This window comes from Spermophilus citellus (assembly GCF_964194105.1).
Source record: "Spermophilus citellus genome assembly, chromosome: 3".
NCBI lineage: Eukaryota > Metazoa > Chordata > Mammalia > Rodentia > Sciuridae > Spermophilus > Spermophilus citellus.
In genome coordinates, this window is record NC_138184.1 from 181,578,674 (window position 1) to 181,650,762 (window position 72,089).

The window sequence follows — 72,089 nt, forward strand, 5'->3', positions numbered from 1 at the left end:
GGAAAGCATTTGGAGCTGACTTTTCTGTAGCCCACTTTTTGCCTGCAGATCCTCCCTAGGCCTAAACTCTGGAACTTAAGTGGGGACAATGGTTTCTTATTCCTGAATGATAGACAGCTCCTGCTTTAGGACCTGAGCACTCAGTGGAGATGAGAGTAGCCTCAGCTTTTCAGGGCTTATCTCTTTCAGGTCCACCTGATGAGCCAGGGCAAGAGCGATGGGTCCCCAGGAGTTTCACTGGTGCTGCTCCCAAGATGGCATTTTCAAGTCAAAAGTGAGGGCTGGGAAGAAGATGATATTCCCTATTTATTGAATATTATTGCTTAGAACTTAGCTTCAGCAACAGCTGGGATTGGGATGATAAATACTGGCATTGTGTTCCTCCTAAGAATAAATCCCTCCAAATGCAAGCTGCAAGAAGAGGGGTCCTGTGTTATCCCAATCAGGAACGGAGTTTCTGTCTTACTGAATGACACTTCCTAAGCTATAACCAACTGTTAGCAGATTTTCTTACTGTGTCTTGGTAGATTTTCTTGAATAAATGTTTCTTCTGGTGCCGTATACTTTTAGTGCCATTACCAGGGAGTTAAAATTTATTTATTTTTCTTTGTAATATTCATGGGAATAGCCTATGGAGCTCCTTACACTGTCATGCCAATATGTATCCAAAGTAAAGGACCATTACTATTGAGAAAGCATTCACAAAACAGGTTACTGAGAACCAGGGACCTAACCTGCAGTAGTAGCTCCTCAAAATCATCTCTTTAACATACAGGTACATGTTGTTAACACTGTAAAAATGTTTAAAAATTCAAAGTGTTCTCAGTGACCTCTATCTTGTTCTAAATGTGTCATTTGTCATTTTTCTTACTTAATGTAGAGGCAGTAAAATCTTATTTTCACTCAAACATGCAACATTCTTTGAAACTGAAACCATTATAAAAGATGAATAATCCTTTCGATACCGCAAAGAAAACCCCAAAATAAACTAACACTTTGATCTTGAATATGAAAAACAATAAAGTCAGATCTTTTGGACCACATATTTCAATATTTTTAATAATATATGAGTCTGGTTTTTCTGTTTGTATCAGTGATACATTAATATCTTATTAGATGGGAGTGCAGGTTAGCATATATAAATTTATTTAGGAAAAAATAGGCCTCTGGTGATGTTATGCCATTAGATAAAGTTTTGTACTTTTTTTTAAAAAAACTGACATATCACGAGGACCAGAACTGTCTGTTACAAAAATAGACAAAGTAAATGTGTGATCATGTACCCGACTCAATTATCCAGTTTTTCTAAACTTTAAGCATAATTCAGTAATGAATGTTGGATTTACAAATCATTTTATAAAATACATATTCTGAGTCAGATGAAGTTTTTAATTCATCCAACTGTTTGTTTGTATTTTCTTGGACCTCACTGAGCTTTTCAACAATCATTCTTTTGAATTTTGTGGCTAGCATTTCATCTACTTTTATATCTTTGGAAACTGCAGTCACAAAGTTATGAACTGTAGGAGGTCACATATTAAGATTTTTTCATATTTCTTGAGATTCTATATTAAGGTTTATACATTTAATGGGGTGCATATCTCTTATACTTTTATGTGATGGCCTTCTCAGTATGCAGCTTTCTTCTGCTTGGGTATCAATTTGTTGTATAATGTTGAGTTCATTCCAACTGGACTCCAAAGTACCTCCTTGTAACTTCTCTGGTTGTGATTTATGGTTTGGGGCACAGAGTGCATTGTAACAGAATCGGAGATACCTAATATTTTTGCAAGTCTTGTAAGAGTGGGAACACCCGTACTTCATATAGAGGTGACGTAGGCATCAGAGTATGTGGAGGAATGTGCTCCCTGTGGTTACTCCTACTGTAAGTGTGGTAGCCAAGAGTTGGGGCTTTCCCCAGGCACTTAATAGTAGCCCTGATATTTAAAAGTGATTGTCATGCTGGTTGCCTGAGTTGTGTGAAGCTCTTGTGCTTTGAAACTGAAGATTTAGGTGGTATGTGGGAAGGAGTGGAGCTTGAATTCCAGTTTTCTCTCTGTGACACTCACCTTCATTCTTACCAGCCCTACACAATCTTACCAAGTATAGCTGTGATCACTGTAGAGGACCCAAGTTGTGCGATCAGCGACCTTTGTGTTATTTACTTTCTGCAGTTACTGTGGGGTATCTGCACAAGAGAAGAACCTCAACCTCCTGCTAGTTGTGCACTCCTAGTAATAGGTTGACATTTGGGAGCTTATGTCTCCACTTTTATTGAAGTAGAAGTGTTCATAAGCATCTGAGAAAGGCGGAGGTGTGTCCAGAGCTTGTCTGAATTCCTCTCAGCTGAATTGGGGCTGTAGCTCAGAGACAAAGCATCTTCACAATGTATTCAAGGCCCTAGGCTCAACTCCAACACTGGGAAAAAGGGAAGGAGAGAAGGAGAGAGGGAGGGAGGAAGAGAAAAGAGGGATGAAAACAGAAAAATTAGAAATAGAAAAAATAAGAGGAAATTTTTGAATTAAAAAAATTAAAAAGCAGAAGGCAGGTAGAATAGATGGAGGGAAAAAAAAGAGTCAAATATCCATCCAAGCCAAGAAATATAAGCAGGGGTGGATGATAGCAGGCTATGCCAACCTAATCTTCTCTCCAGATATTCTAAGGTTAAAATCTTCCAGATATGGTAGGGAAGGGAGGCAATAGTCCAGGTGCTGCTTGTTGAAATTCCCTTCAGGTTCTGCCAAATGAGTTGGGAGCGAATGCATATACTGTGTCAGGCATTTCTGACTGATTGAGTTAAGGTAGAAAGCTGGCCATGCCATGTGTATATTCTTTCCAGAGGTTTTTAGTTCTGCAGTTCAGTTTAGTTCATTCACCCTGGGGATAGGGGTGGCAAATGTCAAAGCCCAGCAAGAATTTTCCCTGACCATATTTGTATAGAATGCAAGCTGCGACATATGTATATTTGTTCTCGAGATTTTTAGTCTGTGTACCTCAGGGCCAGACGCCTTGGAGGGCTAAGGTAGCAAGTGAACCACCAAGTTCTGTGCTAAAAGTGGGGTTGCAGAATCCAAGTGATCTCCTATCCTGGATCACAGCACCTTCACTCCTGACCCTACAGCAAACCTGATGAGATTGGTGACACTTTAAGTCATTGAAGTCAGCTTCACTGAACTGTTAATTCTACAGTATATTTTCCTCCATTTCCTTCTCTGACACAGCCCATGCTCCCCATAGCATGAAACTGTGAATTTGTGTCTGAGACACTCCCCCAAGCCAAACCTGTCTCATGTGGTGGCGGCCTGCCCAGACAATTCAGTGTGGTATCCACAGGAATACTGAACTATTATGCTGGGTTCTTATCTCCCTGTGTAGGGTAGACTCAGAAAATAGGACCCATCTCAAGCTGGCTCTTGGCTTTAACACTCAAAGTTTGCTGAGAGATGCAGTGATTATTTTCTCTAAAGTTAACTTGTGACTTATTCACCTATTACTTATTCACCTATTACTTATACTTAAAAAGCAGGAGGCAGGTAGAATAGATGGAGGAATGCACCTACAGGGTGCAGTATTCCACAACATACTGTGACTGTCTTTCACTTTTATCCTCTCTGAAGGTGGAATTCTCTTCCCATGCATCATGTAGCAGATACAAAGTTCTAGGGTATTCCACTTGCTTTGTTATTCTGCTGAATCGCTAGATTTCACTGGGTGTTATTTTTTCTGCTGTCAAGTTCTCACCCACACCTCTTCACCTCTAGTTGCTGTAACCTTTGTGAAGCCAAGCTCTTTTCCTGGAGTGGTAGCCTAGGCAGGCTGAAGCATGGGCAGTGAGCACAGGCCCCAGCATTGTGGGCTGCTACTACACCAGTGTGGGCCTCAGGCACAGCAAGCCAGGTCTGAGGGAAGGCAGGGCATGCCAACCTGTCACACTGTGGCATCCTAGCTTGGGCCCAGTGAGAAAGCCTGCTGCACATAGCACCAGAGCCAGAACACTGAAGCACTCATGAGTAGAAGACTTCAACCTCCCACTTCCCAATCAATTGCAAGACAATGGAAACAGGGCAGACCTGAATGAAGTTCAGACTCCAGCAATTTATACCCAATAACATACTTTTCCAAGCCCTGATTAGCATATATTTAGACCAATAGTCAATACTCAAATGCTATATAAACCCCTAGATTAGCACACTCAGGCAGCAACCCCTATTGGATCCCCTCTTGCCTTACAAGAGTTCCGTTTCTATTCTTCAGACTTGAATAAATCATACCCCTTTCATCCTTGCTTCCATTGTCCAGTGAATTTCATTCTTCAAATTTTTGAGACAAGAACCTGGAAAAAGTTGGCAGTGAACTGATGGGGATCTATTGCAACACTGAAGGGCATAGTCCACCATTTAGAGCTGGAACCTGACAGTTGCAACACACTACTCAATGGTAGTGGAGAAGAATCAGGCTTTGCCAACTCTGACCCTCAGAAGTGACTCAGGTGGGCATCTCCTAAAACAGACTTTCTTTGCTGCAGAGGCCTGCAGTTTACATAGTCTCCACCTACCAACAGAAGTGAAGAATCTAGTTTCATCTCAAACTCTGTTTTTATTTTCATGTTTCTTGTGTTTCTATGTTGATACATCCATGTATCTAGCACAACAGTTACCTTTTCCAGTTTTATGGAGGTCCCCCCCCCCCATAGGAAGTGGTTTTCTTCCTGCAAATGAGTGTGAAGGAGTCAGTTGGGTTTCATGTGCTAGTTTTGATTATAGGTAGACTCAGTTTCTTCGGCTGTTATCCTGAAATTCCACTGGGGGCCTAGGTTGCTGGCACCACCCTCTCATGGACTATCAGGCTGATCACAGGTACCTAGTTGCATGATGGGTCAGTCAACTGTGTGGTGGACTCATTGGGGGTTGAAGCCCCTACCTAAAGGCCTTCCAAGTTAGATTCACACATACACAGGTATTACGGGTCATCCAACCTTCTCATAGATTCACTGTGGGCTGCTTTCTGGCTGGATATCAGGCCACAGTCAAGTGTGCATGGACATTGGTGATTGGTGTGGTAGACTCTCTGGGGCAACAGAGTCAATACTTGTCTGGCTCTAGGGTCAAGACCTGGCAAGTGCAGGCAGTTACCTATGTGTCAAATCCCCTCTGTGTGAGTCAAGCTCTTCCTTGGAGCTGTGTAGGTTTTGGAAGCAGGAGACTCAGCTTTTATCTCATGTCTATGTTCTGAGCAGCCAGGGCTATGGTGTTATAGTCACCCATGTGAGTATGGTGAAATGAAGACAGAATAGAGATATGTAGTGACTGCTAGCTCCAGGTTGGGACCTACTTTACCAGTGGGTCTGGTTTCAAGATTTTGCTGACCTGAAGCATCTTAGGACAACACAAGTCAATAGGGCAGGGAGCAGGTACAGATAATACCAATTTGAGCTCCTACTCTGTGGTAATGACCTCTAGGCAACTCTTCAAATTTCGTAAGGTTTCTGGGAGATCTATAGGAGTCTCCTGTACAATCATCTACAGCAGCAGCAGCAGGAACTATTTTATCTTAAAAAGGGTTCTAGTTTATGAGACTATATTGCACTTCTTCAGTCATTCTAGTTGGAACTAACAAGTTGGATAACCTAGGAGAAATAGGAAACTTCTCAGACATGCAACCTACCAAGACTGAGTTATGAAAAAAATAGAAAATCCGAAGAGACTAATGCATAAGGACGTTGGATAAATAGTAAAAAGTGCCCCATCAAAGAAATCCTTCAGAACCTAATAGCTATACCGACAACTTCTAGCAAACATTTAATGAAGAATTAACATCAATTTTTCCTAAACTCTTCCAAAAAAAATCAAAGAAGGAGGAATACTTCCAAATTCATTCTAGGATGCCAGAATTATCATGACACCCAAACCGACAAATACTTTATATAAAAAAGAAATTACAGGCCAATATTCTTGATAAACATGTATGCAAAAATTCCTAAGAAAATACTAGCAAACTGAATTCTACAATACATTAAAAATATAATTCATCATAATTAATTGGGATTCACCCTGGGTATGCAAGTATGTTTTAATATGTCCAAGTCCAGTTATGTGATGTTTGATGTAAACACAATAGATTGTCTCATTCAGATACCAAAAAAAAAAAAAAAGCATTTGACCAAATTCAGCATCCTTTCATGATAAAAATTTTCACCAAATTAGGAATAGTAGAAATGTATGCCACCATAGTATAGGTCATATGATAAGCCCTCAACTAACATTATATTTAATGGGGAAAGTGGAAAGACTTTCCTAAGATCTGGAATAAGACAAGGCCTACTGTAATCATTTCTATTCAATAAATATTAGAAGTCTTTGCCAAAGCAATTAGACAAATAAATAAAAGGCATCCATATAGGAAAATATTAAGTATATTGTTAACATAACCTTATGTATAGAGCACTCTCAAGACTCCATTGAAGAGCTGTAAGAATAAATAAATAATGCAAATTTGTAGAATATGAAATTAATATGCAATCAATAGAGTTTCTAAACACTAATAATGAAATAACTGAAAAAGAAATCACATCAACAATCCCATTTATAATAACTACAAAAAATACTTAGGAATAAATATAGCCAAGGAAGTGAAAGAACTGTACATTAAAAAAAAATTAAAATTCTGATGAAATAAACTGAGAAAGACACAAATAGGTGGAACGATATTCCACGTTTGTAGAAGAATTAATATTGTTAAATATTCCATACTACCCAAAGTTTTCTACCTATTTAATACAATCTCTATCAAAATTGCAATATTGTCTTTTATAGAAATAGTTAATTCATAGGCGAACACAAAGCATCCCAAACACCCAAGACGATCGTGAGCAAAAGGAACAAAACTGGAGGCATCATATAGATTTCAAAGTATCCTACATGGCTATAGTTATTAAAAAGCCACTGGCATGAAAAATGAACATATTAACTAATGGATTAATTAGTTTAAAAACAGTCTAGAAATGAGCCCACTCATGTGTGGTCAGTTGAGCTTTGGCAAAAATACAAAGAATATACAATGGGAAAAAAGTATTCAATAAATGGTGTTGGGAAAACAGGATATCCACATACAGAAGAGTGAAATTATACCCTGATCTCATACAATGTACACCATTCAACTCAAAGTGGATTAAAGACTTAAACTTAAGACGTGAAACTGTAAAACTGGTAGGAGAAAACAGGAAAGCTATACAATATCATTCTGGGCAATGACTGTCTTAATATGACTCCCAAAGCACAGGCAACAAAAAGAAAATAGAAAAATGCTATAAAACCAAATTTAAAAGCTTCTGTGCTACAGAGGAAACAATTAAGACTTTAAAGAGACAAACTGAAGACTGGAAGAAAATATTTACAAGTTACACATTTAAAAAAGGTTAATACCAAAATACATAAGGAAAAATCAAACAGCATGATAGCAAGAAAACAACCCACTAACAAATTTACAGGGAACCTCTATAGACATTTCTATCTATCTTTATTTTTTTCCCCTTTCTTTCTTGGTATGGGGAATTGAACCCAGGGGCACTCACTCTGCCAGTAAGCTACACCCTAAACTCTTTTTTTTTTTTTTTTAATTTCAAAACAGACTCTTGCTAAGTTACCCAGGCTGCCTCAAACTTGTGATTCTACTGCCTCAGACTCCCAAATCCCTATGATTACAAGTATGCAACACTGTACCCAGACATATTTGAAAAAAGACAAAAAAAATTGCCAACAAATACATAAAAATTGCTCAATGAAGTTAATTCTTGAGAACATTCAAATTAAAACCAAAATGAAATATCACCTCTCACTTATCAGAATGGGTATTATTAAAGACAAAAGACAACAAGTGTTGACAAAGATGTGGAGGAAAAGAAAAGTTTATACACTGTTGGTAAGAGTGTAAGTGAGTACATTCATTATGGAAAACTGTATGGTGATTCCTTTAAAAAATTCAAAATACAATTACCGTATGATCCATTATTCCCATTTCTGGTTACTTGTCCGAATGATTTGAAATGATTTTGTTGGACAGATGTCTGCACTCTCATGTTCACTGAAGGACTGTAAATAATAATCAGATCATGGAACTAACCTAATGTCCACCAACAGGTAAGTGGATAAAGAAAATGTGATCTACTTACCTAATGGCAAACTATTCAGCCTTAATAAAGAATAGAATGCTATCATTTGTGACACCATGGGTAGAATTGGAGAACATTATGCCAAGTGAAATAAGCCAGGAATAAAAAGACTAATAACTCATGTTCTCATTTATACTGGGAATCTAAGAAACTCATAGAAGCAGAGAGTAGAGGGATGGTTACAGAGACCAAAGGGGGTGAGGAATATGGGGAACTGGTGATCAAAGGACATAAAGTCTCATTCAGGAGTAATAAGCTTTTCTTATTCTATTGAACAGCTAATAAATAAAGTGAATAATAGTTTATTTTAAATTTCAAAATCATTGAATGTAATTTCAAATGGTTTCACCACAAAAAGTATGGCTATGTTAATTAGTTTGACTTCATTCTATTTGTAAGTTATAACATCACTTTGTACACCATAAATATACATAATTATACATTTTCAATTTACACTAATTTTTAAATGTCATAATGAGTCTTTTCCACATTTTGGCATGTGATTATTTCACCCCAATTTTACTAGCTTAAATTCATTTTAGTTAATTTCATTTAGTATTTTTTGCATTTGTACATCACCTGCTTTCTTTGCAGACTTAGATACATTCGGGAAAACACTGGACTAGTAATCAAGAGACCAGAACTAGGATCTTAGTTCCAATAATAACTGTATTTGTAAACTTGAGAAATCCCTTAATCTTTTTGGTTTCATTCTTTTAAAAGAATATTTCTAAGGAAGTTCTTGACTTTAGATTTTTTAGTATTTTGTGTTTATACATGATCATTCCTCACAGATGACTAAAAGATCCACTTTAAATTAAACTCATAAGATATTAATGCTATTGCCATTAAGTGTAGACACTTTTAGAAGTACACTCAGGTAGGCTGCTAAAAGACTAGAACACTAGTCACAGTCAGAAGACAAGACAGGAGTTCTTAGGAGTTCTTTAATTTATGCAACATTCACCAGGACACGTTTAACATTTTGTACATGTGCTTACTTGACATATTATGTAAAGATCTAGATAACTAAGAGTTAACTCATTGTTAAGAGTAAAATATACCCAAAATGAAATAGAGAAATATACATTGAAATATTTATATATACACTAACATTCAACCAGAAATATTTTGTGAAATTTTGGGCCTAAAGAAAAGTTTCAGAACCATCCTTTTCTTGTTCGTATTATTTTTAGTTGGAAAAAAATTTTAAAAAAACAGAAACAAAAAAAGCTTGCGCGCTTGACCTACCACAGTAACTTGATTGAGGGATAAGTTGTCTTATACAACTTAAGAAATCCTTTTTATCTTGGTAAACATACAAAAAATTATTGATACCACCTTTGATTAGAGTTAAAAACTTGAAATCATAGACATATTAACAAGAATGCTAACATTTAAAATTTGAGTATTTCCATAGTCGACTTGTAGTTTTGCAAGACTCTGTGGTGCTTCACAGAATACTATGTGTAGTATTGTACAGAACGAGCACAATATTTAGCATTCAGAAAACACTGGCTCAGGATAACTATGTAGGGTAATATGATGATAACTAGATATTCTCAAAGACCCTTGTGCTATAAAGCTATTAGATTTTAGATAAAACATGCTTTAATGCAATGCTGGTTTTACAGGAAAGATGGGGAAATCTACAATCCTTTGCCCCAGAAGACTGACTCAGACTGAACTAGGAAGTGTGAGTTCAAAAAGCAAAAAAAAAATACTCTTGACAGGATTTTTTGAGGGCACCTATTAATATCACTGCTGACTTCAAAAGATAAACCTTAGCCTATCTAGATGCTGTTACAGTGGAACTGAGACCTTTAGCAATCTCTCATCCAATCCTCATAATTCTTACAAAACTTGGGGCTCTCAAAGGAAACCAAAGTGGCTCCCCTAGCAGCATCTATATCTCACAGATGGTATGAATGCAGATGTTCTCTGGAGGACATCAGTAAAAGCGCAAGGGAAAAAAAAGGCAAAAGGAAAGAAAAAATGCTAAATTAAATTAAAGGATTAGGTAAGTTGAAAGTTGATAATTTAAAACTTTTGTGCTCCAAAGCATATCATAAAGAAAACAAAAAGAAAGCCCAGAGAATGGGAGAAAAATTTTGCAAATCATATATTTGATAAGGGACTTTTTTTTAGAATACATAAATAATGCTTGCAACACAATAGTTTTAAAAGAAACTTTTAAAATAAGCAAAGAATATAAATAGACAGGTTTTTTTTTTAAAAAAAAAGATATATACAAATGGTAAAAAAAAAAACCTCACTGTATTAGTTTTCTAGGGCTACTATAACAAACTATTACATATTAAGTGAATCAAACAACAAAGTTTGTTTCCTCACCATTGTGGGGGCTAGAAGTCCAAGATGATGACAGCATTGGTTTCTCCTGAGTGACTCTGTCCTTATCTTATAGATGCCCATCTTCTCCTTCTATATTCACATGGCCTTCCCACTGAGAATGTCTGTGTCTTAATCTCCACTCCTTATATGGACACTGGTCATATTGAATTAGGGCCAAGTTAATGACATCATTTAACTATAACTACCTTTTTAGAGAACTCATCTCCAGAAACAGCTGCATTTTGAGGTACTGAGGGTTAGGACATAATACATGAATGAAGGTGGGCAATTCTACCCATAACATACTTGAAAAGATGCTCAACATTAATAGTGATTAAGGAAATGCAAATAAAAACCAAATTAAGTGCCATTTCATACCCACTAGGATATCTATAATGAAATAACTAGTAATATAATAACTGCTGTTGGTGAGAATGAGGAGAAATCCAAACTTTCATACATAGAGGAATGCAATATGGTGAAACTACTCTGAAAAACAGTTAAACATAAAATTACGTATGACCTAGCAATTCTATTTCTAGGTGTGTAATATAACACACATTCAGACACAAATATACACACATATACACACACACACACACACATACACAAATGCTTGTAGCATTATTAATAAAAGATAAGCCAGGTGCGTTAGTATATCTGTCTACCTGTAGTCTCAGTTACTACAAAGGCTGAGCCAGAAGAATCATTTGAATCTAGGTGGTTGAGAACAGCCTAAGAAACATACTGAGATCCCATCTCAAAAAGAAAACAAAATCGTGGCCAAATAAAAAGAAATTAAGTATAAATATATGGTACAAAAATGAGTGAAATCCAAAGACATTACGCTAAGTGAAAGAAGCCAGTTAAAGAAAGTCACATATTTTCTGACTTTATTTGTATGAAATATCAAGAATAGGCAAATCTGCAGAGACATAGTAGCTTAGTATTTCTATAAAATTTTTGACGGATGTGAGAAAATGCATACTAACCACTAATGGGCCCAAGGGTTTTTAGGGGTTGATGAAAATGCTCTAAAAATGTATTGTTGTAATGGAACTCTAAAAGATGACCTTCCGTAAGAAGGAAAGTGTCAAGTGTAATGGTGCATGCCTGTAATCCCAGCAACCCAGCAGGCTGAAGCTGGGTTTCACAAGTTTCAGGCCAGCCTCAGCAATTTAGCAAGACCCTACTTCAAAATAAAAATAAAAAATGAAAAGAAATGGAGATGTAGTTTAGTGGTAAAGGGACTGTGGGTTCAATCCTAACAAAAACAATGTAACAAAAACAAATAAAAGGGGGGTGGGCTGGGGTTGTGGCTCAGTGGTAAAGTGCTTGCCTAGCATGCATGAGGTACTGGGTTCGATTCTCAGCACCACATACAAATAAATAAAATAAAGGTCCATTAACAACTAAAAATATTTTTTTAAAAAAAGAAAAAATAAGCTAGAAAGACATTTTGATATATAAAAGGAAAAAGGTAGAATGAGGAAATAAAAAGCAAAAGATTTATGCTTGTAAATCTAAATAAATTTCATACAATAAAAACAGTCATCATGTTTAATTTGGGAGGCCAAAATATGGAACAGAAATGCAATTTAACTGGAAGGAGTGGAGAAATAATGAAGGTAGGGTGGATAGAGGAGGGAAAAGAGGAAAGAAAGAAAGATTAACATCTTGTTATGATTCTCATGACTCCTGAGGACAATCTAGTCGTTTCTACTGCTATTATTCAAGATATGGACCAGAACTCCAATTACTGCTCTTCCCAGTACTTCTTCTTTTCTTGTTATTTATTTTAATGTGCATGTTTTTGTATAAATTCATAATATAGTGAATTAGAGATCTTTTTGAATGTAGGGTCGTAGGCCCAGGAATATTGTGACAACATTGTGACAACTCTCCAAGTGTTTTTTTTTTTTTTTTTTTGCAGCATGGATAATAATAATAATAACTGAATCATTATATTCTGTTTTATCCAACAAACATTTTTAAAACAACTTCTGTGCACCTAATCTGAGCTTGGCCTTGGAGGATAGGAGTGAACAAGACAGTCTCCACCCTTGAGGAAGTTTCAGTGACTGGGATAATACAGATATGAGAACGTGCCCTTTGTGCAGGATACAGTGGTGGCAAAAAAAGATAATATTTCCATATCTTGTTCCCTTCTTAAGTAGAAAAGGAAGTAAAGATAAATTTCTTAACTGTATAAATGGCAAGAATACACACAAATTAAAATTAGAAAATTTTTTGTTCTTTAGTGGAGGGACCTAGCACCCTGTTGTTCTTAGGTGCAATGTAACAAGTAATACATTAGAAATACAACATTCACTATATACTTTATCCATTTGTCTGTTGATAAATCTTTCTGGCATTTCAACATATTGTCTGTTGTAAATAGTGCTTCACTAAACATGGGAGGGCTAGTATCTCTTTAAGATTTTTATTTCAATTCTGTGTGTGTGTGTGTGTGTGTGTGTGTGTGTGTGTGTGTGTTGCTACAGATCAAATCCAGGGCCTTGAGCATGCTGAGCAATTGTTGTACTACTGAGCTATGCCCCAGCCCTCTGATTTCAACTCTTTTGAATGAATATCGCAAAGTAATACTGCTGGGTAGTAAGATAATCCTTTTTTAATTTTTAAGAAACTTCCATGCTGTTTTCTATAGTAGCTACACCATTTCTTATTTCCATCAACAGTGAGTAAGGGTTCCAGTTTCTCTGCATCCTTGCTAATGCTTGTCTTTTGGAAGTAACAATATATTTGAGAGCTTTTCTCAATATATTAGTTTCCATTCTATAGAAAAATGGAACCAATAGGGGACACATTTGTAAGATAGACTGAGATTGACATATTATAATTAAGTGTTCACAATTATTGAGACGGAGAAGCCCTAAGAGCTGCTGGCAACAAGGTAGAGACCCAAGAGAGCTGATGGTAATCATCCCAGTCTGCGTCTAAAGGTCTGAGAACCAGGAGATTTATTGATATAGTTCTAGTCTGAGTCCAAATCTGAAGGCAGGAGAAAATCAATGTCCCAGGACAAAGACAGTTGAATTCTCCCTTACTCTGCCCTTTTTTTTATACTCAGGCCTTTAACAGATTGGATGAGGCCTATCCATATTAGGAAGGACATTCAAATGTCAATCCTACCATTCAAATGTCAATCTCATCCAGAAACACCCCTGCAGATGCATCCAGAATAATGTTTAACCAAATTATATGCATCCCGTGACTCAGTCAAGCTGATTCATCAAAGGAATCACGATACTAGGTATTTTAGTGGGGGCAGAAGGCAATAAGTAGTCCCAATGATAACCAAAGAGCTTTTACTTTCCAGTCACAGATGTCAAACCCCCATTTTAAGTTTGCAGAAAGTGATACTAGAAGAAAATAAATGATGGCACCTGGGCCCTCAGAAGGGAACAGTGTGTCCAGTTCACATACGAATTTTCTATAACTTTTAATTTTTTCAAGTTTTTTTAAAATAATATAATCTTAAATATACCTGATATATTTCAACTCTGTAGATATTTCTTTCTTTCTTTCTTCCCATTTTTGTTGGTGCACTATGATTATACATAATGGTGGGATTCATTGTGACATATTGTTACATACATGTAACATAATTTTATCAATATCATCCCCAGTACCTCTATTATTTTTCTCTCTCCTCCTACCTCACCTAGATCCTGTTCCTCTACTCTTCTGGCCTCCCTTCTATTTTTATGAGGTCCCTATTTTTACTTTTTCCTTTTTAGTCTTCACATGTGAGGGAAAATATACAACCCTTGACCTTCTAAGTCTGGCTTATTTCAATTAACATGGTGCTTCCTCGTTCCATATGTTTTCCTGCAAATCGCATAATTTTGTTCTAATTCAAGAACAAATAAAACTCTGTTGTGTATGCTATGGTTTGGATTTGAGGTATCCATAAAAAAACTCATGTGTGAGACAATGCAAGAATGTTCAGAAGCAAAATGGTTGGATTAAGAGATGCTATGACATTATCAGTAGATTAATCCACTGATATACATTAACTGGATGGTAACTATAGGGAGGTGAGATGTGGCTTGAGGAGGTAGGTTTATTAGGGATATAACTTTGAGGTTTATATTTTGTCCCTGGTTAGCTGATATCTATCTATCTATCTCTCTCTCTCTCTCTCTCTCTCTCTCTCTCTCTCTCTCTCTCTCCCCACCCACCTCTGCCTGTCACATCCTGAGCTGCTTTCCTTGGTCATGCCTTTCCACTATGTTGTTCTGCCTCATCTTGGGCCCAAAGCCATTGAGTCAGTGGCCCCATGGTCACTGACCAAACCACTGAAATCATGAACCAAAACAAACTTTTCCTCCTTTAAATTCTTCTTGTTAGGTCTTTTGCTCCAGTGATGCAAAGCTGACTAAAATGATGTCTATGTACCACATTTTCTTTATCTACTCATCTGTTGGTGGACACCTAAACTGGTTCCATAATTTGGCTATCATGATTGCACTGCCATAAAGAAGAATGTATATACAGCTGTAGTATGCTGACTTTAATTCTTTTGTATAAAGTCTGAGGAGTGGTAGAGCTGGGTCATATGGTGATTCCATTCCTAGTCTTTTGAGGAATCACTATACTGATTTTCATAGTGGTTGAACTAATTTGCAATTCCACCAACAATGTATAAGTGTTCCTTTTTCTCCACATCCATGCCAGCATTTATTATTATTTGTGTTATTGATGATTGTCCTCCTAACTGGAGTGAGAATACATCTCAGTCTAGGTTTGATTTTCATTTCCCTGATTGCTAAAGATGTTGGCCGTTTGAAATTCTTCCTTCCTTCTCAAAAGTCTATTTAGTTCTTTGGTCAATTTACTGATTTGATTTTTTGTTTTTTGGTGTTAAGGGTTTTGTTTTGTTTTGTTTTTAGTTCTTCATATATTCCAGATATTAATCCTCTGTTAGAAGAGTAGCTGGCAAATTTTCTGTCTGTCTGCAGGCTCTCTTCTTGTTATTAATCATGTCCTTTCCTATAAAGAAGGGTTAACATTGATATCATCTAATTTATTAATTATTGGTATTATTTCTTAAGCCATAAGAGTCCTGTTGAGATTTTTGTGTTGGATCTATGTGCCTGCATCTATGTGTTGGAGTGCTATCCCTAGGTAACAATTATAAAGTTTCTGATTTGATTTCTAGGTCTGTGATCTATTTTGACTTGACTTTCATGGGGTAAGAGATAGGGATCTACTTTTATTTTCTACATAAAAATATCCAGTTTTCCCAGCAGCATTTGTTAAGAGGGCTGTCTTTTCTTCAACATGTGTTTTTGGTGCCTTTGTCAGGTATCAGAAAACTGTATCTATGTGGGTTTGTCTCTGTGTCTTCTATTCTGGTTCTTTGGTCTGTGTCTATTATGCCAGTGCCATGCAGTTTTTGTTACTAGAGCTCTGTAGCATAAATTGAAATGGGTACTCTGATAAACCCAATATTATTACTTTTTTGTTTAGGATTGCTTTGGATATTCTGAGTCTTTTTATTTTTCTGTATGAATTTTAGGACTGTTTTTTCCTAGCTCCATAAAAAATTGCCATTGGTATTTTGGTTGAGATCACCAAAATACCAATAGAGTTTTCACTTTGGATAATATTGTCATTTTAATGATATTAATTCTGACTATTCATGAACATGGATAGTCTTTCCATCTTCTAGGGTCTTTTTTAAATTTCTGTTTTCATTATTCTGTAATTTTTGTTTTAGAGGTCTTTCACTTCTTTTGTTAGATTTATTCCTAGGTTACTATATTTTTTCATTTTTTAAAGGTTATTGTAAACAGAATTGTTCTCCTGATTTCTTTTTTATTAGATTTGTTTTGAGTATAGAAAAGCTATTGATTTTTTTTAATGTTGATTTCATTCCCTTACACTTCACTGAATTTGTTATCACCTCTAGAACTCTTCTGGTGGAGCATTTTGGATCTTCTAAGAATAGGACTATATCATCCCATTGCAATTATTTCTTTAGGTGTCTTCAAATTTCTTCACCTTTGGCAGTGGGAGACTCTTTAAGTTGATTCCTGAGTACTTTTCATATAATCCTTATGATCACTGGTTGTGATCTTACCTTATATTATAATGATATTTCAATTCATCATGTACATTTAAAGTCCTAGGACTGGAACTGGTCATCTTTCTAAGATACCTGCTTTACATTATCAGTAAATTATATTTAGAGTATATCAAATGGATACACACTGCCAGTAGATTGGTTAATTTAAGAATTTTTCTTCCAAAGGAAAAAAAAATCCCGAAACCTGATAATACAGTGTATTTGTGGTTCATATTTCTTTGTAATTTGGTTAAAGGATTGAATGAGTACAAATATATCCGTTACATTTTATGCTGAGATATGATAGAAAGATAACTAGTTTAAGTTTCAAAAGAAAAGATTCAAGAACTGGGTACTCCTGTATGATATTATGTAGGTGATTCCACTCCTCTTGAGTCATATGTAATTTTTTATATTTCCAAATAAAGATAATATCACAGCTTTGATGAGGACCAATATTCAAAGCACTTGATAATACCTAACATTTGAAATAGGGTTTTTATGTGTTGTTTTTTATACTGTTTCCTAGTTTATGTCATTAAACATGCATAAAAAGACAAAAGATATCATTATTATCATATATATATTTATATTTTAAAAAAACAAAAGGAGTGGAGAGACTGAGTGAATACCTTGTTGTTTCCATAAAGGGAAGTTAGAATGCTCTTAAGAAACTAAGGTCATGAAGCAGCCTTAAAGGTGGGTTTCCTATCCAGAAGCAGTGAACCACATTAAATCCACAGAGAACCTGCAGCTGAAAGATCCAGAAATGGATTGAACATAACCAGTAGGAGTGGCCTAAATTAAGAAAAATTAAAATGCATTAAATTCATAGTTGAAACCAAACAAATGTTTTGGATTTAATTACATGACAAGGAATGCAAAGTTATAATGGAAGGAAAACTTAGCAACTGGGATTCCAGATTGGGCTCTGTACTAGTTGCCTGGGTTTGCCATGTGACTTATTCTCTCCAAGTCTGAACTTTTCACAGGCTAGTTAGACTGATTTCGTAGTTTATGTGCTAGAATAGGAGTAAAACAGCAATGCTTGAGAATGACAATAACTCACTATTGATGTGCAGTACAGGGAATTCTTTTAAAATCACTGTACATTTATAGGTTCCACTGATTCAGGTTTCTGCATTGATTGCTCCACTTATCAATGCTTCCTAAACACTGAATATGTGCCAGGCAGCCAAGCAATAGCAAATAGTGTTCTAGCAGTGGACACAATGAAGCTCACTTTCCTAGTTTACATTCTAGTGAGCAAAAACAGAAAATATTTCATAAGTTTGTTTTATTTTGTCTTATTTTGGTACCAGAGATTAAACCCAGGGTGCTCAACCACTAGGCCATATTTTTAAATTTTATTTTGAGATAGGGTCTTGCTGAGGTGCTTAGGGCCTCACTAAGTTGCTGAGGCTGGCTTTGAACTGGCAATCCTCCTGCCTCTGCCTCCCCAGCCACTGGGATTACAGGCATGCACCACCACGCCAGGCCTAGAAAAAAACAGAAAATAAACACATACGTAATATATTCTGTGTCAGATGGCAATAGTGCAATGGACCAAAGAACAAGCAAAGGGAAATTGATGGTGAAGGGAAATACTCCAGTCCTGGTGGCCTCAGTGATCTTTCTTGAGTACACCAGGCCCATACCAAATTTGCACAGGCTGTCTCATCTCCCAGAAACATCCTTCCCCCAAGTATCCTCTGGGCTAACTTTCTCCTTGATGAGGACCAACACATGGGAATTCTACCCACTGCCACTTTGCGCTCTGCTGTATTTTCTTTCTCATAGATCACACCCCCTTCTAACATAGGATATAAATCACCTACCTGTGTAATTAATGTCTATCTGTCTCAGCTAGAATGTAAGTTAAAAGCAGGCAAGGACCCTTGTCTGTTTTATCCAAGGATGTATGCCAAAGCCTAGAAAATGGCTATGCTCAATAAATTGATTAGTGAAGAAATTGGTGAATTAATGAATAAATGAAGTAGGAGTGACCTGGAAAGTCTTTTCTCATGAGGTGACTAGTGAAATCTCAAAAAGTTTATCTTCCCATTAGATTGTCTTCAGGAAAGGAAATCCTGAAGACACTGAGGGTGTCTCCCACAAGCACAACACAAATCACAAGTGATTATAAACAGAACACAGAATCAGAAACAGGAAATTGTTCAAGACACTGTTTTATTCTGAGCTTTTCCATTAATCAAGAGATCCTTGTGAATCAGCAACATGTACTAACAGCTAAAAGTCCAAGCATGCAAGGGATGTATTATTGCATTCACTCTTCAGAAAAACTTACCAAGGTAGGAATTATATTTCCAAATTTCAGATGAAAAAAAATGGGAACATAAATAACTTTCCCGAAATCATATAACCAGATAGCTAGTGAAGCCATGATTCCAATTAGATTCAAAAAGACTCTAAATCCCCTACTCCGAACTCATATATATTGGGAGATGAAAGCATGCCAAGAAAAAGTATTTTAATATTTTCACATACCTTCATTTCAACAGCACTTCTGGGTCCCTTAAATGTCATTTATTAAATATCTTTTTAATAATGATTTTTGCTTGAAAAAGTTACCAAACGCATTTTTATTCACACAGCTTCAACTTTTGAATCTATAGCATCACCAGTCTAGGCAAGCAAGAATATTTTTCCAAAGTCTTTCACAGTATTCTGACTGTCAGGATCTGTGAGAGAAGGACTCCCATGAGGGAGAGAGGCACCAGATTGAATAGATAACCTTTGCAATGAGCTGAGGGCAACTCCCCTTGCCTCAGTTCCCACCTTCCCAGGAGAATCCATCTCAAGAGTGATTCTGTAACTCCATAAGTCTAGGTGGGAAGCAGAAGCCTAGGGTGGACTGGAGGCTGGAATGGAAATTCTGCATTTGATCTTCTTTGATGGATCAGTTGACTAGGTCATGCCTTGAGGTGGTGACCCCTGAGTTGAATCAGATGATTACTTAGTGATCTATCCTTAAATAAATTGCTAGCTAGAAAAATAGTCTTTGAAATCAATAATTTAATATTTATATGCATGCTTTCATGTACATACATTCATGAAAAGTCTAGAATATATTAGCTTTAATATAAATACGATTTAAGTATTAAGGAGAGGAGGGCACCGATTTGTACTCTTGTATCTGGTTTCCAACTAAATCAGGCACAAATAAAATAATATGTTTCTATTTTTCTTAAGGGACATACATAATGTCTGCTTAAAATAGCTCTTAAAGGAAATTATGAAAGAAAAAATTGTCATCGGTTTCATTTCTTCCCTAAGGGTTTACTCTAGAGGCCACACAATTCCCCTTAAGCTCAATTACTTCACAGCTGAATGCTTTGATAACCTGCTAAAAGGAGTAAACATAGTGTTATTAGCCAGCCAGGAAAAGGGGAAACCCCAGAGCAGCCATCAGCCTCCTTCATTTCTCTGCAATCAGCCCCTTTGTATCCCTGATAACAATGACAGGAAAATTTCTCTGCCAGCACTGTCAGGTCCGTATCAGATGCTTTTCCCTTCACAATAAATTCCCCATCCTCAGAGGCCTCTATGTGGTAACTTGCAGGGTTCAAGTGGAGGTAATCGGGAGCTTTCCATGTCTTCCTTATACACCTCCCGTTACTCCTGCAGAGGTGAAGGCTGCACACTTCGGCCGCTCTGGTCACGTTGACTATGTAGCTCCCTAAATCAGAACTCACAAACTGCTTCACCTTTGTACAGTTGCCCTGGGAATGTAGAAACAAATGGATTTTAGTGTGTCTCCCAGTACTGATAGGATTAGAGCTTCGAGACCCACAAGGCACCTCTGTGGACTTGACCTGGTGGCATGGTTCCAGCTGGTGGACTCCTAGGCTCCTGGGCACTGGGGGCTCAGATCAGAAAGGGGATAGGTCTAAGGGACAGAAGATGAAGAATATACTCTAGTTGAGCAAAGCAACTGAACTTGAAAATGGACCCCAGAGTACAAGGGGATCTTGCCTTCCTCCAATTAACACCTTTTTTCTCTCCTTCTAGCTCCCAAGTTAATGGCTGCCAAAAGAAAAGGAACAAACCCAAATTAGAAATCATACCCAGCTGCTGTCTTCAGGTATGTGGTTCCTTTCTATGTGATTGAGATTCTAAACTCCATCACTAGAGCTCCGCTGAATTATTGTAGAACATTCTGGATTTTCCTGTTAATTAAGCTTTGACATTGATTGTTCTAGGTTCTATGCTTCTATGCACAATTCAAACACAGGAGAGCCTGTGAGACTGCCTAGGTAATTCGTGTGCCTGTGGTTCCTATTATGTGTTCTAAACAGAGGCCACCTGAGTGGTGCACACAATTTCCTGATGAAGCCCTTCTCAGAAGCCACATGGGGGCTGGAGTGGAAGTATCAAGCCAGAAAAGTCAGGAACTGAGCATTCAGTTTGTATCTAATTCTCATGGAGGGACACAGTTATAAACAGTTTCATGTACCATGTCTCACTAGCAACAAATTTAGCCAGTAAAATTCTAAGAATGATATCAGATCATCATGAAATTGCAAAAAAAATCAATTAGTATTATAATTCTAGGCAACATGTATTATTCTATAGAGATATAAACAAACGACATCTGGAAATACAGAAGAGATCACAATTAATGGGGATTAGGGAAACCTAGAAAGATTTCTTGGAGTAAATAGTATCTCACCTGGGAGAAATTTGAGAAGACATTTATATCTTATTTTAAGTACTATTAATTTTCAGCTGATTTCACTATAGAGAAAAAATAACTTCAATGTGGAGATTTAAAAGTTATCATCTGTTTCAACATCCCAAAATAGGATAGTGTTTCATGTGGCTAAAAGCAAAGCTTCCAGCATCAAACCAACTGCAGTTAATGTCAGCCCCACCACTAATTAGTCTAACTAGCTGTTAACTAGTTCAGTTTTCTCTCACCTTCTCATCTATAAAGGAAGATGATATGCAGTACCTCAGGTGACCAGTAAGTGGACAAACCCCAAACCAAACAAAACACAAATCCCTTAGTTATACCCTTAGAATATAGCAAATATTCAACAAATGTCAGTGTCATGATTACTATCTTTACAAAAGCTAATAATATTTACTGAGCCCTAATTATGTACCAGATACTAATTTGGACTTTTATTCTAAAACAGGTTTATCCTGGGGATCATAAGAGCTTTGGTCAGAACAAGCTCTATAGGAAAACAGAACAAATTCTTAATATATACCCTCAAGGTACTTACTTACCTCAGATGAGGTTAAATTCATGTCTCCCCAAATCACAATGCCTGCAGCTCCCAAGGCAGCACTTTCTCCTATGGTACTAATTAGATCTTGCTAGATTGAAGAGAGTAGAGTTCATTATTAATTTGAATGTAAAGCAACCCACCAGGGATGAGGATTAGAAGCTGTGTTCAATATAACAGAGCTGGGACTGAACCCATAAACTCTGTAGAAAGTATTCTTCACATTTGTTGAGTAACACAAATGTGGAATGAACCACATTCAAAATCACCAAAAGGAATAAACATAGTGTTATTAGCTATAATCACACATGCTCAAAATCATACTCTATAACCATATGAAACAGCATATAAACATTTTTTAAAACATTTTTGTAGCAGGATATTATTTTGTGGACATTTAGACTGTAAATAGTCATCAAGAATTGTTTATTTGAAGTTGATTAGGGACATATACCCACAAACTAGCTATATGTATATGATACAGAGTCCAAAGTTTTCCTTCTTTGAATATAATTCTCTTAGCAAGTTCTGTTCTCCATTTTGCCCCTGTGGAAATTTACCTCCACAGTGACTCAGATGGGTTTCAATCTCAATTCTAAAAACAGAGAAAGGAACAGTGTTAAGGATCCTGGATTTTGATTTTGTCCATCCTTTGCATCTGGGCCCTGAAATTATCTATGTTTAATTTCAAAGTATTTGACTTATTGGGCTTGATTTATGACTCATGTAGCAATGGCAAAGTCACCAGGATTTTTCCAAGTATATTTAAGAGAGATAAAAACAAAATTTTAGAGAAATGTTGATTTTTGTCATCTTGAAAGATTATTGTTTAAGTGGATCTAGAGTATTTGAGGAGGTGGGATAATAAGAATTGAATATATGTAGTAGTTTTCTTACTTTATTAAATTATAATACATTCTCCTATTCTTTAGAATACCAAACTTTGATCTTTTACTCCGAAGATGAATTTCCACTGATTAAATGATAGAAAATGGTCATTTGGTGGAAAACAAAAACAAAAACTTTAAATTTTATTTTGCTTTGACCAGTCTATTATGATACCAATACTTGAGAGATGATTCTCCCTGACATTTCACAGCCTACCCGTCAGATGGAAAGTTTTCCATCGTTGGTCTTTTAACTTTGTTTTTCTGGAAAGTGTTTTGATCATTTTCAAAAGGGAAGAAATTTTGCTTTAAACTAATTTTCCTTTTAGGTTCACATCCATTTCTATTCCTCAGACTACCGTGTCCTCTGAACAGGTGAGAGCCAGCATGGAAGGAAAGGGAAGAGGAGTAGGAACGCTCAGGTGAGGTCATGCAAAAGCAAGGATTTTGAAAACTGTCAGTGATCCGGTGAAGAGGAGCAGAGGGAAGCCAGCCATGCAGCACCCCGACCACAGACTGTGCAGGTCCCGTGTCATCTGCTTGATTCTAGCAGACACGAGTTAGCAGAACTTCTTACTCTACTCACACAGAAACATCCCTGAGCATGCAGGGTGATAATCACATGGTGTGATCAGAGGGGCAGATGTTTCCACAGCCTTCCTTCACGTAAAAGCACTGTCGTCAAACATTTTGTATTTATAGGTTATTGATCCATATGGAAATGATGGCTGTGTGTGGTGACAGCCATGCCATCTGAGTTGATGTTGGTTTCTTCTCAATGTGTCCTTCGGGAGGGTCATTATCAGAAACAGTTTATTGAGACTGATTACAAATGGCAACGTGTTCAAGCACACATTGACCAAGATAAGCAGAAGACAGCAGATATTACTGAGAATTTCTCACCAAATTACTGCACTGTCACTGGCAGAGAGCAGGATGCTAAATAAATCACAGAGCAGCTGTGCTTTGAAGTCAGTAAAGCAGGAGCACTACCCTGCTAGGAAAGTCACAGGAAAAAAAATGCCTTTGGAGGGACCACCTAAGTGCATGAGCTACACTATGTTGTCACATGAAAGGAGAAGTAAAAGAACAAAACCCAGGTAGTCAAAATGAACCTCCTGGGTCCCAGTGTGGCACAGGGCTGCCTTGCCCCTCCCCTTGATTCTTGGGCTCAAATCAAAGCTTCAGAAATGTAAGGTAGGAACACCCAGAGGACTCCAGAGGGTTTCAGTCTCTGAAGCTTACCCGAATGCATGTAAGTAAGTGCCCACTGTGGGGAGCTGGAGCCTTACTAATGAGTTCCCATTAACAAAGAAACACTAATTAATTTCAGGGATAATCATCTTTAAACCTATAGCCAAAGAAATTCCTGTCACTATTTTTGTAAACTGCATCATCAGTTAATATAAAGGTTGCATTTATTATTAGGTAGAGCAGGTAAACTTCTGCGGGAAACAAGGTGATACTGTTATTCTCTCAAGCTGTTCCCTCAGATATCCCTTGGTTAAGTTTAAGGCTTTGATGCCTGTTAAAAAGTGATATGTATTTCTGTAGTGCTTCAATTTTCCATATACTCTTTTGCATTTGATTTCCACTGGACTTATGCTAGGCAAATAGGGTGGGAGATACTGTCCTGTTTTTGACACTAAGACACTGAGGCACTGAGGTTCAGAAAGATGAAGAGATTTGCTACTTACTGGTAAATCCTGTTTCTAACCTTACCTGTATGTGTGTGTGTGTGTGTGTGTGTGTGTGTGTGTGTGTGTGTGTGTTCTAAAAAGCTGACATCTATAGGAAAGTCAGAAATGGGAGCACTTAATGGTCATTTGGGGTTTGATACAAATGAATTTCAGATTTTTAAAATTTTGTGGGCAGATATTTATGGTGGCTAGAGTACAAAGGTGGGTATGCTTATGGTTTAAAACACTTGGAAAATAGCCTGCCTTTCAGAACAGAAGAGAGTGCAGAATGAGATGAGACCCAAATTGCTATTTCTTCTTTCCTGTGAAAGAAAGCAGCAGCATTTCTGAAGTTATTGCTACTAAAGAAAGAAGTTTACCTAAGGCTGGCAGAATGTGCAGAATGTACAAGTAGTCTAAACTATGTTTTTGAAAGGAACACTTTGTACTTTAATGTTTATTGTTTCTTGCAAAAGTAAATTTATTATCACTAAAGAAAGGAACTTGCTGGAACTAAACATTGAAAAGCTTCACAGAAGGTTCTATTGAGATTTCAATGCTAGAGTCAAGATTACTTTCTAAAAACTGAGATAACTTTTTTAAACCTTCAAACAGTACTGAACTCTTATCATTCTTTTTATTTTTTAAAAAAATTTTTTGATACCAGGGATTGAACCCAGGGGTGATTTACAGCTTTACCACTGAGCCACATCCCCAGCCCTTTTTTATATTTTATTTAGAGACAGGGTCTCACTGAGTTGCTTAGGCCCTCAATAAGTTGCTGAGGCTGGCTTTGAACTCTCAATCCTCCTGCCTCAGCTTCCTGAGCTTCTGGGACTACAGGTGTGCACCACCACCCTGGCCTCTTATTATTCCTTATTCAATTATGTGTGGATGATTTTTCTGGGTAGCATGAATATTAGTTCACAATGGAAACATTTTCTTTCCTCATTTCATGAGTAGTGCCAGAGGCATAGCATTTTTTTCATATTTCACACATATGCACCATTTCTCCTTCTGATGAATATAGTTTACTCATATATGCTCCACAGATAACCACAGGTCAGGGTCAAGCCCACACAGGGTGTTTCCTGAGCCTCTTCCTTAGGATGCCTAACACCGAGGAGATGTTTATATTTTAACACAGGCCAGTAAGCTGGAATTTTTAATACTGGAGAAAAAAAGAAGTACCTCTGGTAAGATATATCAAAACATCATTGCATCACAAATTGACAGTCCTGAACAAGTCCCAAGTTTTTTCAATGTGGAATGTTTGCACATAATTATTCAAATCCAAAGATCAGAACTTCCACTATTTTTCCTAGATGTTTCTGTTTAAATAACTGGAGTTGTAAGGGGAGAGAAAGTCTGGGCAAAAATCTACCTATTTTAAACATTACCCTCGTGGTATGTATGGAAAACAGAATAAAACTTCTATCTGTTAAGTTTTAACCGAGGTTACAAAACTATCAACTAGTGATTTAAATATTGAATTTAGAAACCCACACACTCTACCAACTTTCTATTAGTTGTGGTTTTAAAGGCAACAGTAACCCAGATGGCTAAATCTGTAGACTCCCCTACATTCAGCAGATCTGCAATTCCTTCATACCTTTTTATTAAAGAAGCAATTAAATTGTGATAGAAATTCATAACCTGACATTTACTATTAGTCACTTAAAATGTACAGTTTAGAAGCATTAAATACATTGACGTTGTTGTCCCTCCCTTATACCTTTTATTAAAGCTGGTATTATGCCTTTAAAAGAAAATGCTTTTTTTCTTCTCTTGATATTTGCAATGATGAGGACAGAAGCAGGAATGTCTTTCATTCCACTTGTACATGCATGAGCAAACTCCTCCACTTTAAAACACCCTCTCCAATTTTCAAAACTATTCTCCACCAACCATCTCAGCAATTTTCCATAAGGGCTAGTCACAAGGGAGTACAATCAAAGCCAGCTCTCAGGAAGCATAGCTGCTTCCTGCCATACTAAATACACTAAAATAATAATAATAGATAAGATCATCAAAATTCTGCTTGCATAAATGAAAAGTCCAAGTGAGTCAATAGACCAGGAAGAATGATGCTCTTACAGCCCATTAGTGAGGTGTTCTCATAATTATCAAAGAAATGTTTCTTTTAGAGATGAGGAGAAAATTCCCTACCATTGGGCAAGGAATTTCTTACCTTAGAAAGAAAAAACAAAGGTTCATCTCTGTACCCCAGTCTTGTGTAGACAAATACAGGTAGAGCATAATCATGGGATGTCATGGTGGAGACCCTCATGGATTCATGCACTCGAAATTGTGAGAAGCGCAAAATATTTCCACTGTCTCCAAAGGATTTCCTGACACCAATAGAAGGATATAAAGCAGCACTGCTATTCCAAAGCCAGGAGAGTTCATTGTTCCTCAGGACTTCCTCTTCTGGGCATGACCCGGTGTAATTTGGGGCATAAACATTATAATTGTGGCAATCTGGATATAAATAATAACCCCAAAGGCCCTTGGGTCGACTCTTAATTCCCAATTTGATGGTTTCCTTCATGAAAGCTTTTGCACTCTCTTCAAAGGTCACTTTGGCTAAATATTCAATATCAGTAGCTGATACATTCCCTTGTGTATCAGAAACAAGCTTTCTTGACTTCTGTCTGTAGACATCTTTTGTGTTCCAGTTTCGGTCCCACTGGGGTCGCCAATATTCCCAGTCTATAACAGCAAGTCCACTGAAGTCTTCAGCGGGGATGTAATAATTAATGTCTTGGTCAGCTTTTTCCAGATGCACTTGCAAGCTTATGTTCTGAGGGAGACCCCCGTTAATGGGGACTCCCTGTGATGTATACCATGGATAATATCCCAATCTGTTGACATAAAATATGGTGACATTTTGACCCCTGGCCTTGGCCAGTGGGCTTCCGATCACCTGAAACATTTTCAAATTCAGTCTTAAATTATACTTTATCAAACACTGATCTGTTGGAGCATTCCAAGCAGCTATAAAAGGTTTCCTTTGATAAATTGGGAGTCGGGCGGGTTTTAGAGAAGAGATAGACTTCAGAATAAAAAATATGAGTACCCATGTTGTCAGATGTATTGACTGAACAACACAAAGCCTTAATTGTCCTTCAAATAATAGTTTCATGTTAAGATAAAAACTTACGCTATCTTCTGCTTTAATGTACTCCAGAAGGCCTGTGGAGAGATTTAATTTTCTGTAGTGATTATTTTGATAAAAAGACTCAAATAATGAACTCACATTATTATTATATTTTTATATTTTTTAAAATACACTTTTATTTAAGGCCTTTTATATATTTTTATTAATACATTATACATAATGGCGGGATTCTTTGTTACATATTCATACATGTATACAATATAATAAAATAATTTGGCCAATATCATTCCCCAGAATAAAAGTCTTGAAGATAACCACAAATAAATTCAAATATAGAAGCTAATATAGTGACCAGGCTTCTGTTCAGCAACAAACAATGCAATTTAACAAACATTCATGAAGCAGCAGACACTGAAATTGAAAAAAAAAATGGATGAGATGTATCTCTTGCCTTCCAGGAAGTCATGACCCCCCAAAAAAATGCAAAATAATATTTTACATCATTTTGGAAAGCCCACAGAATCTCAGGCACTGGGCTTAAGTACTTCACAAATAGTATCTCATTAAGTCTTGTAACAACTATGTAAGGTTTATAATTGCATTTGCATGTTACAAATGAGGAATTGAAGCCTGGAAAGATGAAAATCCTTGACTAATAATCACATCACATGAAAGATAAGGCAATGAAAAATTGTAATAATCGAACAAGTAGAACATGTTAATGTTAATTTGTTAGAGCAAGTACTTCACCCTGGGGATAGGGAGCAGATAGAAAGAAAGACAAGAAATGCTCCAGAGACGTTAAACTCAATGTAAATGGACATGAGAGGCAGCACCTTGGATGGTAAGAGAGGGGAAGAAGAGCAACTGTCTTCTCAAGTTTCCTTCTTAGTTGTCTGTTTATAAAACAACTACATAAGGATTATTTTTTAAAGAACTCATCAAAGTGTTGAACAACAAAAACTTTGCATTCTTCTACAAAAAAAAGGATGAAAATGCATTGTGGTTATGCCTAGCACAGAGATATCAGGGTTGATAGTAGACATGTGTACTTTGACTAAATGCTAAGGACATGGCGTCTCTTCCTCTGTAGTGAATTCTGCATTGAGCCTGTGTCAGTGGGTGGCAGAGGCCAGATTTCACTAAGTAAGTCAAGATGTCCAAATGTTTTGCTAGCCTTCCTTTCAGCTGAAGGGATGAGATGGACATCAGCCTGGCCAATTAGATGTATCCTATTCTAGATTTTAGATTGGAATGTTGGGATTCAAAGAGGTGTTGCTGCTAGTGGTGAAAGAAATTCCGGTGTCCAGAATCAGCTAGCCTGGGGGACACTCAGAACCTGATGTCCATGGTTACTGTTAAGTGACATCATTGTCCTCACGGGACAGCAATTTACTGTTAAAGCAGCTGGGCTGTTTTGATTGCTTATAACCAGGAACTCTGCTTGAACCCTGGAAGCTTTGGTTTCTGACTGTTTCCTCCAACAAAAGACCTGTGCCTGTGTTGTATGTAATTATCATTTCTAACCACAAGGGGTCAGCAGCCAAACTTCACAGTATTTCTCAGGCCTAGGACACTGATGAGGTGAACCAAAATTGTAATTTATGAAACTATTATAAGACATTTAAGAAGTTATGAGTGAACTGACATATACAAAATACCATTTTTAAGGACTTTGGAAATAGAAATGTTTATTCATTGAATAGATGTCTATATTCCTCTATAATGCAAAGATCAATAAGATTACCTAATTTACTAATGTGAAATATACTATTTTGAAGGTCCAAATTATGGTTTGAAGGAAGCCTGTTTTTTTTAAAGAGAGAGAGAAGAGAGAATTTTTTAATATTTATTTTTCAGCTTTCGGTGGGCACAATATCTTTATTTTATTTTTATGTGGTGCTGAGGATCGAACCCACCGCCCCGCACATGCCAGGAGAGCGCGTTACTGCTTGAGCCACATCCCCAGCCCAGAAGGAAACTTGTTTTTAAAAGAATCTAATTTTATGACTCTAAAAATCACTGTGGCATTCAAAGCTATCTACTCTCTTTGATTTTTTTTTTTTTAATTCTACTTTAGGGTAAAAAAAATGGATCTGCAAATAGGTTCATTAATGAGAGAGCTACTTTTCTTTAAACTTCATATTTGGGTCTGTTTAAGAAGACTATATATGTGTACAACAAATATCTATTCTTCCCAAACTGCTTTTGTTTTTTTTACTGCCTTCTGCTTTCATAGTTAGCCAAAACAAAGCTTGCCACTGACTCTTTTTTGCCCCTCATCTTTGCCACAGAACATCTATAAACTTTTATTACAAAATTACAAGAGTCTCTTTGTATATCCTGGAATATTCTTCTTCTTCTTAATCCTTTTCAACAGGGGTGCAAATTACATGAACAATAGCTCCTGATAAAATGAATACAGGCAAATTTAAATAAGTAAGCTCTTCTGATTGTGATGTCTCAGATTTCTGGCGCACCCTGTTACCATCCCAACAAAGCATAGCTTGCTGGGACATGGTCCCTCCTATGGGTACCTCCTAGACACTTGCTTCAGCCCCCTGTCTCCACCAGCAGTCAAACTCTCTGCTTCTCTACCCCCCCTTCCTTTACCAGGGAACCTCCCCACACCACACCCTTTGCTTCAGAATTCCTCAAGACCCTTCCCCACACCCCACCCATGCCATCACAGTCCAGTTGGTATAGCATGGTGTAGCCGGCCTCATTGCCCACACTGCCTTTGCTTTCTCACAACCTCCTCAAATCATCCCAGGAAGGTTTGCTCCTTTAAGCAAATCTCTAATTGGTAGAACTGAGCAGGGGCTGGCAAGACACTGAGGTCAGGGATGAGTGGGACGTCTAATCCTCACTGTCCCCTAAATTTTATCACTCATGTTTCTCTTCTTAGGAGGAAGGTTTGTTAGGGAACATACATGAAGAACCAGTTCCCTTCCTTCCATAGGGAATCTTCTGTGAGGACCCTTTGAAGTCCCCTGGATAAATGATTGCCAGTGAAACCAACCTAGATGAAAGCCACAGGATGAAGGGAAGGGAAGGAGCTTGCTCCAGACCCTCCCCTGAGAGAAGAGCCAGCCGAGAGGGGGACACATAGCTGTTGGCGCACCATCCTCTGCTTCCCAACTCAGATCTTGCCCCACTGAGGGGGAAATGGGACACGGGAACAGGAAGATGGGACCTCACCTCATTACTGACAGTGAAGGAAAGTGAAGAGGGTGGGCAAGGGGACCCCTGCGGGGAGACAAGCCTTCCATGTCCAAATTTAAGAGTCTGCAAAGAAGCCTTTCTCTCCTACTTATTCCTATTTCTTCTCTCCCCCCTTTCCTACACTTGCTTAGTGGCTCCCTATCAGACATAGACAACCTCACAGAAGACAAACTGAGGCAGATTCATTGTCACACCACAATAAAATAAAACAACAAAAAAGGCCACCTTTTAATTCTAAGCCCAGAATGAATGACAAATGAATGACTGATGTTCTTTACTCAAACATCCAAATGCTTCTGCCTTCTGACAGCATTCTGTTCTCCTCACACCCTCCCTCTTATCACCCAATCAAAATCTATATCCTACAATAGGTTCTTTCCAACACCCTCTCACTGCAAATCCCAAGGTTCCTAGAGGTACCAGTGCATTCTCCCTTGATGCAACAAGCGATGAGCCCACTCATTTAGTGCAGGAGTACTCCTGCTGCTCTCTGGGGCACTGACACCTGAGTGGAGGCAGAGGCTCTTCCTATTCATTCATACATGAGTTCGGATTTTTTTTTCCAGTACTGGGGATTAAATTCAGGGCCTTAGACATGCTAAGCAAACAATATATCACTGAGCTAAATCCACAATCCATTTAAAAAATTTTTATTTTGAGACAGAGTCTTGCTAAATTGCCAAGGCTGTCCTCGAACTTGCGGTCTTCCTGCCTCAGCCTCCTGCATAGCTGGAATTACAGGCATGCGCTACTGCAACTAGTGAGAAAATTTTTAATGAGCTAAAATGAGCCTGGTTTAGTGGACCAGGCTCACATTCTAAGCACTGGAAACACAATAGTGAACAAAACAGACAAGAGCCTCACAGAGCTTAAATTTTTGTGGGGAAGAGGGATAATAAACAAGATAAATAAATAAAATATACAGTATATGGGATGAGGAAAACAAAGATTTAAGAGGTGTGAGCCTGGAGGATATCTGAGGAAACATGAGGCCCTGAGGAAGGAACATGCCTATCATGGTTTAGGGAGCTTAAAAGAGATTGGTTACTAAAGGAAGCCAGAGAGGTAAGAAAAAAAAAAAAAATCCTGTTGGGACCTGGAGGAACTCTGGCTTTAAGTGAGATGGGAAAATTTTGGAGGACTTTGAAGGAGTGAGATGATCTCTCTCAGGCTTAACTGGATTCCTGGGGTGGCTGTGTTAGGCCAGGCTGAAAGGAAAAGGCACAAGAGAGAGGCCACAGGAAGACTGTTAAGGAATAGATACGACAGAACAAGAACAAGAACAGCTCAAATGAGTTATTTAGAGCATCTTCATATGTTTTTAAAAATCACTACACAGAAAAATTATATCATAAATCAGTACATCTCCTGCTAATTTTGTTTCAGTTTTGACCACAACCCTAAAACTCTCTTTTCATGCACACTGTGTAATGTTTTGCATTCTTGAAGCATAGGCATCAATCTTTAAAGCAAAACTCTGGAAAAGCTTTGAAAAGCACACAGCCCCACATCCCTAATGCCAACATATTATCAGAAAGAATTGATTTTCCAAATTTTCTATTCCTCCATTTCTTTTTCATGACATTGGGATTCTGTTTTTAAAAACTGTAAGATGTCAAGTTGAAGGCACCTAAATCCATAAGGGTTTAAAGAGGTATACTGAAAGTCATGGTCCCTAAGGAATTCAATAAATGCAATCTTTTATTTCCAACCCTTCCGAGAAAGTACTGACCCAAATGATATTTTATTGTCAATAATACAAAATATGCTCATAAATATTTATCAGAATGGAAGGCAGACCAGAGTCACTGAGGTAAAAGCAGTATCCTCAATCCTGCCGAACTAATTGTTAACCTATTTTCTAATTAAAACAACAGCCAAAATAGATATCCATTTTTTTCCTCTGATGGATTTTCTTTCTCTTTTACAATGTCAGTATTCTACCAGCCGACTCTAAATATTCCAGAAGAAACTAAATATGTCAATGGTAGAGATATCTTAATTAAGTTTTTCCATATTTTTTTCCTCTAAAAAACTCAGTACCTATCAGTTTCTGATATGATCTACTTTGTGATGGTATCTCTTTAAGGCCCATAATTCCCATTAGGCACTGAATTTTATTATACCTCTATTTCATGTCATTATCAAAGAATGTACTTGAGTAACATTTCACAGACCACTAGATTGTTTTTGAGTTCAAAAGCTTTAATTAGAAAGCTGAAGATTCAAATCAACTTAATGTTATTTTAAGGATCTTAGTTAAAAACAGGTTGACAGAGGGAACATTTTATTCAAAATGTGGTCCTAAGACTATGTGTGCTTTTCTAAGAAAGCTGTTGATCTTGGCTGCAAGAAATTTCAAGTCCTAAAGTAAAAGAAATACTTTTTGACAATGACTAAGTATATAATTTTATACAAAGACAATTATACTCTCTTTCAGATTTTATTTCTTTAAAATGCAAAATCTTCTGGATTTGGCCTTTCACATTAAATTTAATTTATTAATACAAATGTCATTGAAATATTCATTTTTGTATATTTTTAAAACTTAAGCTTATTTTTAAGAAAACAGGAAAGGAAGCAATTTTGTACAGTTAAAAATAGCATAATGATACCATAACTTTTATATACACAAATAATGAATTTTCTGGAAAAAAAAAAAACAAGAAAAAATCCTATTCACAATAGCTTAAAAAAAAAAAAGAAAAGAGGGCTGGGGTTGTAGCTCAGTGGTAGAGTACTTGCCTCCCATGCATGATGCCCTGGGTTCAATCCTCAGCACCACATAAAAAATAATAAATAAATAAAAATAAAGATATTGTGTTCATCTACAACTAAAAAAAAATTTTAAGTGAGTGTTTAAAAAAAAGAAAAGAAAAAGCTAGGAATATATCTAACCAACAAGGTGAAAGACCTCTACAATGAAAATTGTAGAACACTTAAGAAAGAAATTGAAGAAGATACTACAAGATAGAGAGAACACTCATGTTCCTGGAAAGGCAGAATTATTATCGTTCAAATTACCATATTACCAAAAACAACATACAGATTCAATGTAATCCCCATCAAAATACCAATGACATTTTTCACAGAACTAGAAATAAAAACTGTCTTAAAATTTATACAAAATAATAAAAGATTCATAATACCGAAAGCAATTCTAAGAAAAGAAAAAAAAAACCCCACAGTGCCAGAGGCACCACAATATCCAATTTCTAACTATATAACAGAATTATAGAAACAAAAACTGCATGTTGCCAGGCAGGGTGTGCACATCTGTAATCCCAGCAGCTCAGGAGGCTGAGGCAGAAGGATTGAGAGTTCAAAGCCAGCCTCAGCAACTTATCAAGGCCCTAAACAACTCATCGAGACCGTATCTCTAAATAAAATACAAAATATGGCTAGAGATGTGGCTCAGTGGTCCAGTGCTCCTGGATTCAATCCCCATACCAAACAACAACAACAAAAAATCCCTGCATGGTACGTACTGGTGTAAAAACAGGCACATACACCAATACAAAAGAAGATACAGAAATAAGTCCACATGTTTAGAGCTAATTGATTCTTGACAAAGGTGCCAAAAACACACATGGGAAAATAAACAGCTTTTTTTAATAAATGGTGCTGGGAAAACTGGTTACCCATGTGCCGAGAATGAAACTAGATCCCTATCTCTCAACCTGCACAAAAATCAACTCAAAATGGATCAAAGACCTAAGTGTTAGGCCAGAAACTTGGCAACTGCTAGAAGAAAATGTAGGGTCAACACTCTAGCATACAGGTGCAGACAACAACTTCCCCAATAGGATACCTAAAGCTCAGAAAATAATACCAAAGATTAATAATTCAGATGGCATTAACTAAAAAGCTTCTGCACCCCAAAGGAAATGTAAAGAAAAAAACCTACAGAATGGAAGAAAATCTTTGTAGCTACTCTTCTGACAGAGGATTAATATCTAGAATTTAAAACAAACACAAAAAACCTACCACAAAAAAACCCACAAATAATCCAATCAAATAAACTAAACAGACACTTCTCAAGAGAATAAATACAAAATGCCAATAAACATATGGAAAAATGTTCAATATCTTTAGCAATTAGGAAAATTCAAATGAAAACTGCATTGAGATTTCATTTATTCAGCTAGAATGGCAACCATCAAGAATATAAGCAATAATAAATGTTGGAAAGAATTCAGAAAAAGGAGAACGTGTTTACACAGTTGGTGGGACTATAAATTCATATAGCCACCGTGGAAATTATTATGAAGTTTCCTCAAAAGACTAGGAATGGAACCACCATATGACCCAGTTATAACCACTCCTAGCTATTTATCCTAAAGAGTTAAAGTCAGCATATTATACTAATTCATGCAGACCCATGTATGTAGCAACACAACTCACAATAGCCAAATTATGGAACCAGCCTAGGTGTCCATCAACATAGGAATGGATAAGAAAAACGTTGCATACTTGCACAATGAATTTTAATTCAGACATAAAGAATAATGAAATTATGTCATTTGCAGGAAACTATAAGGAAGTAGAGAGCATTATGTTCAGTGAAATAAGCCAAACTCAAGGGTCATATGTGGAAGTTAGAGAGGAAAAAGAGGGAACAAAATATGGAGGAGGGATCTCATGAAAATAAAAAGGAGACCTGTAGAGTAGAGGAAAGTGGAGGGAGAAAGGGAGTGGAGGGAAAGGAAAGTGGAAATACTGAAAACAATGTTGATCAAATTATGTTTTTATAACCTATACATGCATGAGTATTTAACAATTAATCCCATTATTATGTATAAGTATAATGCACCAGTAAAAATATGGAAAAAGATAGCATAATAGTTCTAAAAATTTGTTCAGATAGAAGGACACCACTGGCTTTTGATGACATCTGTGGTACAGGAAAGCTAGCAGTAGTTAATGGGTTTGTGGATATTCACTAGGAATATTTATGATGGGCATGGGAAAATGTGGTACACAACACCAGTATATTATTCATTGCAATAGAAAAATATGCTGTAAACATGGCAAAACTCTGATTTACAAACAAAAGTATTTGGATAAACTAAATATGGAAAAAATATTTCCTACTTTCTTCTCATTTCTTGGATTGTATAAAACTTTTTGTGATTTACTTAAAATAATTTTAAATGTCTTGAGAAGCTATACCATCTTTTCAATTTCAGATCATTTTTCTTAGATTTCCTAAAGTACCTCAATTCCATTATATCATCTAATTATACTTTTTGATGAAGTTTAACTTCTGACCTCATTCTTTATTTTTCAATGTGCATGACATTATTTTAAAATTTTTATTCTTTTTCACACTTTCCTCTTATAAATCCTGTCTCAACTCTGATGGCAGGTTTTGAATTCTGTCCAACTATGCTGGTGTGTTTACCACACAAAATGAGAAAAATCTCTGCAGTATACAGAAATCCAGCAGAGAATAGAGATTAAAATTTTGTATTCTGGATCCAGTTGCCACTATCAACACACTAGAAAAAGTTTCATTATCTTATCCATTCAAGTTTTTCTACTGTTTTAATTTACCAATACTGGGTTTTGCAGAGAAGGGTGGGTTACAGTTATAAAAATTGATAGCATTTATATATACGAACATATACTGACATCTATTCCCTGCTTATCAAATGAAATCTCAACTTTTAAAAATGATACTTATGAACTGGAACTTAAGTATTAACTTCTAAACTTGTGAATATGGGATGGTCTTTCTACCACTCTTCCCTCTGTGCTCCTGAAACTCTGCAATCTTTGGTTGACATTCTCACACAGAATAGATGGCAATCCCCTGAATTAGATTGCTCTAAGGACATTTTACCACCGTTCTGTGACCTCTTGTATTTAATTTAGGCCTGATTCTGCAATGCCCTTTGACATTGTAATTAACGTTTCCTTCTTGAGATATCCCTGTCAGCCTTCAGTAAACTTGTCTATAAGCTGCTGAAACCTTTCAAATTCAGCAATCTGAAAAAGATTTCAGCACATTAGAAAAGAGATGATGAAATAATGTATTTTTATTCACTTTTTAGGTTAGATCTTGTATAATTACTACACAGATACTTCATTGCTCTACCTATGGCCCTGGGCTTTCACTTCAGGTGTGCCCTCTGTATGGAATGTGAAGTTCTTAATGTTGCCATTGAAGGTGCTGGTCAGCCTGGTTATCACCAAGTTTCGGGAACAAGTAGTTTATATCATAATCAAGTGAATTTTGCTTTGTTTCTATTAAAAAAATAAACTTTGTTGAAATGTCATAAATAGTAGTTAACCAACCATTGATTTGTATGCATTTTTAGAGAAATTGGTCTCTACTTTGGTTGCCCACTCACAGCATTTGAGGTCTGCCCTTAGATATTAGTAAATAGAGTTGGACTTCTGCTTTAGTTATAGCAACATGTACTAACCAAAAATATAAAGCAAAAATACTTTTTTCATAAAAATGATATCTATCTTTTTTTAAATACTTTTATTTGTCCATGACTGCTAATTGATGCAGTCTAATTACAAAATCTCTATGAAACATTTGAAAACACTTATAAATAGATTTTAGTTTCTAATTATAATATTGAGAGAGCCTCTTAATACAGTTAAGAAATTCAAAAGATATTCAAAACTCAAATTCTGGGTTGGATTACAGATGGAATAAGTTTGCTCTTTGAGATGGCTATGTCAAAGGAGGAAGCAGTTTCAGCTTAGAATAACAGCCAGTTCATGAACACCCAATAAATCATGTTAAAGAAATACTGCTTGCTGAAGAATGGGATGCGTTTTTGTTATTGTTTTTCAAATATATGAGGTAAGAGGAAACATGAGATTCATTCATTTGGATCTATGATGAACATTAGACCTGTGCTTAGTGCTTAAGTAAGAGGTTTTATTCTCTGAAAAAGACAACTAGAGGTGATTCCTGTAAGAAATTCACAGCATCTGCAATTCAATTAAATGTAGAAAAATTCAAGTAATGTGGTAAACTAAGGAGACTAAGACTTCAACAGAGTAACCATAAATGATGATATAAGTATAAATATAAATTTACTGGATATGTTAAAGGATTTCCTAAGAAAATACAGACTCAGTTTATTGTTTAAGAAAATGCTAGGTATTGATTAAAAAAAAAAAAAAACGACAGAAAGAATGATCCCTGAATCCCTACACATAATTTTTATAACTTATTTTTTAAGTTTTCTTAACTTTCTCCATATCTCAACTTCTTAACTCTTTTCTCATGACTACTTGCCATTAAGAATCTGAGTTGGAGAAACTGTGTCTACTAGAAGAAAAAGTAGGCCCAAATCTCTACCATGTCGGCTTAGGAACCGACTTCCTCAATAAGACTCCTAAAGCTCAAGAAGTAAAATCAAGAGTCAACAAATGGGACAGTATCAACCAAAAAGCTTCTTCATGGCAAAGGAAACAATCAAGAATGTGAACAGAAAGACTACCGAATGGGAGAAAATCTTTACCACCAGCATCTCAAATAGAGCATTAATGTCCAAGATGTACTAAAAAAAAAAAAACAAAAAAAAAAAACTTAACACAGAAACAAACAAACAAACAAACAAATAAATAAATAAATAAATTGGACTAAGGACTGAACAGGCACTTCACAGAAAAAGAAATATGAATGGTCAAAAAATATATGAAAAAAATATTCAACATATTTAGCAATTAGAGAAATGCAAATCAAAACTACAGAGATTCCATCTCACCCCAGTCAGATGATAATGGCAGTTTGATAATGGCAATTATCAAAAATACAAGTAAAAAATATGTGAAGGAAAAGGTTAACATACATTGCTGGTGGGACTGCAAATTGGTGCGACCACTATGGAAAACAGTATGGAGATTCCTTAGAAAACTTGGAATGGAACCACCATATGGCCAGTTATCCCACTCCTCAGTTTATACCCAAAGGACTTAAAATTAGCATATTATGGTGACAAAGCCACTTCAATATTTATAACAGCTCAACTCACAATAGCCAAGCCTTGGAACTGATCTAAGTGCCCTACAACAGTTGACTAGATAAAGGAAATGTGGTATATGTACACAATGGAATATTACTCAGCCACAAAGAAAAATGAAATTATGGCATTTGCATGTAAATGGATGGAACTGGAGACTATCATGCTAAGTGAAATAAGCCAGTCCCAAAAACCAAAGGTAAAATGTACTCTCTGAGTTGCAGATGCTAACCCACAACAAGGGAGGGGAAGATTAGAAATTCATTGATCTAGACAAAGGGGAATAAAGGGAAGGGAAGGGAGATGTAAATAGAAAAGACATTAGAATGAATAGGAAATATCTTTCCTATCCTTCTATATGAATACACGACCAATGTAACTCCATATAATATACAACCACAGTAATGGGATTCTAACTGGAACAAGTTATACTTATTCAGTGTATGTTTTATATGTCAAAATACATTCTACTGCCATGTATATCTAGAAAGAATAAATTTAAAAAATAATATGAATATATATCAATGAGAAATCCTCTTGCTATCCTCCAGCTGAATTCTAATTTACAAGTAAGACTGAAATAAATCATGTGGCTAAGATTTTTAGGAGCACTATATTCATCAACAACTTTCTTAAGTAACTATGACTCCAACACCTGTCACATCTAATGGAGGAATTCCAAAGCCTTGAGACAAAGAGATCAACCCAGTGTCACTCTGCTACCTGATTGATATATGTAAGAGAGTTAGTTGCAGGCTACTCGGAAAGAGAAAACTCAGGAGAGATATAGAAAGATAGGTTTTATGTAAGGGAGAAATCAAGAATAAAATGATCATAAGGTAATTCGAGTCAATATAAGCCTATGGAGACACAAAGGTTTTGTCTTAGGAGGTTTCTGCTTTATTTTGTCTTAATGTGAGGTGTCTGGGGAAAGGAAAGTCTGCAGACTAGTTTCTATCCATGTGGGAATGAAGGAGTTAGACAAACTAAGTTTTATTGTTAAAACTATCTTGTTCCGTTAATATTTTTTCAAATTGTTATTTTTGATATATGTAGTCATTGAAATAAACAGCTTTTCCCCCATCATTAGTTTCTTATTAAGATTTTTCTCTCTCCAGTGGATTAAATGAATTTAAGATTTATCTTTCTCATACTGTTTCAGTATGAGAAAAAAAAACTGTTCAGTTTTTCTTTTCAGGAAAAACCTATCTATTTATATGTATGATATGTATTTATCCTCCTACCAATTACAAAGTGATTTTTCTTCTGAAAAGTGAATATTGACTATCATCTCTAAATATTGAGTCACCTTATTAATATTTGGAAAGAAAATTTAAAACATTTTTCTGACCAAAATATATCTATTTTCTAAACCCTTTTAGATATTGCATATTTCCTTAAAACTACAATATTTGTTCTAAGTAAGAGTCCTCTTATACTCATGATGAGTATAAGAATTATGGAATGAATTGTGAAAACCGTACTTAATTAAAAATTGTTCAAAAACATACAATCTTTAGCAGATAAATGCATTCTAGTCTAATAGAACACAATTGTGTCTATAATGTTAGCTTAAGAAATTCTTCACAGATAACAGTCATAATAAAAACATTAAAGTTTGGCTGTATCATAAAGCCCTGTGTCCCTGTGACTTATTTGCAGTTAGTTTATTAACCTGCTTTGCTTAATATATTGTGACACTATCACCAGTTAAGTATTAGGCTAGGATAACCCAACATACTACAAAAATCTATATTTCAGGTTAGACTGCACATGTAGAAGAGAAAACAAGCCTAGAATAATCATTAAAGTGAGAACATTATAAATATAAATTTATAATAGATTTTAAAATTAACTACAATTTAATTTAAACAAATTTGTGTGTGTGTGTGTGTGTGTGTGTGTGTTTTAGGGTTCTGGGTTCATCAAATCAAACTCTCATTTTGAAAGGTGATACATTTGCATAGTAAATAAAGTTAGACTTAAAGAGAAATAGAAATAGCCCAAGAAAAATGAATTTTTTTTCTAACTGCTTTAGGACAAAATATTTCTAAAACAATCTTTAAAGGTTTTTGAACAGAAAAAAAAAAAAAGTATGTTTTTACCTTTGCTTTTGTTTGCTGCTGTTCCTCTAGTCACCTGGGGCACAGCAGAGGTTGAGTGGCAAAGGATGCCTGGCCGGCTCAGAGAAACATGTCATTACAGGGGTGACTCAGTCCTCCAAGTTAAACTGTAGGCCTGCATTAAATCTCTTTATAACTGAAGTCAGACTCTCTTAGAAGTGTCTTGGTATAAGTGACCATTGCTTTCTGAAAATACCCAATTTAAATTCACTGGCATAAGAAGAAAAACTAAACACTGATTGAAATTTTAGTTGGATGATAGGAAAGCAAAGAGAACCATATATTTAAGATTTCCAGATTTAAGAGAAAAAAAGGATTCAAGTGCTTTATGTATTACAATATGTATTAAGAATAGATCCTAATGTACTAGTCTTAATGGGAACAGAATATTGACTTAGTGGGGCGTTGTCATCCTGAGAAAATACAATGTGAATTTACTAGAACTAATGGCTCAAGATGGTGAGCCAACCACATGTTTACTGAGTCGTTTTCAGCACATGTCATTAGACAAAATACAATAAAAAGCTGAAAACAAGAAGGGGGTGACGTGACTCAAACAATAAAACAGATGAAATTGGAAAAGCTAAAAATTTTTTTAAGTTGAGGGGGGAAAAAGACCATAGTAGAAAGTTATTTTAGAGGTATGAGATGTTCCATTAAAAGAGAAATCTTTAGATACCGATAATGAAAGTGGATGGAGAGACAATTTATTGGAGCAATCAATTAAAATATTGTTTCTAATATGGCAGAACAAGTCAGAGCATGCAACTTCCCGGGAGTACACACAATGGCAAGTAGCAAAGACATTTGACCTCAGGATATTTTAAATATCCCTTCCTATACAGAGTTCAGTTTGTATATTGGACCAAATCCAAAAGTAGAGCTAAAATGGATAGAGCTGAGTCTCTCTGCTGAGCATATGAGATAAAAGTGAAAAAGGCAGTTCAACTCATCAGGGAATTATACTCCTCTCCCGTGATAATTTTCTCTTTGCTTTGATAATTATGGGGGTTCCTAGCAACCTGCCTATTTTCCACTCACATGCCCCAGATGGGATCTTACTCATCAATGTGCCCAAACCCCTTTCTCAGAGGGCATCCTCCATGCCACACAAGAAATCTGATAAGAAACTATTCTCAAACACATGTGGGAAGGGAGGAATCCCCATGGTAGATTTTGTCCGTCTCTCTAGTCTTTCAATAAAATGATGATGAAAGATTTCCAGACATTTAACACTGACCAACAATGTGAAAGAAAATAAATTAACAAAAGAACAGCTATTCCAAAGAAAATGAAACAGGCTAAAATGTATAATAGCAACAATTTTTTAAAAAAAATCTAATTTGTATTTTCAAAGAAATTTAATAAGCTGTTGAATCTACAAGCCAAAACAAGGTTACTATGAGAAAAGAGTAATTACAGTAGTCCCTAGAAAAAGAGTTCCTTATAATTAATAATGAGTATCAAAATATAGTATTCTAAAAATAAAATTAACAAATTCATAATAAAAAAACAGACAAAGGCAGAATAGTTGAGAGGAAAGGAACACAGAGTACTCATGTAGAAGGACCAAGTAATTTCATAAATGAACAGAAAAATTGAAGAAATAAAAATCCTCTGAAAAATACTGAAAGAAAATTACCCTCAGATAAGGATGAGAATTTAAATTACAACACCAAAAAGCTTTGTAAAGAATGTCTTCAATATAAAAATCAACATGACACAAATTGTAAAAAGGACCAAAGTGTATGATTATCACATTCTGCTTGTGAGATGAAGATACACATTCCTTTTGATTAAAGCAATGACTCATGTGGACCAATTACATTTTCACAATTGGGAAAACTGGGTCTCTGATGAAAAAGTTTTGTGTTTGAACAAAAGGTACTATGATGTTTTAACAATTAATGAAAAGGTAATAAACAATGCTGCCCTGGATACAGGCAAATTGTCTTTAGGTAATTCAGGACTGAGACAAGCCCTCTTCAGGTTTCTAACAGATTTTACTTAACATCTTGGAAAAGATGCTTCATTTACTAAACTTATGCAAGTCAAAATAAATCATGACAAAACTGAATGTTTTTCATTATCCTGACCTATTTTTAACTTGAGCAGATTGTTTTATACACAACAAAATTTGAAGAATCCATTATTAAAAATGTGGCAGTTCCTTCCATTTTAGTTTTCTTTTGCTGCCTATTAATCTGAGTAAAATAAAATCTAATAATATTTTCTTAGAAAAAAGTTAAATGATTATATATAGGTGGTAGAACTGGGATATTTCCTATTTTCTTTTATGAATTTATTATTTCCCCTTTTCATTCCCTACCTCAAACCTTCTAATACCCTGATAATTGTGGCTGCACTGTAAGATAAAACAATGGACTGATGTGTATTCTACCTTTGATGTATTCACTGATGGTTGGACAGAATTGACTATGTCACATGTTCCATGTGAGTGGAAAATAGTATTTGTTTCATCTTCAAAATAGTGATAATATTTAATAATATTTGCCTTATCCTGCTTCATTGGAATACGTTTACTATCCAAACCCTTATCTAACAGTTGTCGAAGAATTGTAAGTGGAAGGATAGAAAAGCAAATTCTTTTTCACTTATAATGGCTTAGTACCAACTTAAATATGTCATGCTTGAGTATAGGAATCTAATTCTTAGAATTGCAGCCTTGTTGCAATAGGATATCAACAAGATATGGGAACTTATCAAATAGTTCCAAATTTGGCTTAGTATATTTCACTGCCTCTTTTAACTTTTACTTCTCCCAACAATGAATGAAAGAATAACTAATGAGTGGACGAACTAATAAAATAGGAATTCAAATGTGATTTGCCTGACAAAACTCTGTGTCAGTTTTGCAAGTGTGATATTTGGGAAATGCCAGACAGGAAAATATCTTTCCTAACCTGAGGAGGGAAATAACATTTGGACTATTATAATCTCTTTGGAGTCTCGGTGAGAAAAAATTATTTAGATAACAATTTGATCAAATCAAGAGACCAGGTAAATTTTTCAAGTGAATTGAATTACCATCCATTGAGAATTGATAAATTGGTAATGAACAATAGACTTTAATAGACCAAGTATAAAACAAAAGAATTTTCCACATCAATTCCACTATATGGGAGTCTGATAGGCCTTATCTTCTGATATTGATGATTGCCTGATGAATTTCTAAGACACTTTAGATAAAGTTAGATCCTATAGCATTCACTCATAGAGTCCCTCACACTTATAATTGGTATCCTGGGGTCACTTCTATTACTTAAGAATTCCTAATTGCTGGAGTGCAAGCAGCTGTTTTCTTTTGATTTGCTGTTCACTATTCTAAGAAAGCGTTCCCCAGATATACTCTTGACCTGCTCCACCAACCTTCTGAGCATCATCTTAGAGAGTCTTTTTTTGACTACCCTGTATAAATTCCCAGTGCTTTCTCATTTTCCTGATTCCTTGACCTTCCTTTACTTTCTCCACAGCACTTATTACCACCAGGACTATGTGTGTTAGTGTATTCATTGTTTACTTATTATTATTCATTTTCTCACAATAATTTAAGTTCCCTGAAGAACAGGCATAGTCATTTTCTTATCCCTGTCACTATCATGAACCAAGAAAGCATTCAGGAAGTCCTTTCTATATCAATAAATGCAGTCAATGATTCCTTTTTATATATTTTTTAATTTTAAATCCAATAAATATTGTAGAAGAGGTCTGAAGTTGAAGAAAGTCAGTCAACATCTTCTACTCTTTACTATTGAAAGAAAAAAGTTTGACATTGTAGTAGGGAGGAAAGAAATTTCATCAGAATCACAGATAAGTTCATGCCAAGAAAAACTGGGAAGTTAAAGTTAGCATCAGGAGCCTTGTTCTTCCAACTCAAGAAATCTGAGGAGGGAAGATGGCAAGACTCTCCACCCCAGCTATAATAGCAGTGACACACAAATCTATTCTTCATGTCCATTATTGTCTGCAGTTTGCTCTTTTCAGAAATGACAAATCTGAAGCTCTTTTGTGGAACATATTTCTTTCTGCTGCTTTCAGGCATATGCAGATAAGAGGAGGATTCAGGTGTTTTTCGAACACATCTTCCATGACTGTTGCATAGACTTTGACTGCAGAGCTTGGCTGCAGATGTTACATTAACAGCATAGTGTCCCAGTGGCCCTTGAATAGATTGTTGCACAGATAAGCAGGTCTCCTATAGGAAAAAATAGAAATCTGCTTAAAGCACTCTCAAAATGTGGTTCTATAATCCAGGTGGAATTAATGCCTGAAGTTTTGCAGTTGGTAAAGTGAAAGAAGAAGAGTATTTTCATTGATTAATCATTTAAGTAAGGATAAGCTTTATATGTTCACAGAAATGATGAGCCACGCCTTTGATTGGGAAGAGTCTTATCCAAACAAGTTTTGTATCATTTCTAGGGGGAGATGAACATGAAGATCATCTGGAGACAATTCCCTGAGGTAAACGGAAGATTCAAATGAAGACTCATAAAACAGAATAAAGCTCTTAATGACAGGTAGTTAAACAAGGTAACATTTGGGAAAATAGCAGGTTCTGAAAATCATGTGAGTAATATTATTTGTTCCAAACACAATTGATCTGAGCCAGTCTCATACTTTATTTAGGAAAAAATGTTATTTTTAATTAGGACAAGGCTCCCTGTCTGAGCCATCTGAAGAGGTTTCTAAGAATGATGGGATAAAATAAAACAAGAAAACAATTGAACTAAAGAAGGAGGAGGAGGCGAAATAGGGAAAGAGTAAAGAAAGAAGGGGAGGGGAAAGAGAGAGAGGATTTGGGGGAGCTATAATTAAGAGAGCATAAACCCAAGCAAGTACAATCAAATACAACTTGGGTGTCACCTGGTCTTTCTCAATCCCACACCAGGAAACACCTTGTTCACTTACCTTCCAGAATATTACATTGCCCTGTTTTTCTTAGCCAACCCACTAAAGCTTCTTCTTAGCTTTCTTTAGCAGCTTCTGCTCATCTTTTCTATGTTTTGATTGTGAAGTGTCTTAGGCTCAAGTCTTGGACATTTTGTCTTCTATAGCTATACACTTTCTCTGGATAAACTCATCCCAATTCATTGCTTTAAGTATAATTCCCAAACGTATAATCTCCCTGACCTTATCCCTGAACTGATTGCTTACTCACCTAATTATTTTATATCTCTATCTGGATGTCTCACAAGCATTTCAAACTTAATGTATTTCAATCTAATCCACTGACCCACTTTCCACCCTACAACTCTGGCAGCCTTATTTTCTCTGCACGTGCCAACTTCCTCTTTTCAATGCCTCAGGAACAAAACCTTGGAGTCATTCTTAACTGCTTTTCTATTCACATTTAGTCCATCAGCAAATCCTTTTCAGTATACCTTCAAAACATATCCAGAATTCAACTATTGCTACCACCCTGGTTCAGGTCACTACCAAATCTTACCTATTGCAATAGCTTCCTAACTAGTCACTCCCAATCCATTCAAAACACAGTATATATAAGTTAATAATAAATGAGGTAAGCCAAAATTTCCTAGTTTTTCGCAGATTAAAAATGCTCTCCCAAGTAATACCTTGGTCAAAGAAAAAAAATTTTAAATATATTTCCAAACAAATTATAAAATAGCAATTAGAACACTATGTCTTAAGATTTACTAATACAGCCACAGCAATTTTCTGCATTATAAGCCTAACCATAAATGTTTTTGCCAACAGGCAATTCAGTCATCAATTTAGAAACAAGGCACTGTGGCACTGCCATTCACTTAGACCATTCAGCTGTGCAGCCCTGTTAAGTGCTAGCTGATGGAGCACTAAGAGGTGCTCTTCCTACCTATGCTTTCCTCCATGCTTCCTGTTACTCCAGTTCTCTACATCCTCAGTCACCTTTCTATTCTTGGAAGCTCCATTGTAGTTGCTACTTGTTTCATCGGATGAGTGGATTTCCTGTCTCCATCTCATTACCAGTAGCTGGTCACCAGTTTCCTAGGACTCAACAAATGGCATTTCACCATTACGTCAAACACTGCTGAACTTCAGGGTATCTGTTCTTAACTTCTAATTTAAATCTTTATCCAAATAAACATGCCTGACTTATTCATTTGTTTCCATTAATTCAACTCTCTTTTATGATTTACAAACTCTCAACAAACTAAGGGGAAAAAAACAATAGAAAACTATAGAAAAAAATGAACTTAACTAACATTATAGTCAACTGTGGGAGGTTGGAGACTTTTCTTCTAAGATAAGGAAAAGGACAATGATGTTTACTCTGACAATGTAGTACTAGAAGTCATAGATAGAATAATTAGGCAAGAAAAATAAAATAAAATGAGTCCAAATTGGAAGAGATTAAGTAAAATTATCCTGTTTGTAGATAATAAGATCCTATATGTATAAAACCCAAAAGACCACACACACACACACACACACACACACACACACACACAAATGTAGTGATAGAAATAAAGTCAGTAAAGTTGCAGCATACAAAATCAACATACAAAAATCAGTTCAATTTCTATATACTCATAATGAATCATCAAAAGAGGAAATTGAGAAATCAATCCATTTTAGAGGAAATAGGAATAGGAAAGACAGTAGAATAAATCTAATATAATTTCCTATATACACATATGAAAATACCTAAGTGAATCCCATCATCATGCACACTCATAAGACTGGGATTATAATTAGAATAAGACATATTCCATGCTTGTATAATTTCATCAGAATGAAATCTACTGACATGTATAACTGAGAAGAACCAATTAAAAATGAAATAGCTTCAAAAAGAATAAAATAGGGGGGCTGGCATTGTGGCTCAGTGGTAGCGTGCTTGCCTAGCAAGCGTGAGTCCCTGGGTTCAATCCTCAGCACCACATAAAAACAAATAAAGGTATTGTGTCCAACTACAACGAAAAAATAAATATTTAAAAAAATAATAATAAAATAGGAATAAACCAGGGAAGTTAAAGATTTTTACACTGAAAAAACACAATACATTAATTAAAGAAATTAAACAACACAAAAATAAATAGACATCCCATGTTCATGGATTGGAAGACATAATATAGTTAAAATTCCCATACTACTCAAAGTGACTTACAGATTCAATGCTATTCCCATAAAAATATCAATGGTATTTTTTTATAGAATTCGAAATTTTTTTCTAAAATCCTTATAGAACCACAAAAGACCCAGAAAATCCAAAGTGTTCTTCAGAAAGAACAAAGCTGGAAGCCTCACACTTCCCATGCAAAGTATGTTAAAAAGCTACTGTAACTAAAACACTATGGTACTGGAATTTTAAAAAGAATATATAGATCAAAGGAACAGAATAGTGTCCAGAAATAAGCCCACATATACATGGCCAACTGATCTTTGAAAAGGGTGCCAAAAACACACTACAGGGAAAAGACAACCCGGTCAACAAATAGAGTTGGGAAAACTGGTCTAAATGAAGCTGGACTTCTGCATCACACCATACAAACAAATCAGTTCAAAATGGATTAAAAATTGGGCATTTAAAACTCCCAAAAGCAAATATAGGGTAAAAACTCTTTGGTATAGATTTTGGCAATTATTTCTTGGGTAGAACAGCACAAGCACAGGCAACAAAAGCAGCAATGTACAAGTGGGACAACATTGAACTAAAATGCTTCTGCACAGCAAAGGGAGAGCAAAGCACTTAGCAGAATGAAAAGAGTCCATGCAATGATAGAAAATATAAGCCAACTCTTATCTCTGATGAGAGGCTAATTTTCAAAACATGTAAGGAACTCCTACCATGACTCAATAGCAAAAGAAAAACAAAAACACGCACATATTCAAATAACCCAATTTTAAAAATAGGCAAAGGACTTTAACAAACATTTCCCCAAATAAAAGACATACAAATATCCAACAGACATAAAAACATGCTTGACATTGTTAATTATCAGGAAAATGTAAATCAAAATTACAATGAGATAACAGCTCATACCTGTTTGGGTAGCTAAAATTTAGTAATAATAACAACAACAACAACAACAACAAAAGTTATTGAGGTTGTAGAGAAATTGGAACACTTTCACACTGTTGGTATGAATGTAAAATGGTATAGGAGCCATGGGAAGAGTTATGGCGTTCCTCAAAAGATTAAAAATAGAACTACCATATGATTCATACATGCATGCATACATGCATACATTCTTGTGGTTATATATCTGCACATACTTATGGGTACAGATCCAAAACACTTGAAGTCATGAATTTGAAGAGATCTATACGACCATATTCACTACAGAACTCATGATGGCCAAGTATGAAAACAATCCAAGTATCAACAGATGAGTGGAGAAAGATACTGTGATACATATGTACAATGGAATGTTATTCACCCTTAAAAAGAAGGAAATCTTGCCAGGCGTGGTGGCACAGGCCTGTAATCCCACATCTCAGGAGGACTCTTGAAAGTTCAAAGTTCAAAGCCAGCCTCAGCAACTTAGTGAGGCCCTGTCTCTAAATAAAATATTTAAAAGGCCTGGGGATGTGGCTCAGTGGTTAAATGCCTCTAGGTTCAATCCCTGGTACCAAATAAAATAAGAAGGAAATCTTGCCATTTGTGACAACACAAGAGTGAATCCAGAAAACATTACGCTAACTTAAATAAGGCAATCAGAGGAGGACAAATACTGCATGATTTATACAAGGTTCTAAAACGTTAAATTTATGGAAGAAGAGAATACAATAGTAGGGGTCAAGGGTTAGAGGACAGAAAATGGAGAGTTGTATCCACCTTCAGTGTAGATGAAATGATTATTTTTTAAATATTAGATCATTTTCTTTGTCCTCTGTACAAATATTTTCTTTGTCATATGTCATATATAATGGCATCATACGTAATATATAGTGTATTATAATATATAATGCCACTTTGTTTACTAAAATTCCTGCATATTCAGCTTAATTCTAGTTCTATTTTTATATGCAGAAGCTGAGACTCCAAGAGGTTAATTAATGTGCCCCAAATTAGACCTGCAGAATGAAATAATCAGTCTCTCACTTTGGGCAGCCTGATGAGGAGGGTGCTCTTTCTACACCTATGCTAACTATGGTGGTTGGTATAAAGTAGGTGCTCAAACAATGTCAATCCCTATACTCTTTGAACTTCATTTAAGTCGGGTGAGCAGACAGTCAGTCACCAATGGACCTGATGTGAAATATTTTCAAGCCACTCTCTAGAGTGTATTCAAGAGGCTGACAGAAATAATTGCTTACCTTTGAACCAGAATATTCATTTCCTCCCCACAATATTACTCCTGCTGCCCCCAATGCAGCACTTTCACCAATAGTGTGCACTAAGTCCTCCTGGAAAAGAGAAGTATCAGAAGCATTTTCTGCCAAATCACATTTAGTCATTGATAATTTAATAATATAAGACTAAACCCATCAACTGTGGTAAAGAACACATTAATAATGCCATCTCTGTTTCTAAAGCAAAAGACTACTGAAGAACTAGAAAGAAGGATTTTGCCTTGTATTCTTAGTTATTCCACAAATAGTTATGATGTTCCAGGCAACATTCTAGGCAGTAAAGAGATTCCAGTTCCCTTTCTTGAGTAAATTCTTTAGAGTGATGTTTGAGACAGATATGTACACAAGTAGTTGCAAATGTAATAAATTAATAGCTATATTAATAGCACCCAGAAAGCATATATAAATGAGAATAAATTCTTGATTCTGCATAGAAGAGTCTGGGAGGGCTTCCTTGAACAGGTGAAATTTCAGGTAGGTCTTTGAGAATGAGAATGAATTCACAAGGCAAAAAAGAAAGAGTTTTATGCCCAGAAGGAAGACACAGAGGGTCATATGCAAAGAAGAGCATTGTCTACAGAGAGAACTGCCGGGAACTCCTTGTGGTCAGCCACAGTTTTTGGGGAGAAGTGAAAGCATATGAATCCTTGTAGATAAGCAGAATCCAAATGCAAATTAGACTTCATGGATTACTGTTATATTCTACTGTTCTTGTTTGTAACATTATTCCCAACAGATTATAGACACTCAATAAATTATTTTAAATGAATAAATACAAACCTACTCTTTTTTCCCAAAAGGATTTGAGAAATCTGCCACTTGAGTAATACCTTAGTGAAAACACTTTGGTAAGCCTAATAAGTGTCTTAAAATATTTAGAGTGGCTTTTGAAAGAAAGATTTAATTTATTCTATGCTGTACCAGAAGGTGAAATAGGAACTAGTGATCTGAACTTAGAGGCAAAGTAAATTCAACATACTCAAGAAATTTCTAGGCATTAATATTGTCCCCAGACAGCAGTTCTCCTTCTGACACAGCAACCACCCCACTAAAAAGTGCAAAGACAGAAGCCAGGCCAAAAAAAAAAAAAAAGGATTCTGTGTGTAAGTAGGAAGTAGATTAGATACAATGCCACCATGATGCTAGGATTCTTTCTCTCCTAAATTTATTAAATCAACCCTCCGTTTGCATAACACTTAGAAATCCTACAATGATAAGACACCTAGTCAATAATATTTCAGTCAATAGTTTAAGTTTGATATTTTTTAGGAAGAATTACTACTGTTTCAAATATAAATGGTCTAAGAAAGTGAGCTGTGTGTTATTTTCAACAATTCTATATAGAGTACTAAAATTATAGAATGGTTGGTTCTCAGGTATGAATGGATATTTAATAGTTTTTGTTACGTAGCCACCTGTCTAATGACTGCATCCTTACATTAATGTCCTAAAGTGATGATCCAGTGAACACTTGAACACTTGCAGTGTCCACAAACTCTTTATCTTCCAAACAAGTCCATCCCCTCATCTCTGCATCCTGCTTTGGCTTAAGCCTAAAGACAATGTCTAGTTGTATAAATCACTTTTAATCCCATGATACTACTAGCTCACATTGTAGACTCTTAAAGAAATAATCAACATGATCCACGCTAATTTTTCAGTTAACCTAATAAATTAAAACAGAAAAATGTAATGCAATGAAAAATGTAACTGCTTCAGAATTTACCCAGAGCTCCATTTAGTATGAATCTGACTTGGAGAACTGTTGTGTATGCTCTCATGTTAAGAAGCTGATTCTGAAATGTATCCCTGGTTAATATTAATCTGTTACATTATTTAACTTTAAATTTAAAATTGTTCTGCAAGAAACCATTGTGAATCCTAAGCTGATAAGAATCATTATCCAAAATCTCTAAGCACGCTTTTAGTTGCCATCATTCTGTTTCAGTGGGTTGACATTTGAAGAAATACATGCCTCTAATAATAGAACTGCATTCCATTATCAAGGGGGAAAATATCCCACAACATTTCTTTCTACACTTTAAAACATTCTACTAAATTTATATTTTTTATGTGGATAAATGTACCTTTTCTTACCTCTGACAGAACTTCAATACTTTTCAAATAAAATGGTCTGGAAAAAATAAAAACTGGCAAAGCATAATCTTGTCTAGCCATTTCAGCAATTCTCATGGCTTCTCTAATTCGATAATGAACAAATTTCAATGCATTTGAACTTGACTTTAGTATTTTATCCAAATATATTGAAGGAAAAAGTGCTGTGCTTTTGTTCCACAGCCAAAGGAGCTGGTCATTGCGGAAAATCTCATCATTTGGGCAATTACCTGTATAGAACTCTGGGTTTATCCTGTAATCATAATTGTAGCAATCTGGATAGAGATAAAAGCCCCATAAATGTTTTGGTCTCATTTCTAAAGCCAATGTGAGAGTGACATTCATAAAACTCCTTCCAGCCTTTTCGAATTCCTGTCGGGCGACTGTTTTCACTTTGGCTTCTGGCCACTCAGGGTGATGCTGTCTTGTGAAGGCTAAGGAGTGCTTTTTATATATTATTCTGCTGCCCCAGTTCCTCTCCCACTGGGGCTTCCAACCTTCCCAGTCAATAATAACAAGTCCTTCCGACTGCCACCAAGAGACAGCTTTGGCAATATCTTGGGCCGTTTTCTTAACGTGTTTAGAAAGGCTCATATTCTGCGGTATTCCTCCATTAAAGGATTTTCCATCTTGGGAGAAAAAAGGATAATATCCCAATTCATTTGGATAGAATATGGCAATTGTTGATCCACTGTGAGTCTCTAAAGGATTTGATATAATGTTAAATGATTGAAGGTTCATATTCACCTTGAAGAAATCCTTACAATAAACTGTCGAAGCTGCCCAGAAAATGTTGAAAGGCTGGTCTTTGATCACGGGAGGCATTGCTGGTTTGAGGGCTGACTGAGTGACTGTAATGAAAAGCAGCAGCACCCCTGAGCGGGTCACCCCCAGGTTACACATGGCTCGTACTTCTCAGCATTACAGCAGTCCCTTAAAAATGAGAAGAAGAAAATTGTACACGATGGAATCAAATGGTACACAATAAACTGAATATTTTAAAAGATGAGGTTCAGTGATATGTAGGCTGCATTTATACTTTCATCTGAATAAGGGAAGAAAAAGGAAACATTTTTTTTCCTTGAAATGTGAAGGGGAAAGATCCAGTGAATAAAAACTCTAAAAACCTTCCTACAAACCCTCAACTAAGGAAGTTCTACCTGCTTTTTGTTCTGAATTGAATTTCCTATAACCGAGTATTTAACCCAAACCATTCTGTACTGACAAGACTTTGGCTGTAAAGGAACCAAAAAAAGGAAGTTGGATGGTTTGACATAACTTTCTTATGAATTACTGGAAAAGTAACTCCAGAGACATGCCCAGTTGAAAATTAACAACTATTGCATTTTAGCAGATTTTAAATGAAAGAGAAAGAAATAACAAACTGTTCTAAGCAGTAAGTAAAGAATATCTTTTATGTAATTTGAAATGAACTGGCCTCAAAGGTTTTTTTAATTGTTTTTAAGACAGAGAGCAGTTATCCTTAGAACCAGCGTAGGCAAAACAGAAAACAGTGATGCTAGTTATTTGTTGTTGATTATGGATTTTGGTGCCAGCATCTTCTCTGGAACACACAAATAAGTCTAAAAACCTGTCAGTTCTTTAACTCCATTGTTTTTCCATGAAGAAATTGGACTATTTTCAGCAGTTAAATTCCAAATGAAACTTGGCTCTTCAGTCCCCTCTAACAAGTCAGTTGGGACAAAAACTGCCAAAGAACCTTCCCAGAATACAAGGACTATCTCATAGTTGACACATTCCTGTCAGTAGGATCTCACCTGAAAAGCATATGGTTGAGGTTATGTTTCCAAGTTATTTTTATAATGTACTATACAGTTTTTAAATACAGGAACCCAGAATTTTTTCTGAAATAATTAAAATCAGCGTCTCTAGCGAAAGAGACAAATATTACTTCTCATGTAGTTCTTACTGTCATTATTTAATGTATTAAGTGTAGGAAAAGACACCAACCAAAATCACAAAACCTAGCACCCCAAGTTTGTAAAGAAATTCAAGGCTCTCTGTATGTTGACTTTTTGTTTTATTTAATTAGTTAGTTACTAGAGATTGAACCCAGAGGGTCTTTACTACTAAGCCATATCCCCAGTACTTTTTATTTTTAATTTTGAGACAGGGTCTTTCCATGTTGCTTAGGGCCTTGCTAAGTTGATGAGGCTGGCTTTGAACTTGTGATCCTCCTGCCTCAGCCTCCCAAGCCACTGGGATTACAGGTATTTGCCATAAACATTAATCTTTATCTTTGTTATTCAGGGGAATGAATGTAACAGTGCCTACTCTCCATGAATATTATTCATTACTTCCCTTTTGTCATGACTGCATATGTTTGGTATAGATGCCTAATATACTGTGACATGTTGGAAAGAAAGTTTTGTTAAATGTCAGATCATGTTGAATTTTTCATAGACAAATAGCTAAAAGTTTAATGTATGTACTTTAATAAAATATATTTTTAATTTTCCTTTCTAGATTTTAATCATGTTTTTTCCTTCTGTTATATTTTTTATTTTTAATTTTTCATATTTGGATATATAAATATACACAATCTATCTTTGTCACTAGTTCATGGAGAACTTATTAAACATTATTTTAGTACTATCTTGGTCCCCATTTTGCCTTTTATAACAAACACCTACTACAGTAATAAAATTATGAATTATGAATTTCATGAGTCTTTCAATATAATGAATTCTTTCCATATGATATTTGATATTTACTGAGATTTTATTCCTTTTATAGCCATTTTTGCAATTCAAAGTATAAAACTGATCTAAGTAATCCAATTTATAACACATATACACACTAATAACATTTGAATTTATTGATTATTTGATACATTTCAGGCAGTGACTCAGGTAGGTAAAGGTATGCCATGGTAAAACCAACATAATTCTACACATCTTAAAACATTATAGATTGTAAAACACAAAATTATAAAACTACTTACTATAAGTTAAAATTAAAAAAAAATCTAAATTACCTTTGGCATGGCAATGACTTCTCTGACATAACACCAAAGGGATGATCCATGGAAGAAACAGTTGATAAACTGGTCTTCATTAAAATTAAAAATGTCTGCTCCTTAAAAATATGACAAGACAAGCCACAGACTGGGAAAAGATATTTACAAAAGGCACATCCAACAAAGAGTTGTTATCAAAAATGTAAAATTCAACAAGAAAACAAAGAATAAGATTTTAAAATGTGCAGAATACTTGAATAGACCTCTCACCAGAGAATGTACTAATGATACATAAGCAGATGAAAAGATGTTCAACATCATAGGCCATTAGGGAATTGCAAGCTAAAAAAAAAAAACAATGAAATACCACTATGAACCTATTAGAATGACCAAATTTTAAAACAATTCCAACTCCAAATGCTGACAAAGATATTGAGCAACAGAAAACTAATTCATTGCTGATGGGAATACAAAATGGGACAACCACTTTGTAAGACAGTTTGGCAGTTTCTCATTGAAACTAAATATACTCTTACCATAGGATCCACCAATCATAGATCTTAGCATTTCCCCAGTGATTTGAAACATTATTAGTTTTATTACCTTTTTTTTTTTTTGAGACAGAGTTTTGCTAAATTGCTGAGGCTGGCCTTGAACTGGTTATCCTCCTTCCTCAGCCTCCCAAATTGCCGGGATTAAGGGTATGCTGCCACTGTGCCACTGTGAACAGCATTACCACTTACATAGAAAACTCAGATCTAGTTACACAGAAAATCAAAGTATCAACAAATAATTTGAAATAATAGGCAAGCCTAACAGAGAGATAGATATACAATTACGTATAAAAGTCATATATGTTTCTAATCACCAACATGATTAAAGAGGGAAAAATGAAAGAGAAGATTCAAAATGTGTATCAAGATACACTTTGGGAGACCACAATAGCTGGACTTCTGCCTTCTTCACCCTTGCCATTCCCAAGCAGCACTGCCTGCATTGATCTACGTGGTTCCCACATCTCCTAAACACTTAGGGAAAGGAGTCTGGAGATTAAGAGGGGCTTGTCTGAGATCCTGCTTAGAAGACCCCACCTCCACCATGCAAAATGAGAAGTGATTACAATTATAAACAGAAATGATTATGTCTAAGACAAAATATTTTAAATTCCCAGTAAGAGTCCACTGATAAAAAAAAAGATCCATAATTTCTCATTCATAGCCAAGATTCTTAGAGATCCTAACACATGGATTTAACTTGGTGAACATTGAGAGTTGATGACACTGTATTGATGACACTGTGTCTAATGCTAACGATGAACACAAAACCATTTACCTCTAAGAAATTCAGTCTATTATGTGGAGGGAATGTGGGAATGTATATGCATATTGGATACATGCACATGCATGAGATAGGAACAGGGAGGCAAGGGATTTGTGTTTAGGATACCTGGAAGAATGGGATGAATGATGATTTTTCTCTTTTCAAAAACTAGTTGGTAAATTATATAATCATTGCATTAAATAGAGAACATAAAAGGACAAAATCAGGATTAATGATATTCTCATTACTCAAAAGATATTTTTCTGGGCACCCCTACAGGCACTTCTCTTCCTACAAATCCACATTCTCCTAGGTTATAGCAGCATCTCTACTGGGTTAAAATGTAGTGTCCATCAGTCCAGACACCCAGGCTTTCTATGAGCTCCCAGAAGAGCAGCCCCTTAACATCATCAGAAGTGCAGATGCATCTTCTGATCTGCATGGAGCCAGAATGATGAGAGAAAAACTGAATCTGGCCTGTGGATAGGCTTCCAAATTTATAGGACCTGTTACATGAAATTTAGGCTACTGAGAGTAGTGGAGGATAATACAAATGGTATGCAGTACACTCAAATAATAGGTAGGTTGAGTCCCAGTGTCCAAAGATCAGAAGGAACAGGTACAGATACAGTGAGAAACTGAGCTTGATCATCTCCTGACCCACCCTGACTCCTCCTTTAAAGAGCCTGAATATTCTGGATAAAAGAGAGCCAACAATTTCCCCATGGAACTAAGAAAAATCTCAAGCTTCCCAGCTACCTGGGGAGATAAAAGGGGATCAGTATTCAATGGGCTGGAGTAGGTTGGCAGTCACACAGAAAGGGCTGGGACAAAATTGTTTGGCAAATTATGATCATAGGGCATAAAGTAAAACCAGTGGGCATAAGGGAGGCAAAGTTGCTAATTAAATGAGAAACTTCTCTCTCCCTTCCTTTAATACTCCTCTAGGTAAATCTTGGAGATGTTCCCAGGGCAAAAGTTTAGGTCTGTGAAAACTGGAATTGGTAGTATTGCTACATATGATAACCATTTATCCTAGATGGTAAGTCAGGAAATATATGTGCATAACCACACTTGGCATACGCTTTTTTGCAAAAACAACAGTGTCACACTATAAAATGCAATTTGCTACTGTGTTTATTCACATCAGGTGGCTGATAGTTTGTGAGAATAATCAGCTTGGTTATACAGGGAAAACAAGCTTCATTTTCTTAGCATAAAAATATGGTATAGTGGTAGGCAACTACAAGATGCAGTCCAAGGATAAGACAATCGTAGAAATAACCTACATATTCTATGGAGTAAAATCAGTTCCCTAAGATGTTGCATGAGTTCAAATCATGAAGATATCAGATGTAGTTAAGATCTAGACTAGCTTCACCAGAGGTGGTACCTAAGGCTTGATATATAAGCAGAAATCAGAACAGGTTGATGTTTCAAAGGTACTCTAGATGGAGGGGATAACAAGAGGAAAGAGGTAGAAAAAGAGAGACAAAGTGCATGTACAAGTGGTAACAGACATGGATTTCTGAAGTGGATGTATCTTCAACTGGACATGAGGAGTAGGCCTTCAGGAATTTTTCTAAAGCATGGAGTTTTGGGTTGAGGTAATGGTTGGCACAAAGGAAAATACCTACAGAGAAAAGATGAGACCAATAGATAGGATTTTGAGTAATTACCTACATTTTGTTGAAGAAGAAGGGAAAATATTCAATGATACAAAAAAAAAATGAAGAACAGTACAGTGAATCTAAAGATAAGGGGCATTTAAGAAAGGTGAGCTGTGGAGATGAGGACCAGGACAGGCAATTTAGCCAAGGTGAGCAGATATAGAAAGAGGACCTCCAACGTAGCAGTGTTACAAAAGGAAAGGGAGTTAGTGTAAGTCCATCCAGGGAAGGCAGCATTCTTCCTCACACTCAAGAGCAGCTTTGTAGCCTCTCCATCCCTCTCCTTGGAGATCCTTTAGCTAGAGAAAAGGGAGGAATACTTCCAAAGAATGGAGGCCAGAATGGGACAGGCCTCTCAACTTCAGGTGCTCAATTGAATTTACTCCTGAAGGACTAACAGAATAGAGCAAAACCAGATTTAGTCATAGTAAATAACCAGGTACCTGGAGCTTAGTGTCTTTCAGTCTGGAAATACCAACAAGGTCAGATGTAAGGTAACCCCGAATAACGCAGTGATATACAATTGCATATGTTTCATAATCTAAAAGGTATATCTTATTTGAATGGTGCTATGTCTTTCAGTTATTTATTAAGCTATCTTATTTTTTCAAGCAATTGAAAATAGATATTTGTTAATATTTGGTTTTGCCTTTAGTGTCTTTTGTTTCTGCCTTATAATGAAAATTTAATAATAGGAAGGTGTTCAAAAATAACATATACTCAAAGCTGTACTCTTTCGTAGGAAAGTCATTAAAAGAATTATTAAAAAAAAAATTTCCCAATTTAGGATCTACAAGTTGGGTTGTATTTTTAAATTTTATATTGATAATAAACATAGGTAAAGAATAAACAAAATAAAGAAGGTGGAGCTCCATTTATTTTCTAATAAATGCATTACTAATGCATTCCAAGTCATGAGTTCAATTTAAATCTGATTACTTATTAACAAGTAAACAGAAGATTCTCAAGAACAACTAAGGCATTCTTTTATATGTAAAAATGAGAAGAAAGCTCTCCTTTAAAAGGAACATTTTATTCCAAGATTATTACAAGATATACAGTAGAGGAGAATGTGGTGAGGAAAAGGATATATTTAAATTTAATGTTCTAAAAGTCCATATGGACATATAAAATTAGAATTCTGAAGTCAACAGAAGCTGTTTTATATACAATATCGGAAACTTTTACAACAAGCATCTGGGGAAGGCTTTCTTTTCAGAAGTATCGAGCATCGCATTGGCTGCTTTGGCAGTGCCAAACTTGGAGATTATGCTCAGTTTCTTCTCTCAGATTCATTGATCAGCAAAGTCACTTCCTCTCCACTGAGAAAGAATCAGAGAAGAGGTAAAGAGCAGATGAAAGTGTTCCTTCCTTTCTATGCTGGAAATTCCTTCCCCTTTAACTATGAGATTAAAAAAAAAAAAGTGTTCACATCACACCTGTCTATAGAGTGGCCAGACATTCTGGCTTACCAGGGACAGTTAGAACTTAAATCCACTGCTCTACTGAGATATTTTATAGTGCATCTTAAAAACCTCAAATCTGCCCAATTTAGACAATAAATTATATGGGTACCAATTGCTCTACATAGAATCAGGAGAAGTATGATACCAAAAATACAAGTATCTCAATACTTTCTTCTTAGCTTACAAAATGGAGAAATGAGATATTGAGGGGGAACAAAGATTACAAAATCAAACATCAAATAAAAGTGGGGACATCAAAAAGATATGATTAAAAGTAGTGACATCATATAGATATGATACATTGATTCATTAACTTCATTCTTCATATATGAGAGTTAATTTAAACCACTTAGAAACAAGAATAGGTTTTTATAGTTATAAATTTAATTGTACAATTGTTAATCATCTTAAATAAATCAATGTGTCCCTTTTCATTTCCTCTCTTCATGAGAGAAAAAGCTTCAGATAACCTTTGATTCAAGCTAATGAGTACACTGAAATATTTAATCTCTTTTTGAGAGAATGGTAAACTACATGGATACCAAATAGACCAAAATTCCTTTTTGAGATTAATAATTCCTAATTCCAAATAATAATAATAATAATAATAATAATAATAATAATAATTCCTAATTCCACTCCAACTCACAAAATTTTCCACTTAAATTTAAAAAAATAATAATAGGTTTTACATTTTTAGTATATTTAGTAAGATTTCTTTAGGTGCTTCAGCAAAGAAACCAGAAATGAATGAGAAATAACATGAGAAATGCCTAAATTAATCATATACCCATCAGTCAATGAGGGACAAGGAAATGGGTGTGGTTAAAGGAAGATTCATGAAATTTACTCTCTAGGAATTTATAACCTATTGGATGAAACAGACATAAAGGATGATATTGCACAAAACATTTTATCTCAAAATAACATTGAGATTTCAAATGGATCTGATGCCAGGAGGGATTGTTAAACATGCAGAGAAAGGGAGTGATTGTATTCTAATTAAATCATAGCATATGATGTACTTATTTGATTTTTCAAATACCAAAAGAAAGGCAACATCTATTTTTATTTTATAATGAATTTGTGTACCAAACAAAATGTATTCAGAAAAAAAAGCTATCTTGGTATTGAAGTTAAAGATAGATCCACATTAAAACGCAAGACATTCCTTTGGTAGAAATTTATCTGGTTAAAAAGAACAAAAATAACAACAACAAAAAATGTGGAGTCAAAATGGTTAAATGAAAAACTCTTAACAAAAATGTTAGCAAAAAGATTTTTGGTTGCCCTTCAAATTGTTATATTTTTTAAATTTCTATTAAAAAGGAGACTAAAATAGAGAATTGGAAAATGTTGACTAAATGGGATCTATGAAAATAATATTTTTCTATATTGCTTTTTAACAAGAAAACTAAAAGCAAATTAAATGAAGAAATAATAGTGTCTTTGTGTAAAGCAATGAGGAAAAGAAAGAGAGGAAACTGTATTGAATGGGAATCAGAGGGAAATGGCATTACTTTAATACTAACAGACTCTGTATTACTCTACTGATATATTTAGGGTTAACACTGAGGTGTGGAGTCCTTGCCCTGAGTTTTTGTATAACCTTTTACAGTTCTCCCTGTTTGTGTTTCCAGCTCCCTTTACTCTAGTTTCTAGTACTGTGTCTTCTTGAAAACTTAAGCCAGAAAATGAGACTTCTCTGATCAAAGATCATATATGGCTTCTGATTTCTCTCAAGGTCTCACATAATGGGACATGGTTACCTTTCTGACTTCCTTCCTATTTCTCCTCCCTGAATCACCCGCCAGTTGTATTATTGCCCTTAATGTTCCTACAAATGACTAAGCATGTGCTGCCCTCAGAGCCTTTGCTCCAGCTCAGAGATTGTCAAAGGTGGCCCAGGACTCTTTAGAAGATCTATAAGGTTTTAAAACCAACTCTGAGTTCTTTAACAAATTTTAAAAGTGTAAAAGTTTCCAGAGACCAAAACATTGAGAATCACTACTCTAGCAAGTCCACTTCAGCTCAGAGGGCTCTCCCCTCAAGTGTCTGCTGGACTATTTTTACACTTTCTTCAAGATTGACATCCTTGTGAACCCATAGTAAATTGGAAATATCCCAATTTGAAAATGCACTGACTATATTTCCATAGATCTAACCTACCGCACATCATAGATTAGCAACCCAAAGCATTTACAGAGTGTCAGTTGCTAACTATTGTGATTGTGTGGCTGACCAGGCACAAAGGCTAGCTGCCCCCACCCAATATGACAACATATGGCCTACAGCTATCCTGGGGAAAGCCCAAAATTCAAATTCTAAGTATGGCTTCTACTGAGTGCATGCCACTATTGTTCCATCATAATAAAATTGAAAAATATGCGTCTCTGTTTCCTGGTTGTCACGTCCTGTGCTGCTTTCCTCCAGCACGCCTTTCTGCCATGATGTTCTGCCTCACATTGGGCCCAGAACTATGGAATTTGGCCAACCATTGACTGAATGTCTGAAACCCTTTCACTTGACAACCAGGAAAGAAAGATGAGCCTGCTCTGCTAGAGGTATACTCAAAAACAGGTTGGACTTCTCTGATCCAACATGAAACTGGACTGAGACTTTTTTACTTATGGGAGCAAGTTCATGGACAATGACCAGCAAGCAGATATCTGGGTATGTCATAGTCATGGAAAAAACAAGATCAGAATCACCTCTTCATCCCTTTTGACAAAAGATCAGGAAGAGAGAAATGACAATGGGATGAGTTATTTGTCCTTCAGTTCCTGGGCCACAGAAATGAAGGAATCCAGACATTGGAATTGATACCAGCAACTCTGAGAAATGACTCTCTCTCTCTCAAGGCCACAAATGAATTACGACTACTGATAAGGCACAGCTGGAGTGTAGACTTCGTATTCCCTCTTTCAAACCACACTGTTCCCACAGGCAGGAAGAATCACCGCCTCTAAAGTCTGGTGTCCACTGTGTATTTTCATCTGCTATCAAAGAAGTAACACCACTTTCTCCTTTTTCTCAAAAAGAAAAGAAGAAGGAAGGAAGGAAGGAAGGAAGGAAGGAAGGGAGGGAGGGAGGAAGGGAGGGAGGGAGGGAGAAGTCAAAGCATTATATGTCAAGGACTCCTTGTATTGAACTCTCCATTGGAGGTCTTCTTCCAATCCCAGATTTTGATTCTCCCTTACCCTGCTCTACTTTTTCTCTTTTCCATGACATTTATTATCTCCCAAAACACTGTATAATTGTATTTATGATATGAAATGAAAGTTTAGGGGTAAATTTTCTGTTTTCCTCACTGATACATCCCAAGCACACAGAAGAGTGTCTAATACACAGCAAATTGTGAGACAAATGGATGCGGAAGAGTTGACTAAAAAAAAAGAGTTGATAAAAATTTCCAAGACATGTTGAAGCAATGGCTTTATAAAATGAAACAAACAATACATACATTCAGCACTACTTATTAAATAATTGGGGAAAATTCTTAAGTGTTTATATACATATTAGTATACAAATGTGTATTAGTATACATATTTATATTTATATGTCAATATGTATATATAATGGTAAAAAAGCAACATGATGATAACTTTATCTGAAGAAAGACACTTTGGAAGGCTTTGTACCAGCAAATATAGATTCCAGCTTGAAAGAAACATACACCAATTTCATCAGACTATGTTAGCTAGAACTTATCCATATGGCCCCACATAATGAAAAAAAGATATAACCCAAAACATAATCTTATCTTATCTGAAGGCAGAAAGCTAGAAAAACTTGATTAATATACTGCAGTTGTGTTTCAAATTTAGTAAAACAATGTTTGACAAAGTTTTATAAATTCCTTGTGCCAATTGGTTCAGAAACATAATGATTATAAAAAGTAAATTAATGTTAATCTCATTATGAATAATAAGTAGTTTATTCTTGATTTATATAGAAAAAATGGTTAAGATACGTCTCATTCATCACAATGAACCTTTTTAATGGTTTAGACTTGACAACTTTCATTCTGTCCTTACCTCTTCCCTTCCTTTCTTCTGTTTTGTTTTTTCTCTTCCTCTTTTCTTTCAGCAAATATTTACTGACCTTTTCTATGTAACTGTAAAGATTTTAGGTAGTGGGAATACAAGAGTGAATAGACAAGATTCCTGCTCCCAGGGAGCTTACAGTCCAGCAGGGAAACCTTATAAACAACAGGTAACAATTTTTTAAAAAATCAAAAGTCGTAGATTGTGATTAATGTTATCATGGAGGTAAGCATGTGATAAAGAATAAGGAAAATAGTCAGGAAAGCCTTTCTGATGTCTGAGTTGATCTCTGAAGGCTGTAAAGGAGCCGAGATCTGGAGAAAGAGAATTCCAGACACACAGAACACATGCAAAAGTCTTGGCATAACTGAGAAATATGAAGAGGGCCTGTTGCCTGCAGCTGTCGGGAGAGGAAGAAAGTGGTGGGAGATGGAGTTAGACAATCAGAGATCAAACCACACAGGGCGTGGTTCAGGAAAGTAATGGATTTAGGTTTTTAAGAACAATAGAAAGTCATCAAAAGCATTTTAAGCAGGAGATTGAAAAGATTTATTTTATGTTTTTAAAAGACCACATTAGCCTCTTGGTGAAAAAATAGAATGCCCAGGAGACAGGATGCTAAATGCAGAAATGCAATTGGTTTTTTATTAAGTTTAAATAATGGAGAGGCAGAGAACAGAACACTCAACATGTATTTGGTAAGAGATATAACAGATTTCCTGCTGGATTCAATATAGAGATGAAAGAAAAGACTTAAGTGCTGAGTAAAATAGCAAAATGGTGAGGCCATTTTTTTAAATGTAAGAAACAGTGAAGAAATAAATACGAAGTGTGAGTAATCAAGAATTCTTTACTGAACATACTGAATTTGATGTTTCCTAAATATTCAAAAGGAAATGTCAGGTATTTTGCAAGTTTTAAGTTAACATGAACATTTATTAAGAACTTATGTGAAAGTCATTTATGAAACATCTGTGTTCTTTTGTATGTGTAGCAAGGCCATAAGTTTAACTCATACTAGAATGCATAAAATGTAATTTATTTATGTTGTTTCTAACTACTTCGTCCTTCAATTTAAATCCTCCATATCTGAGTAGGGAAAAAGTTAACTAAATGTTGAAATATGTTTAAATTTAATCCATCCTAACATTGGAAAGATGTTCTTTTTTTCTGAAATAAAAATTCTCACTCTCAAAGAAGAATGGTCTCCTCCGTTCTTCTACCTCTTCTTCCCAAGGATGTGTCCAATGTGGGGCAAGCGGGCAGAGCTGATAAATCTCCTGGCAACAGGAAAAAGTAGGTTTTAATGCAATGTCCTTTATCCACCTGGATGCTGTTCCTTACCCTGGTGATATTTAAGACTGAAGTTTGAGTCTGGTATGACTGTAATTTTGTTTTTCTGACCTCAGTGATAACCTGGTGTTCTGCACTACCTTCTACGGTTCAGCTAACTGCCCTGAATCTGTTTGTGCCTCTGATGTAAGGTGAATCTCTTCTAAAATACCTATCTCTTTAAAATGCTGTGGAGACTCCCTCCAGCAAGCTCTCCAGCTGCTGCTCAGTATCCTGAAGTCAGTCTATACCACAGGCTCAAAGGCTGCCAAGAAAAACAGATCTCGAGGCCTTCTTCTGCCTGATCATAGTTCATTTTTATGTGACTGTGCTCCATATTGGCACACTACAGCCAGCATATTTTCTTCCTTTCAGAGTCTCAAAGATTGAGTAGGAGGGTGAAAGTATACCTCAGCACTCCCTGTGTTCTCTCACTTAATTGAATAACAGAGCCAAAAAAAATAAAAAATCCATAGAGAGAAAACTGCACAGGGAAAGATCTGCTTCTCTCTCTCTCTCTCTCTCTCTCTCTCTCTCTCTCTCTCATTCTCTTCTTATTTCCATAACTCACCTTAGTTCAAAAAAAAAAAAACAGATGTTACCCTATACAGGGTCTGACAGCCACAGGTAGAAGGAGTGATATCCTTCCATCAGTGGAGAGCTGGGTTTATCTGAGTTCTACAAGCTTACATTGTTATTGTCTTGACATAGAAACCCACATTTATAGGTGCAGAAATTTTATGTATTATTTCTATTTGCATTCTGCATATAACAAATTTTAAATTCTTCCTACACAAATGGGAGCCTTCGTAAAACCAACATAAATATCATGAGCTTAGGAAGGCAGCAAGAATTATATTATTGAGTTTCCAAATGTTACTCAAAATATATTTATTATTGGATGAAATCAATCCTCATGTGAAATTTAGTATCACTCCCATTTTAGAGATGAAGAAAGCGATGTTTATGAAATTTATATAATATTATAAAATGACATTTCTGGGACTCCTGCCAGTTCCATCTAGGAAACTCCTGCTAAAATGCCTTTTCTTAAATTGTTTCCAATTAATCCTGATAAAAAGGAAAATAAAAGTCAAGGATTTAAAACCAATACATGATACAAATGATATAGAGTGACTTAAAATCAACAGGCTACCAGAAACTCCAAAGACAAATAATCTGAATCAAGTAACATATCCATTAGGAATGGCATGAGAGAACAGCATAATATTGCAGAGAGAAAGCTGGCTTTATTCATAGTCCTAAAATATAGTAGCTTAATACAACAGAAGTTTATTTTTGTTCACATTATGTCTCCCACAAGAGTCAACAGAACTTTCTGTTCCATACAGTCACTCAGAGACCCAGGCCAATGGAGCTACCTTCTTGTTACTGCACCACCCTGAGCATTGAGCTTCCTCAGTATTCTACACAGAGACACAAACTTGAGAAATTTGCCTGAGTTTCTCACTCCTCAGCCTGGAAATGGAACCCTTACATGAAATAGTATTTCATTGGTCAAAATTTGTCTTTTGCCTATCTAATTTCAAAGGAACCAAGAATATAGAAGAGTAAATGGAAGGTTTGACCTTCCTCTGTTACAGCCTCATGAACATGATTCACATACCCATGCACCTGCCCCATCCTAATTTAAGTTTTCTTTTCCAAGGTTGCTTTTAGGTTCAAGATAAATAGTATTATCCTTTCTACCTCATGGTAAGAAAAATTATGGCTAAATCTTTATAAATTTTTATTAAAGACTAAATTATGGCTCTAAGATCATGGTGGGTTTTTTTTTTTTAAATGAAGCAGTATTTATGTGATGAGGAAATACACTTACTTCTACACCTTTGGAGAATAGAGCACCAAGAAATAGAAGGTTGGAGGCTCTGTTGATTGTAGTTTCTATAACCAGCCTACCTATAATTGCCTGGACTTACTTCTGGTTTAAATACACAAAAGGAACTGAAACATCAGGCTGTGTTGCAACTAGCTCTCCAACTACCAGTACTGGGTTTCAAATTTCAAAATTCCTATTGCATCACAGAGTCTTGAAGAGCAGAATATTGAGACTTGAATATTAACCCAGGTTACTTAAAACTCACTGTAAAAAAAATCCCTTCCAGATGAACTGGCTGTCTTTAGGAAATGAAAGGAAGTAGCACCATCTGGTGGTAAAAAATAAAGAATTTAAGGAATTGCTGACTGAGGAACCTGCAATTTTAGGCATTCGCTACAATTAGTGTTATTACCATAGATGAAGTTAAATTTCCAAGTAAAAGATTTTTGAAAGCTTTGGAATTAAAATCTGAGAGATTAAACCCTTTCCTCGGAAAGCAAGTAAAAATGAAGGTGTATGATTTTTCAATGTCCCACTTGTGATTGATAGCTATACAGATGAAACCCAGGTAAACTGGAGAAGGTTCTGGTAATGGTGAGATGATGACTTACAGCCTGAGACTATTCTCATGAAAGAACCAAGTGCCTTGATCATCTTAGAAAGTTATATATGCTACACCAAAGTCCTTAGCACTTTGGGCCCTTCACATCTATTTGTTGGCCAGGATCTTAAAGTGGCAAGACGTGAGGATATGTATTTTTTTATTTGCATTTTCCTGATTTCTAAGAATATGACATTTTTTCATATATTTTTTGGTCATTTGTATTTTAAAACTACACTGAGATTTAAATCTCACTCCAGTTAGGATGACCATCAAGAATATAAATAATAATTCATGCTGGTGAGGATGTGGGGATAAAGGAACACATACGCTATTGGCAATGATGTAAGTTAGCACAACCACTATGATCAGTATGTAGGTTCTCAAAAGACTAGAAATGGAACCACCATATAATCCAGCTATATCACTCCTGAGTATTTATCCAAAAGAATTAAAGTTAGCATACTACAGCAATATATGCCTACCCACGTTTATAGAAGTGCAATTTACAATAGCCAAGTTGTAGAACCTGCCTAGGTGCACATCAGTGGGTGAATAGACAAAGAAAATGTCATATATATACACAATGGGGTTTTATATGACCATAAAAAAGGAATTGTCATTTGCAAGTAAATGGGCAGAACTGGAAAATAGCATATTAAGTGAGATCAGGCAGACTCAGAATGCCAGAGGTCCTATGTTTTCTCTTGGAAGCTAGAGAGAAAAAAGGGAGAGGAATTTTCATGAAAATAAAAGAAAGACCAGTAGAACAGAATATGAGGATGAAGTAGGGAGGAAAGGAGAGAAAGGGGAGGTACTAGGCAATGAAGTTGACCAAATTAATTATTTACATATACAAATATATCACAACGAATCTCACGATTTTGTATAATTATAGTGCACCAATATTTTTTTTTTGGTTTCTTGATTTTTTTTTATTTTATTGTTGGTTGTTCAAAACATTACATAGTTCTTAATATACCATATTTCACAGATTGATTCAAGTGGGTTATAAACTCCCATTTTTATCCCGTATACAGATTGCTGTGTCACATCAGTTACATTTCCATTGATTTACAAATTGCCTTTCTAGTGACTGATGTATTCTGCTGTCTATCCCATTCTCCACTGTCCCCTCACCCCTCCCCTCCCCTCCCCTCCCCTTCTCTCTCTCCATCCCCTCTACTATAAATCGTTTCTTCCACTTATATAATTTTTCTCCTACTCCTCCTTTCCTCTTATATGTAATTGTGTATAACCCTGAGGCTCACCTTCCAATTCCATGCAATTTCCCTTAACTCTCACTTTCCCTCCCGCCTATCATCCCTGTTTAATGTTATTCTTCTTCTCCAGCTCTTCGTCTCTACCCTGTCCTTGGTTACTCCCCTTATATCAAAGAAGACATTTGACATTTGTTTTTTAAGGATTGGCTAGCTTCACTTAGCATAATCTGCTCTAATGCCATCCATTTCCCTCAAATTCTATGATTTTGTCATTTCTTATTGCAGAGTAATACTCCATTGTGTATAAATGCCACATTTTTTTAATCCATTCATCTATTGAGGGGCTTCTAGGTTGGTTCCACAATCTTGCTATCGTGAATTGTGCTGCTATGAACATCGATATAGCAGTGTCCCTGTAGCATGCTCTTGTTAGGTCTTTAGGGAATAGACCGAGAAGGGGAATAGCTGGGTCAAATGGTGGTTCCATTCCCAGCTTTCCAAGAAATCTCCATACTGCTTTCCAAATTGGCTGCACCATTTTGCAGTCCCACCAACAATGAACAAGTGTAGAAGAAGACCTCAGAAGATGGAAAAATATACCCTGCTCATGGATAGGCAGAACTAACATCATCAAAATGGCGATATTACCAAAAGTTCTCTATAAGTTCAATGCTATCCCAATCAAAATCCCAACAGCATTTCTTGTAGAAATAGATAAAACAATCAGGAAATTCATATGGAATAATAAAAGACCCAGAATAGCAAAAACAATGCTAAGCAGGAAGTGTGAATCAGGCGGTATAGCGATACCAGACTTCAAACTATACTACAGAGCAATAGTAACAAAAACAGCATGGTACTGGTACCAAAACAGGCGAGTGGACCAATGGTACAGAATAGAAGACACAGTAACCAATCCGCAAAACTACAACTATCTTATATTCGATAAAGGGGATAAAAGTATGCAATGGAGGAAGGATAGCATCTTCAACAAATGGTGCTGGGAAAACTGGAAATCCATTTGCATCAAAATGAAACTGAATCCCTTTCTCTCGCCATGCACAAAAGTTAACTCAAAATGGATCAAGGAGCTCGATATTAAATCAGAGACACGGCGTCTGATAGAAGAAAAAGTCGGCTATGATCTACATACTGTGGGGTCAGGCCCCAAATTCCTCAATAGGACACCCATAGCGCAAGAGTTAACAACCAGAATCAACAAATGGGACTTACTCAAACTAAAAAGTTTTCTCTCAACAAAAGAAACAATAAGAGAGATAAACAGGGAGCATACATCCTGGGAACAAATCTTTACCCCACACACTTCAGATAGAGCCCTAATATCCAGAGTATACAAAGAACTCAAAAAATTAGATAATAAGATAACAAATAACCCAATCAACAAACGGGCCAAGGACCTGAACAGACACTTCTCAGAGGAGGACATACAATCAATCAACAAGTACATGAAAAAATGCTCAACATCGCTAGCAGTCAGAGAAATGCAAAATCAAAACCACCCTAAGATACCATCTCACTCCAGTAAGATTGGCAGCCATTAAGAAGTCCAACAACAACAAGTGCTGGCGAGGATGCGGGGAAATGGGTACACTTGTTCATAGTGCACCAATATTAAAAAAAAACTTTAAAAAATACATTGAACTCCCATCTCACCTCAATCAGAATGATAGTCATTAAGAATACAAATTACAATAAATGCTGGGGAGGATGAGGGAAAAAGGAATTTTTATACACTCAGTGGGAATGTAAATTAGTACAGCCATTACAGAAATCAGTATTGATGTTCCTCAAAAAACTACAAATAGAACTACTATATGATCCAGCTATAACACTTCTTGGTATTTACGCAAAATAATTAAAGTCAGCATACTACACAGATACCTATATATTCATATTTATCCCATAACGATTCCAACAGATGAATGGATAAAGAAAATGTGGCATGTATACACAATAAAGTATTATTCCATCATTAAAAAAATGAAATCCTGTCATGTGCAGGAAAATTAATGAAAATAGATCATTACTGAAATAAGTCAGGCTCAAAGAGACAAGTATTGAATGTCTTATCTCATATGGAGGAGATAACATGAATGTATAAGTGAGACGATTAGTGAAGTGGGGAGGGGAGGGGGAAAGTGAGTGATGGAAAGGTGGAGATGATCAAAACGTTACATGCATGTGTAAATATGCCAAGGTGAAACCCACTAAAAGAAATCAGTGGCAAGAATTTTTGACAAAGGCAAAAAAAATAAGCTTTTGACTTTTTGGTTTTTAAAGTATCTGTGTTCCATTCTTAACTGACATTTTTCTCAGAATTTTAGCATGACTTCCTTTATTTAGCTATTTCTGAAAGGTTAACAGAGCAGCAATGTAATGGACCCCTCCTGGAATCTCTCCCTGACGTTTTTCTCTGATTTTTTTTTTCCTGTGCTGTTCAATAGTAATAAGAGAAAAGAGGCTTTTTTCCATACGCAGAGAAGGGTATAGGATGAAACACAGCAACCAGATGCTGAAACCTCTTATAATGTGCTTACTCACTCTTTTATTATTGAACTTCATTCATCAAGGCTTCTTTTTGCCTGGGAACTTTTGACTTTGTTCCATATGAATTCCAAAACCATGCATGTCTAATAATATCCAAACAATTAATTCTAGTCAGTAAGTTTGAGAGCTCAAGAAAGATGACATGACCCAAGGTTGAGAGCCCAGAGTCTTGAATCAGACTCCCCGATATTATTTCCGTATTCATTATCTCCTTACTCATGTGCCATCCTTCCCACTCCGAACAACCACTGACCTACTTCTAGTCTCTTTGGATTTGCTAATTTGGGATATTTTGTATGAATAAAATCATACACTATGTGGTCCTTTCTTGACAGGTGGCTTTCGTTTAACATAATGTTTTCAAGATTCATCTACTTTGACATATTTATCACTTCATTCCTGTTCATAGCTGAATATACTCCATTGTGTATGACTATGTCATATTTGTTTACCCATTCATATCTGGATGAACATTTGGGTTATGACTTCTTTGGGGGCTGTTATTGAAGCCAAGCCCTTGTCCCAGAGCAGCACTTCAGGCAGTCGGGAGCATGAAAGGCAAGTACAGGCCATGGCTGCATGGGGCCCACCATGCCAGCACAGGCCTTAGATGCAGCTAAGCAGACAAGGGGAGCCAAGGAAAACTGCCCTGTTACCCCCTTAATGGTCTTACTTGGGCCAGATGAGCATGGAGAAAATGGAATTGGGGGCAG

At 35.9% G+C, this 72,089-nt stretch overlaps 1 protein-coding gene across 1 annotated transcript; it reads right to left on the minus strand.

Moving 5' to 3' along the window:
• Positions 1–19,954: 19,954 nt before the first annotated feature.
• Positions 19,955–53,233, minus strand: HYAL4 (hyaluronidase 4; the record flags this gene model as incomplete). Its single annotated transcript, XM_081283301.1, is given in 7 exon segments — positions 19,955–20,356; positions 21,870–21,959; positions 26,626–27,629; positions 44,665–44,710; positions 44,712–45,110; positions 50,180–50,269; positions 52,313–53,233. Coding segments are annotated over 7 exon segments (2,952 nt in total).
• Positions 53,234–72,089: the final 18,856 nt, after the last annotated feature.